We start from the raw sequence: 72089 nt of genomic DNA, 5'->3' as shown, positions 1-72089 counted from the left end.
TATTTGTATATTATGGAAAGGGGAAATTAAAACTATTGGCAAAGCATTAGGTGAAAAAAAAAAAAAAACCTTTGCCCTATAATTAAATTTGTTTTTAAGTTCAAAGAATATTTTAACTGGACCAGAACAGTCAGCAGTGGCTCATTTAGCAGTTGCCAAATGTCTCCAGCATGACCTACTTTACATTACAGTGACGGTAGAAGTTAGAGATGTAATTTGCTTTGCAGTGCCTTCTGACTAAAAAATGAAAAGAGAAACAACACTGCACAACTCAAATGTAGGAAGTTTAGCTTAGAAATTCACATGAAGGCCTTCTGTTATGTGCATTGTCCGAGCTTTGTTAAAGGTGAAGTATGAAAGTTTTATGATTTTTTTTTTATGTTAAAATACATTCTCTTACATTCTCCAGTTTGTTCATTGACTACTATTATTATGCCATTCATGGGTTTATCTCCCCTAAAAGTGTAAAAATTGAGCCTCCCATGCGCCATTAAATCATTGGCAGTGGTCCACTCAAATCTACCAATCTGTTTCCAGCTCAACCCTATAGCAAGAGTTTGATGCGTGGCAACTTTAACAGGCGGACATTACTATCTTGAGGCCACGAGATAGTATCTTGAGGCCACGAGTTACTATCTTGAGGCCACGAGATAGTATCTTGAGGCCACAAGTTACTATCTTGAGGCCACGAGATAGTATCTTGAGGCCACGAGTTACTATCTTGAGGCCACGAGTTACTATCTTGAGGCCACGAGTTACTATCTTGAGGCCACGAGTTACTATCTTGAGGCCACTAGATACTATCTTGAGGCCACGAGTTACTATCTTGAGGCCACGAGATAGTATCTTGAGGCCACGAGTTACTATCTTGAGGCCACGAGTTACTATCTTGAGGCCACGAGATAGTATCTTGAGGCCACGAGTTACTATCTTGAGGCCACGAGTTACTATCTTGAGGCCACGAGTTACTATCTTGAGGCCACGAGTTACTATCTTGAGGCCACGAGTTACTATCTTGAGGCCACGAGTTACTATCTTGAGGCCACGAGATAGTATCTTGAGGCCACGAGTTACTATCTTGAGGCCACGAGTTACTATCTTGAGGCCACGAGTTACTATCTTGAGGCCACGAGATAGTATCTTGAGGCCACGAGTTACTATCTTGAGGCCACGAGTTACTATCTTGAGGCCACGAGTTACTATCTTGAGGCCACGAGATAGTATCTTGAGGCCACGAGTTAGTATCTTGAGGCCACTAGTTACTATCTTGAGGCCACGTGTTACTATCTTAAGGCCACGAGTTCTCACAGAATCACAATTGAATTCACAATTGAATTCTTGCTACTCAGTAAGAATCTCATTAACCTGGAGTCCCAGTCTCTGTCACAATAATCATATAGGCTCTGTGATGTTTTAGGCCTATTGGCAGACATCCATTTAAAATGTAGGCAATGGGATATAAAGAACCTTTTTTCCAAATCCACTTAAGTTTCTCTGCTTGCACTCTAGTAACATTTGTGTGGTCCAGGTAGCTTTGCATAAAAAAAAAAGAAAGAAAAAAAAGGTTATCATTCGCAAGGCTACTTTTACTTTTATACTTTAAGTAAATTTCCAAGCCTGTACTTTGTTACTTTTACTTGAGTAAAGAAGTTAAATCAGTACTTCTACTTTTACCAGAGTATTTTTTAACACAAGTATCTGTACTTCTACTTGAGTATGAGAAGTGAGTACTTTTGCCATCTCTGGTTATCTGTCATTATTTCATCTGGTCGACCAAATAAAGTTTTTTTTTTGTGCAACTGAATGGCCGCTTACTGGAATGGGCATTTTATCAACCAATGGGTACTTAGAATACCTGTCCACTGTAAGTAGGTTCTGATGTCCATGAAACTCAAATAGATCAGAAGCTAGGAACTGCCATGGTTTTGTGGGTGTTTTGTGTGGAATGAAAGGTTATTTTTGGTTGTGCATCTTGATGTTCTACAGGTACTGCAAGATCTGCAAATTTTTTCAATGTCTGTCAAGTCAAGTCAAGTCACCTTTATTTATACAGCGCTTTTTACAATACAGATTGTTTCAAAGCAGCTTTACAGTAATAACAGGTAAGTAATGCAACAGAGTTTGTTTCTGCTGTACAGCAGATCTACTGTAGAAGAAAATAGCGTCATAGTCCAGCTTAAGTGAGTTCAGTGATGGTTCATTTTGTTGTAAAAAGTTATTAATTTAGTTCATTTATATATATATATATATATATATATATAGACAGTGGCAAGGAATCAAACTCCATCAGGTGACAGAATGGAGGGGAAAAAAACCTTGGGAGAAACCATGCTCAGTCGCTCAGTTCTCCTCTAGCCAACGAACAAACAGTGTACGATTATGATTCAGGCAGCATTACAGGTCAATGTCTGTGTTTATCTTTGTCCAATTTATATTTTCTCAAGCCAACCTGCATGTTTTTTTGATACCTTGGTTGGCTGCGTGGACTTGAGTCAGAATGTCATTGCGTTGGTCATGGATAAGCACTTGTCTGCCTTTAAATACAACTCCTGCTTCTATGGTAAGTTCATCTCGGAAAGGCCATTAGCTGCGTAGGTCTTTTGGCAGGTCTTGAATTCTGCCTGGCCATCTCTGATGGATAATTTCTATTAGTGCACCGAGCTTGGGTTCTTTTGCAGTCTCAGTTCTGAGAATCTACCTCCACTGTGGGGGTGGTCGCTGGATTGTATTATGTTAAGCGTTAAGCAAGCATCATCTGACACTGTTGTCTTTAGGTCATCGAAGCATTTCTAATAATCAGTGTCCCATATCCATTGTGAGTCACTTTTCAGTAATCCTCTCAGATTGTGGGCTTTATCCGCAAACTTTGGTATGTAGGGTTACCAGTAGTTTAGCATGCCCATGAATCAATGAAGGTCATTTTTGCTTTGTGGTGTTAGCATTTTTTGCATATCGTGGACTTTAGCTGGATCTGGCCTAATGCCTTTGAACAGGTTGCCAAAGAAGGATATGCTCAGCTGCTTGATGATACGCTTGTCACTGTTAAACACCGGACCTGTTTCCACAGCTCTTTCCATTAGGCTTATCAGATTCCTGTCGTGATCCCTTGTCAGCTCCACACAAATGGTCTTGGGCCAAACTGAAAAAAATGTAAAGCGTCTCTAGCAGTATCTGTCAAAAGAAGTACGGAACGTAGTTAGAATTTGTGACTCCCTGTCAAGATTTATCAACAAGGTTCCGGCTTTTGTGTCTAGCTTACTGAACACTTTTGCATTTGCAAATTTTGGGTTAAGTTGCATTTAGGATGTGGGTCTAGGCAGATTCGAAGTGATCCTTCTTTCTTTGTGCTGAAGGCAAGACAAAACCACCAATCTGTGTGCTCCTCCGCTTTTCGCAGGACTCCGATCGATGAGTTTGTACTCATTTTGAAGTTTGTTCTTGATGTGATACTGCATTTCATGGTGGGTCGACGAATAGATTGGCACCCTCCTTTAGGATGAGCTTTACTGTGCCATTGAAACTGCCAATTTTATTTTAAAAAAATGGTGTTGTCGGATACTCTTTTGTTTGTTTTCCCTCATGTCCATTGTTTTCTCTTTCAGCCATCGAATCAACATTTACTGTCTCAAGGCTGAGGAGCTCACTTGGGTAGGCCAACCACAGCTGGTCTAGATACACCAACGACATGACGAACTTTGCATTTTTCCATCTGCACTTTTTGTAATGGCATGGCATGTTGATGGTTCCAAAGCAGGGGATTTTGCATTAGATACTGGTTTTAGATGCTTTGTGGTAATGCACCATTCATCTGTTTGAATGTAGGCAGTGGATGTGTGTTTCCAGATGTCCCCTTATCTATTTTCAGGTGAAGCGTGTATTCATGTCCTTGCAAGAGAGGCGGTTTAATATTCAGAGTTGTATATGCCTCATCTCTGGGTGGTTTCACATGGATGCTATGCATGCATTTTGCAGTGATGTTGATGGAGTGAAATTGTATTTGGCATGTATAAATTGTCTTTAGTGCTGTCTAGAATGTTAATGCTGAGCTCATCTTTGTGTTTGTGGTCTTTCCACGGGTTAGTGTGGTTTTGGCATCTGTTGCATGTTCATGACTTCCTTCTTCTGCACTGGCTGGATAGCTGTCTCTGTTGTCTGCTCGTTTTAGAGCATATATCATTGTATGCAGGGCACTGCCTTGTGGTTTGTGGTTTGTGTCACAGTTTTGACATGTTGTCCTTTTGTTACAGCGTGGACATTTCAGTGTGTGACATACCAAGCTGTTGTATCTGTTCATTACCAGCTGTGAAGGCTGCGTATTTTTGCCCCTCTTCTTATATCGGCAATGGGGTGACCTTTAGGCTTGCTGTATAAGTTGATTCTTAAAGCATGGAAAGGAGTACTGGCAATGATAAGTTTGACTAAACGGTCATTGAGCTTATCGTCAGTGAATTGGATTTCAGTGCTAAAGTTCTGGCTCTAGTCATGAAGTCGTCGATGATCTCTTTTGGTTTTTGTCTATATTGCATGAGATGGAGCCTGTGGATTCTTAAAGGTACAATATGCAATAATTTTGCATTAAAATATCCCATAATCTCAAGGCCAGTGTTATATATTTTGTTAAGTTGATTACTTACAATATCCCAAATGTTTCCAACTATTTTTAAATCGTGAGAAAATTGCGATTCTAACCAAGGAAACGGGGCGTTAGAGCAGGGGGGAGCTGGGAGTCGCCAGTCAATGGCGTCATATCCGCGTTACCCTCGGTTTCCGCTCGTACTGCGTGGAGTCCTGGACGAATGCGGAAGTTGTAGTTGTAGCGTCTATCAAGCAACAGACGTTAGCTTGCTTCTTGCAGTCGTTATGGAACACAATTATTCTTTACCGATTGCAGCTGGTTCTGTCGAAAAAGCATGCTTAATTTTATATTTTCCAAATGTAGCATTCGGTAATAGTTATGTTTATGTAAGGGAAGTATATATTGCTTTATATTTGTGTTTAGTTTATTGACATTGTTTATCACGTCTGGTGTTTATGGCCATGTAAATAAATATAGCATGTGTTATACATAAAGATTAATCAGTATTTTGGCAAATGATGTGGGTATGTTCGAATGTACTTTTACAACAATTGTTCAGAACACGTAAAACTGCGCCGCGTTATCACAACAATGAATTCGACATACAGTAACATCTATGATAACCAATTTAGTATTAAACCTTACTTTTCTTGCGGTTAATTCATTTTAATGAAATAAAAGTGTGATGAGGTTTAAGAGTCAGGAAGGAAGAAGACAGGGGTCGGCGTGACTGGGACTCGTACTTTATTAAAATAAAGCAAAACAAACAAAAGTCGCACACAACGCGCATTCACCGTGGCAACCGCGACGGCTCAAAACAGTTCAAAAATGAGAGCTCGGATCCACCGGTTTTCTTTCTCTGCGTCCAATTTTCTCTTCAGTCTCTCTCTCGTTCCAGCGCGCAAAAAGCATGTCATTATAAAAAAAGAACTTAGCCTCATCCATGAACATGATTTTTCGATTCCCGTTTGACTGATTTACATCCACGGTGGAGTTTAAAACGACAGTTCCCATCATTCCACGCTCCTTCACATCGTCATCAAGGTACGCCGTTGTTATTGTTTGGAATGTAGCGCCCTCTAGAGGCCAAAAATTCTTGCATATTGTAGCTTTAAGTTCACATTTAACTTTAGTTGTCCTTCAAAGAAAGGACACACTTTCTCTTATCTGCATCCCTGACCCCACTTGCATTGAGTCATTGAATCTCCAGTTCCTATTTTCCTAGCTTGTTTTTCTGCATTTGTTATTTCTTCATCCTCCAGGTAAATATTTTTTGTTGTTGTTTAAATAAACATTGCCTCACTCAGATTGGGGTCAGACCAGATCATTATTGGTAGAAAGTGTTGGGAAGGCTTCTTTGGAAATATAATAGGTTACAGATTACCCTATTTAAAGGGGTGGTTGATTATGATTTCACATATCTAACTTTAGATACAGCGCTCAAAGTTCAAAGCAAATGAAGATATTTGCTTTTAAAGAAATCGTTTTTTAAGGACTACAACAAACGGCTGGTTGGGACTACACAACATTCCTCCTGGGTTAGTGACATCACTAACCCTAAAATTTACATAAACCCGCCCCCGCAGTCCTTGTTGAGAAGAGGAAGAGTTGTAGTAGAGCACATTTGGGAGTCTGCTCAAGCTGTCGCATCCATCTTTCACATGCAATACAGTACGTACACACACACACACACACACGATCTGAAACGCTAACATGGCCTAATGCATTAGACTGATATTAAAAGAAATAAATGATATTATCAAACTCAGTAAACACCATACTAATAATGCATACTACAGAAAAGCAGATGAACACATAAAGTAAAGCCACCATAAAAGCACACTTTAGCACCTCTTTTTACTTTGAGATTGGTCTGAGCTTAAATACAGATTTCACTGGAACACATTATTATCACTCTCAGTGATAGAGTGGCAACTCTCAGACAGGTTGGAGCCTAGATTTTTACAGAAAATATGCAAGATGTAACCCCCTTTGAAATCATTAAGATTTTCATAAGTAACTAATTTAATTAGGCCTACACATTTTTTTTTTCAGTAACTGTAACTGATTACATTTATTTTTATTTTGTAATTAAAGTACATAACATGTAACTAGTTACTCCCCAACACTGTTGGTTGATGTGCTGCCATTCTAGCGCATTTATCTTATACTCAAGTGAAAAGTAGTCGTTCTTTTCCGTGTTTTGTTGTCTCCTCTGGACCGATTAGTAATTCTAACAGACATCATCGACGCATCGTCTCGTTCCCTACTCAGGGAACTAGGGTTACAGTCGTAACCGGAGACGTTTTCTCTACATACTTCACACACATGTGCAGAAAAGCATGTTGCCACTCCAGGCCAGCACAAAGCATAAATACAGCAGAAAAAGTGCGAGTAATATGGTTTCTTGCTATTTCGGACATAGACCGTGTCTATAATTTGTCAGTGTGACGCTTTATTTCTTTGTTCTTTTTCTGTCTACAGCCTATCAAAACATGGTCTCTCTCTCTCTTATAATCTGTAATAATGTAAGTTCAAATAAATAATTCAACAATGAAGATTCAGAAGACACACACAAACTTTCAATAAATATTTTGATAACCAGTATAATTGTTCGCTATGTGCAATAGAGCACAAAAGCTATGATCTGGGTTTTTCCATATCAGTGTAGTAGAATCTAATTCATATTGACCCCGTCTAAAGGCAGGGTTGCCAACTCTCACGCATCTGGCGTGACACTCACGCTTTCAGCATCAATCTCACGCTCTCACGCACACGCAAGAAATGTCACGCCAAAATCCATTTTTCTCCCCTTAGTGACAGGAGAGGAGTTTAAGGCCCACAGCTGTAACATCTGCCTACAACGTTCTCACTGCAGTATTCTCTGATCGTTGATTCACTGAAAACCTTGCACCTGATACGCCAGTTGCGTGTGAAAAGTTCAGAGAGAGTTCAGAGCATAGGTTCGGAGTCTGAGTCGGAGCCACTGATGCGCGTTTGAAAGTTTGGATGACAATCAAGGTAAGCAGATAATAAAATGGTGTGCCTTTCACTACAGACGTAGCCTTGCCTAATCAGTCTGTGTGCCGAGAGTACAGACATCAACTATAGTTGCAAACGTTGTCTGACGTGCGTTATGTGAGCTAGCTAAATTGCTCAATAAAAATAGGCTCATGGTACAAATTACGTTTTGGCAAATCGGGCAAGTGGCATTTTAAAATTCCCCAAATGATCAAAGGTTGCCCAGATTGTGTTGAGCCTGCCACAGTCAAATGCGGATGCTGAGAGAACCTTTTCAGTTATTGGCCTAAACAAGACTGACACCAGGAACAGAATGTCACTTGATGGCACCCTGTGAGTGATGGGAAGTTCGGATCATTTTACTGACTCGCTTCTTCGAGTCATTTCGTTCATTTAAGGGGCTTTAAATGTTATACTTTTAACAGCCAAATTCCCCGAACACATCCACCTACGCAGTCTTTATCATATTCTGAATTAAGAAATCATTATAATGCAGTCAAAAATGATTTACTGGGAACATAAATAATTACTTTACCTTTCCGAGTCTTTCGTTCATTTGTCACGTGATAGACGCAATGAACGTTCATGAACGGATTGAACCCTGCTTCAGATACGAGCCTCCTGCAGAGGTGGTGAAGCAGGCCAACACTGCCACTGGGGCATAGGCTACAACAGGCCTAATGTGTGAAACTTGTGTTGTGGTTTTCTGGGGAGGTGGAGTAACTATTATGTGTCCCTTTTGTTTTGAGATTTTTTATTGTTTTGATGTTGTTATTTAATCACCAATTTTTATATAGTGCAATCAATAAATGAATTGTACATTTAAAAAAAAAAAAAAAAAAAAATCATAAATCAGGGTTTATACTAAGTAAACAAGGAAAGACATTTTTAAAATTAGGGTTGGGTTATGCGCGCGCACTGATGTTTTACAGAGTCTCACTCCAGCCAAAGTCCCAAAGTTGGCAACCCTGTAAAGGCTACAAAACTCTGGTTGACTGGTGTTTGTAAGACAGCTTCTTTCTTCCTGTTTTAGCAGTGCGGTTTTGTTTTTTCATTATCAGTGGTTATGATGCTCTCACCTTGATGCTTTCTGTATCATCTTATAGCCAAAGGCAACATTTTGGCTCTGTGAAGGTGAAGGTGCAGTAAAGGTTTTCCAGGAAACAGGGTCAATGTTAAAAGCCATCACCGACTGAGATGCTAAAGTGTTTAGAAGTGATAAAAAAAAAAAAAAAAAGACTGTCAAATTACAGTTTCTAGTTGCTAAATCAATTAAAATGTATAAAATAGAAATTTCCATTCCTGCTTGCTGATTGGCTGAAACAGCATTGCAGCCAGGCTAAAATACATAACAGATGCCAAACATCAGTTCAGCAGCTGCTGGTTATTTCACCGAGTAGCACCAATAGAGACAACTGACAACATTAACATAACAAATAACATAAAATGTCTTGTAACCATTAAAAAAAGAAAAGAAAAGGGAAAGAAAAAGAACTTGAGCTCATGCTACACTGTGAAAACCAGTTTGTTTGGTTTCCTCGTAAGTGTAATTTTCAATACGAATAGCTATCTGAAAATGTGTCGTAGCCTACATCTATAAGTTATTTATAGTGGTTTTCTCATAGATGCGTGTTTGGGTGTGACATGTGTGAAGGCAGAAAGCTAACATGGCGCAGAATTAGACTGAGAGGGGCTTTTAGAGAAGGAAGTGCATACTTGTTGCAATTTATTCTTGCATTAAAAGGACAGTTTTTCATCATCATCCATTTAATATCTGGTCATATGCTCCTACTTTAGAAAGAAGGTCATAGTTTTGAACTTATGAGGTCCAAAAATTAGATGTCTAGCCTATTTTTTTTATGATCAACAAGAATGTAAATCTACAGTAAACTTAAAACTGAAAGAGCTTTAAACCTAATTCCTACAATGATATATTGTGTTTTTTTAAATAACTCATTATCTATTCTTGTACAACATGATTATTTCAATTCATTTCACAGCTTTAAATTTGAACAAATTTAGATTATATAGAGAATGTAAAGGCAATTTTACATGGTGAGATGATGATAAAATCGTATTGCCATTCACTGCTTTCAAATCGTACAAAAGGGAGCAAAAAGATTTACAAAAGAGTGGAAATAGGCAGCTAGTGAGGTAACAATGGTGCGTACAAAATAACTAGGCTAATAAAAGAGAGAGAATAAAATAAATAAATATCTTACCACAAAAGATGCATAATCTGATACAGAAGTTCTGGTCCATAATATCATCTCAAGTGTATATAGAGGATGACTGAGGTGAGACAGTCAAGGAAATAAATGAAAGCGAAGATGTGTTTTAACTTGCCTGATGAAAGCTGACTCCCCATCGTGCATGTGACGTCACCACTTCACTTCACTGTTCATCAACTCGACGGTCGTTGCAATAAAAAAAAAAAAAAAAAAAAACCTCGACGGTCGTTTCTACACAACTGCCTTGTCCAAATACATACAACCGGCGTAGCGTCATAGAACGTCTCTGAAAAGGTTCACGCCCACTTTTAGGGGAAAACAAACCGGGCTTTTTCCTTACAACCGACGTGGTCATCAGCTATCCATTAACCGACATTATGTTTAATTAGAATTAAATTAAATTAGAATAGGTAAGTGTCTGTGACCCATACCAAAATTTGTATTCCATGTGTTTAGTTTTATCATGCACAAATAGGGTATGGGGTCAATATCCCATCTAAAGTATTGCGGTCACGGATCAAAAAATCGAAATAAATTTTTTTTAAACACATGTAAATATTTATTGCACAAACAAAAAAACACACAAAAAAAGCAAAATGATCAGAATAGCAAACAACGTGGTCACAGATCAAAATATAATACACGTGATCACGCTGCGTGAATAAAACAAAACAAAACAAGCATGAATAAAAACTTTAAACAAAATTATTTTGCACAAAACTTAAACTTATGTTCATGTTTTCTTTAAAATTATGTTTTCCTTGGTTTTATTACTCTGTACTTTGTGCTCTCTTGCATTTTCTGCTTATTTTACTCTTTTGTACGCTTGTGCTATTTTTCTCTTTGCTCTTCTTTCCATGTTCTTGCGCTTGCTTTCCCAAATGTTGCAGTTTGAGTTTCATGTAAATTAGGGCGTGGTTAAGCACCACCATTGGCCCACTAGTTCTAGATTGACAGCTCCTCCTCTAGCCAATCAGTCGAAGAGGGGAGGTGACGTCACACCATGACTCATGGCTACTGATGCTCACTCATACATTCACCATCACCATCAACTCAGCTGGCAAAAATCTTTGCGTGGCAGGACTCAAATTCTCAGATCTAACAATATATGTTAGTAGATCTCATTAAATGACCCAATGTAGCCTACTATTGAAATCGATTTCTGGGCATCGTAATGTTATTTTTCCCGAAAATTGTTACACATGTATTGTATCTGATTTAGCATTGTATAGCAACCTCCCCCCACCCATGTTGATGACATCAGCGCGGGCTAGCCGCCGGCACATCGCTGGGCCTCTGGGGCGTTCTGTCACTACGCATCAAAATTTGATTGGCAGATAACACACATCAGTCAAAGTTATGATCAAATGGAAGATGGCAGCTTCAACGGAAGGCTAGCTATAAAGCTGGTAAGTCCCGCCCATCCGTAAAACCCCAAGTGGACCTCTAGGTTGAAAAATCGTCAATGCAAGTGAATGGGAGAAAATAATTATTTTCTGGTCCCGTTTGAATTGTGCCATGAATGTGAACATATGTTGTCTGTGAATTTTTTATATAATTTTTCATGTTACGAGTTTGACAGTATAGTATGATTCTTCGGCTAGCAGTTGTGGAAAAGACATGACGAGAAAGACTACATGTCGCCTATGTGACGTCACTCCATAAAGTTGACTTACCCGTGGTTTTCGCCAACCTCAACGATTTTGTCCTCTCCCTGAAAGAAGGCAGTGAAGTGCACCAAAGACACAGTCATGTTTAGCGGGATCCGTGAGCTAGTGTCCGTGTGCGAATGGTGGTGACGAAGAGTTGTAGTCCACAAAGTGCTCTCACACAAAGTCTAATCGTATCAAACTTCTACCCGCTAAATTGTAGCATTCTTCACACGAAAAATTATATAAAAAATTCACAGACAACATATGTTCACATTCATGGCACAATTCAAACGGGACCATAAAATAATTATTTTCTCCCATTCACTTGCATTGACAATTTTTCAACCTAGAGGTCCAGTGGGGTTAGCGGAAGGGGCGGGACCGATTTTATCAGGCTCCAAAAATTCTTCAAAAAGAACGCAAAGAATGGCCTTCTCAGCTGCCATAGTTGCAACTCTTGCATCATCAGAACAGTGTGTTCAACGCACCACCGTTTCCGTTTAAAAACCGTTTTGCTACTTTTTGTCGGCCTGGTACATGGAGTTGCGTTAAGATGACATATGGAAAATCCAGCTCAGCCTCACAAAAAAATAACCATATTCTTTCTGGAAATATAATCGTAACGTACTGAAATAGACAGTAACTGAATTTAGACACATTAATTTATTGTCAAAAAAATATATATTTTTGATTTTGACAGGGCCAGCAGAAAAGGCCCTGACGACCCACCACTGAATCATCAAAGAATTCCCGATTTGAACGAGAAGTTTGAACGAATGACTCGCCTGTAAAGACAGTAACTTGCCACCACCATTTACTTTCATATTTAATCTATAACAATGTCACAGGTCGGGGTGGGCCAAGCCAGACTGCACCCACCCCTGGAGACCGGGTACCGCCTCGAGGAGCGTGTCAAGGAACCAAACAGCAGACAGAGGATAAAGGAATAACAATTTCTTTGAGTTAAAAGCAGATAATTTGAAAAGTCCTAATTAAAATCTTCCTTCTTGTCGCCAGAAGCAATTCGATGGGCCCCTGGACCGGAGCGAGATGGACGTTCGTGAACACCCTGCGGCTCGTCGGAGAGGAATCAAGGAGGACACACACCATCCAGGTAGGTCACTGGGTAGGTACTCTTTACCGGGCTCACAAGGACGTCTTGGCTACTCGGACCCCATTCGGACTGGAACCAGGTAAATACTCGTGGTGAGGATGGAACGAGTGCCGGAGGCCGCCCAGAGGCAAGTATCCAGAGGACGGGGATCCCCAATTCAGACGGGCCACAGGGGCGCAGGCGGCGAGCAGGCCGGGCCAGGAGGGGACCGCGGACAGCAAGACGACACTTTGATTGAGCCACGTGCCGCGGCTATTCTCCTTCCTTCCGAACAGCAGCAACAATTTGCAACACGGGCACGGAAGGCCACCCGGCAAGAGGACACTTCACTTTGACTGTGCCCTGCAACAATACAACAGGGTTCAATAGTTCAACAAGATGCGACGCTCAACAGTGATACCTTCTCTCCTTCTGAACAGGGCGGAGGCTTTCAGTGGGGACAGGTGGGGACCACCAGGCGGAGAAGACGCTTGAGGGAGACACTCCACTTGACTGTACACTGTAACCAGGTAACAGGATTTAACTTCCCAACAGCATATGGAACGCTCAATTGAAATACCTTCTCTCCCTCTGAGCAGGGCGGAGGCTTTCAGTGGGGACAGGCGGGGACCACCAGGCGGAGAAGACACTCTGAGGGAGACACTCCACCTGACTGTACACTGCAACCAGGTAACAGGATCCAACTTCCCAACAGCATATGGAACGTTCAATTGAAATACCTTCTCTCCTTCTGAACAGGGCGGAGGCTTTCAGTAGGGACAGGTGGGGACCACCAGGCGGAGAAGACGCTTTGAGGGAGACACTCCACCTGGCTGTACACCGCAACCAGGTAACAGGACTTAACTTCCCAACAGCATATGGAACGTTCAATTGAAATACCTCCTCTCGTACTGAACAGGACAAGCCTTCAATGGGACATTTGGAGACCACCAGACGGAGAGGACACCCGAGCGGGACACTCCACTTCGGCTGTGCACTGCAACCAGGTAGCAGGGTTTAACTATTCAACAGCATATCAAACGTTCATTTCAAATACCTTTTCTGAACCGGCAGAGACCACCAGACAGGAAGATTGCTTTAAGCAAGATGCTCCAGTTCAACTGTACGCTGCAACAATGTAACAGGAATTAATGGATCGGCAGCATTCACAGAGTGGGACTGTCTCAAATGGTAAGTTGGACGCTGGATGTAACGAACCCCGTTCAGAGACAGCGGGTGAAAGACTATAGAAGCGAGTGCACAGCAGACTATTAATACTTCTCCACACGATAAACTTCACTCCATAACACAAACCGTGTGAATCGTCACTTCAGGCACTGCATTCCACTCGCACACGTGCATTCGGGCCAGCACTCACCCACCGGTCTTTCTCCCACCAGATCGACTCTCGTCTCTACACGGGCTCCACTTCTCTCAGAGACAGTCAAACGGATGTAGTAATCGTCACATTCAGTGCAGGAAGAACAAAGGTTGGAGACAGATCATTAATTCACTCGGTGTAATACTTCACTCGTGCCACACGCTTTCCAGACTTTCCACACCACTTCAGTGTCAGTGCATATAAACAACGGATCAAATACTCATCACTTTGCGTCTTTCCCACTGTTGACGATATCCCCTAGATCTCATTGACAAAACTTCACTCTCTCATGTCCATTTCTCGGCTTCAATCTTCGCCCTGCTTCACAGTCCAGCTTCCAATATAAACAACTCGCCGACAGAACACAGTATCTCACGGGAGGAGAACCACCCTGACCGTCTGTTTCCTCTCTCTTTTTAAAGCCCCATCTTAATGCGCGTCCCTCTCACAACACTCTCTGTAATTCTCCTCACCTGCTGTCAATCAGGCAATTGGCCTCGCTGCCATGGCAACAGATTTCGCGGTGTGATGAGACGACCATCCACAAGAGGTCTCCAAATAATACTGCCTTCAAGAGGATTTTACTCTCTCTCCTTATCTGGCTTTTGTCACACCGTGACAACAAGGATGGGTAATGTCTGTCCTGGGTGCAGAGTTTAGCTCCTCCAACCCTAATCAAACACACCTGGGGCCTGTTTCAGAAAGGAGGTTAAGTGAAAACTCTTAGTATGTTAACCCTGAAATGAGGGAAACTCTGAATTTTCTGTTTCAGAATGGGAGGTATGTCAAACCTGAGAAAGCAGAGTAAGTCAAGCCCGTTTCTGAAAGAGAGGTAACTTATACTCAGAGTCAGTTACCATGGTAACTTACTCTGTGAACCTAACCTGGTCGGGAGCAGGTTTTCTTCGGTAAACTCAGAGTTTCTATCGGTCTCCTCCCCTTTTTTAAAGAGGAGGTGGTGTTTAAACACCTCACTCATTCTTTCAGTACATTTTTATTAATAAAATTAATCTTTTATTAATAAATAAAATATTGCTATTTTTACTGCAGTTTTTTTCTATTTTTTTAATAAGATGAAGTCTATATAACTCCTTAACTGGCAACTGAAAATACAGTAGATTAGAGTTACATAATGTAGTTCTAAACAAATTCTACAGAATTAAACTGTGGCATTTAGTGAGAATGACTGAACTGTGTTGATCTGAGCAGCAGAAGTTGATGGACCGTCCTCCTGCTGTTCTTCCACACTCTGGAGGCGCAGGGAGAGATAAGAATACACGTTTATACTTAGATTTAAACTTTGATTCTAGGCTACTCCACATAAAAATGTGACAAAATCTGAATGTGTAGATTGTTTGATGTGTAGACACATAATATTAACATTACCTCTGTAGAGGCCTACAGATAGGCCTCTCTGTGGCAGCAGAAACTCTTTATCCCCATCGTCCTGTGAAGATGAGCATTTGGTCGAGTACACTTTATAGCACTATTTGTCATAATTTCTGGTGTATTGATAGGGTACTTACAACTGCCTGGGGTTCTGTTGGGACAGGAGGCTCCAACAGACAGATATTACCATCAGAATCTGTTGGGACCAAAAAAACCCAAACCAAAGTAAAATAAATGGAAATATCAAAAATAGCCTATATAAAAAATAACACACCTCTTACATTTTATGAAGGCCCTTGGATCTTCGGGAGTGACTGGCTCCTCTGCACTGCTAGAAACTGAATGCTGTTTAGTTATTTAATATGTCAAATGTTTGTAAAGTCAGGTAGCCTACACCCATGATATGCTCAAGCCTTACTTGACTGAATTATGTTTTTATATTTCATTTTCAGCTGCTGCCATGTTCTTTTAATACCTGCAGGATTGCTCCTACATGAACATTAAAATTAGGTTGAATAACATACTGTTCTTCCAGTTTCACCTCAGATATTATAACAGTTGGGTAAGTTACTTGTATTACTAACTACAAATGACATCTTCAACAGTGTAATTAGATTAATGTAATAATGACTATCTTTAGAAAGCATTTGTCTACTTATTACTAATTACTAAATCCCATATGAACCTCAACCACTTGAACAATACAAGGAGAGACAAGAAACTGCTTTTTTAATGCTTTCAAATAAACAATATACAATTGCATGAATTATTCTTGAATTGACCAAAGTGTGTAGAGGGAGAAGGTTACATTAAAAATATACCTTTTAAAAATGTGTGTTAAATATACAGAATTGTTCTATAGTCTAATGCAATTACATCAGATTTTACTTTAAATTACAGAAGAATTAAGAGTAATCCCTTTAATTAAATTACAGTATTAATGTTCTAATACTGTAAAATTACAGTAATAATGTTCGTACTGGTGAGAAATATGAAGACCTCTTTTTGTCTGGCGCTGTTGCCATGGTGACTCATAATATCTGCGCTCCATTGATAATGGCTTTTTATAGTTGTGGTGCACGTGCTTAACTCAGAGTCAGTTAACTCAGAGTTGGCTGAACTAACTAATTTCAGCTGTTCTGTAACGCGAAAACTCAGAGTTTCCCATCTCAGGGTAAGTCAACTCAGAGTTCAAGTTTTAACTCAGAGTTGGTTGAACCTCCTTTCTGAAACAGGCCCCTGAACCAGCTAATCATCATCTTTAGGATTATTAATAGGCTACTACAGACAGGTGAGCTTTTTATTGGAGTTGATGCAAAACTCTGCAGGACAGCGGCACTCCAGAAACAACGTTACCTATCCCTGATTGAGATGTTGCTGACTTGCTGTATTAAAATTTGAAGATATATTTAAAACATTAACCCTAAAGTAATATGCAATTATGTAGCTATGTAAATAAACGCAATAAGCATGTAATAGCCTATCACTGCATATCAAATCCACCTGGTTTCTGTTTATCTCCCCTGTAACACTATCATTTTCATTAATCTTTTGTCAAATCTGGCAAGTTAATGCAGAAATGGTACATTTAGTCTTAGAATTAATTTACCAGGTTACCTATATAATTAACAACGACAATTAAGAAAATATTTGAGGATGACGCATGTAAAGGCAATTTTCAAAGGTTAATCAAACAGCATCAAAAGGCATAAGAAAACTTTCAGAGGCAAATTGTAATAAAGAGAAAAAGTTTATTCTCTGAGAGAATTCTGTTCACAGTTACCGCAGCTACCCGGTATCAGGAAGACAGAACCTAACAGACTCAACAAAAACAGACATTTTAGTGTCTTCTCTGACACTATACTCCTCCTCCCCAGTTTCTGTAACTTTCCTTACTGATATCCCCATATCTTAACCGGTTTGGATTGGCCTCTACCCCCCTGGGAAGGTCAAATTGTTCTTTGTCCCCGAGAAGCCAAAAGGCTTCCATTTATGACTTAAATAATCTTCTGTTCCCCTCCTGAGAGGGCATGGGGCTTCACTTTAATACTGAACGACCCCTGTATTCTCCTGACTGAACCATTTCTCGAGCCCAGGTCTTACAATCTACCTGGCCCATCCGTTTTATTGCGTCTGTTCCTTCCTGTCCTCCGTCAGCTGCTAAGATACTCACAGAAATACATGATTCAATGAGATTAACAACGCTTAAAACAAATGCATATAAGAAATACTGAATTTTTCCACAACACGCATTTAACGGTAACGGATCGCCAGGTAGTTTTTTTTTTTTAACACAGGTTATGTTCAATTTACATTTTAGATGTTGTTGTTATATACTGTACCACAAATGCCTTGTATTTGTCTTGTACTTTTTGCACTGTAGGCCTTGTAATGTAATGTAATGTCTGTAATGGAATATATGAATAATAATAATAATAATAAAGGTAGGCTGCGCGTTGCTGTGACAGGTCAAAATCCTAAAGTCTTCAGACGGTTACAATAGCCGTTTTTAACTTAATTTTTGCAAATAAAAGTAGCGTTTCAAAACTGCAGGTTGTTTCACTTACAGCAGCCTTAGATTAACATCATGAACCAAGTAATATTGTTTAAAACCAATTACCAGTATGCACATTAAAATTCTAATTTATCTCAAAAAAGAGGAATTTAATTATTTGTACATGTCCAGAGTTCAGATTTCTTTACTGCTTGAAAGTCCTTGTAAAGTTTAAATTAAACTCTTGTGTTCCCCTGTATGAGTGAGCATCAGTAACCATGAGTCGCATTGGTGTGACGTCACCTCCCCTCTTCGATTGATTGGCTAGAGGAGGAACTGTCAATCTAGAACTAGTGGACCAATGGTGATGCTTAAGCACGCCCTAATTTACATGAAACTCGAACTGCAACATTTGGGAAAGCAAGCAAAGAACATGGAAAGAAGAACAGAGAAAAACAGCACAAGAGAACAGAGTAAAATAAGCAGAAAATGCAAGAGAACACAAAGTACAGAGTAATAAAACTGAGGAAAACATAATTTTTAAGAAAGCATAAGTTTAAGTTTTGTGCAAAATAACTGCACAATAATTTTTAATGTGTTTAAAGTTTTTATTCATGCTTGTTATTTTTTTATTCACGCTTATTATATTTTGATCCATGACCACGTTGTTTGCTATTCTGATCATTTAGTAAAAAAAAAAAAATTACGTTTGTGCAGTATATTTTTACGTGTTTTAAATGTTTTGATTCACACATATTTTTTGTTTTATCCTTGGCCGCAATACTTTAGACGGGATATTGATCCCATAAAATAGCAGCATAAACAACAGAACAAGAGGATTCATCATCATCACGCACCAGCAGCACTTCTGTGAACGGAGAAAAAACAGATTAAACTATAAATAGCATAGGTCTATACGCAAAATATATTTCACATAGGTTTAAAAGGTTTAAAATCACTTAAGGCCTCATTATACTTCTGCGTCGGACATACGCCGGAGCCTATACGCCGTAGGCAACGTGTTGGTTTTAATTTATACTTCTGTGTCGTTGTCCGCGTTGACGCGCACCTGGGGAGCATGTTACCCCGAGGGAGGGGTTCTGGCAGACCAATCACAGCGCTTGTGTCCGCGTAGAATTGACGCGTTGTTACATTTTTGGAGAGGTGCACGTCAGGGTACGCCGAAGGGTACGCGCGCTACACACAGCCTACGACGTAGCTACGGCGGCAGTTCGACGCAGAAGTATAAAACAGGCTTAGGGTTAGTTAATTAGGGTTAGTTCTTCTACACACAGAAGAAAGCTCTGTCTAGGCCAGGGGTGGGCAACTTCGGTCCTGGAGGGCCACTGTCCTACAGAGTTTAGCTTCAACCCTAATCAAACACACCTGAACATGCTAATCAAGGTCCTCAGGATTACTAGAAAATTACAGGCAGGTGATTTTTTTCAGGGTTGGAGCTAAACTCTGTAGGACAGTGGCCCTCCAGGACCGAAGTTGCCCACCCCTGGTCTAGGCTCTGCCCCGGTACGGTTTGTGTCATGCTATTTATTAGTCTTGCTGTTTGATAAGAAAGAGATTAAATGTAGTTGCTGTAAACTCTGTAGTAATTCATTCAACTGTATCAAATGACTATTATTCTGATGCATGGAGCTGAGTAAGAACTGATGACAGCACGGCTTGATCTTTGGTTAGGGTTAGGGTTAGGTTGACCAATCAGCGGAAAGGGGCATTTTAATCCCGCCCATGTAGAGATCGAATATTCAAGCTGTTTATCCATTTTGGTTTTATTGTGTTTCCATTTGCCGGATTAGAACAAAGTGTGATGAAAACAAATAATCAAATATGAAAAAACGACACAAGATTTGTTTATGTTCATGAGAAGAGTCGAATATGTGATAAATGAACGGTTTCTTAGTTTTTCCGTTTAGAAGACGAAAACGAGAAAAACTATCCGAAGGTAAGCGGACTGACGTCATTTTGAACAAAATCAGGCCAAAAATGAAGGTAATTTTTATATTGGTTTGGGAGTTCGAAACAGCTTGCCAAAGCAAACTTTCTGGAAAAGTTCGCTATGACTGGTAAACACCTTTTTTACTACCATCTTTTCCGGTTCTCCTGTTGAGTCTGTCAAGGTCAGAAGTCACGTGTGAAAACACACTGGAGAGCTGATTTATAGTAGAAAATTAGTTGTAGTCTACTCCTGATGATGTGAGTCACTGACACTGTTTTTCATGTTTCAATGTTTAATTGTATATCAAACACAAATTGAGGTATGCATAAATAATGACACAAAAATAAGTGTAATGGATAATGGCAAAATTATTTAATTTTGGCTTTTGTTGGTTTCCTTACCAACACTAAGTGCCACTTTAAATATGCCAATATTGCAAAAAAAAAAAAGCTAAATAAACAATATATTATTATAAAGCAGAAAGAATTAAACATTTTCAAAATCTGTAGAAATGTGATAAGAAAACAGAATAAAAAGTAACAAAAGGCAATTGCGACTTTTTCTCTCACAATTCTGACTTTTTTCTTTGCAACTGCGAGTTTATATCTTTAAAATTGTGACATAAAAGCTCACAATTAAAGTTACAAAGTCTGAATAGCGATTCTGGGATATAAACTCGCAGTTGCAAACTTGTCTCAGAATTGTGAACTGACTTTTTTTTTCAGAACTGGACTTTATAACTCGCAATTTTGACTTTTTTCTCAGAATTGTAAGATAAACTCGCAATTGCAAGAAAATCTCCAAATTATGAGCTGACAATTTTTTCTCAGAACTGGACTTAATTCTCAATTCAGACTTTTTTCATAGCAAAGAAGAAAGTTAAATATTTGAGATGCTATAAATACTTTCATTGTGGTAACTCGTTGCACTCACTGATAAGATAATGAGTAGTGATATGAAATAAGTAAAAAATTGTCCACTTTTTATTCTAATTAAGTTGTCTGAATAAGGCTGGAATATTTTGCTACACTGAGGTGTTAAATTCATGTTTCATTCTCAAGCCCACAAAACACATCAGTACTTGTATCTTCTAACTGTTTGAGTGTACATTATTGTGTCATGTTTGGCTCTCCTCCAGCATCGCCCTGTGCCTCCTGCAGCATCTGCTTGTACTGGCTTTTGAAGAACCCAGCCTTGTAAAGGGAGAAAATATGCTGTAATAAACTGTACATGCTGTAAGCATTTAAACATATAGATTGTGTAGACAGGTGAAAGTGCCAGCGATTGAAACTGATGTTATGATGGTGATATACTTTATAGAGTGCCGCTGTGATGAGAGCCAGTAGCAGCAGTCCTCCTATTACTCCTCCAATGATCTCTTTGGTCAGGTTCACCTCCTCATACACCTCCACTTGAGTGTTAATCTACAAAGTGGAAAAATGTGAACAAGTGAATTTTAAAATGCAGTCAGAAGTGATCTCAGTGTAACAGGAAGTCCCCCTCCTTCCTCCTACACAGATGTTCCATGTCCAACAATAGAGACATTATAATTTGACGACATGATTGTTTACTATGTACATTCTTTTGTTATAATGCATCGGTTCTAGTGTTTATGATCCACATCCCTGTCTCTTGTGCTGTTGTTGTAATTCGTTTTATAATGCTATGTACTACCATTAAAAAGTTTGGGGTCAGTAAGATGTTTTTTTTAAGTAATTTTTACTTTTATTCAGCAAGGATGCATTAAATTGATCAAAACTGACAGAAAATAGAATATTTTATTCTATAAAATTCTATTTTATTTTTATTCTATAAAGATTTCTATTTCAAATAAATTCTGTTCTTTTGAACTTTCTATTCGTCAAAGATTTCTGAAAAACATGCAGTGGCACAAATGTTTTCAACTGATAATAATAAGAAATCTTAAGCAGAAAATCAGCAAATTAAAATGATTTGCCTCTGAAGACTGGAGTAATGATGCTGAAAATTCAGCTTTGACGTCACAGCAAGGTTATTTTCGTAAACGAAAACTGAAACTAAGACTAAAACTATTTGTCAAAAAACATTTTCGTAAACTGATATAAAATTAAAAATTCATTATAAATGAAAAACTAAACGAAACTAACAGCAGTTACTGAAAACTAACTGAAATAAAATAATAATTAGCAAAAATAAATAATCGTTTTCGTAATTAATAAGCTCTTTACTTTGGTGGAAAATATGACCTGTGGCTGTCTAAGGAAATGCCTGATTTGGCACTTCACGCACGTGAAGTTGCTGAGGCGATTAACCGCTGTCCTGTAACGCGCTCAATGAAAGACCATGGCCCGGTTCCCCGATAACGCTCACTCTTAGCGCGCTAAGAAGACTCGAAAGATATATCTCACCAAAGTTGTTTATGTTCCTAAGTGTGTTCCCCGAACCATACCTTAGGAAGCTGCTTAAGATATACCTTCTTACGTGCGACGTTACCCGGTGCTGTCCGTGGCGATGCTGCTGAATTGGCTGATATCGATGGCTCGAGAATCAATTATTCTCTCGTGCAGGGGCTGTTTATGTGAGAAAGCGGTGTTCTTTATAAAAGAAGCACTTCAGAAATAGTTGAAATTGCATTTATTAGGACTCATGGATATTATAAAAAATAATCCAAACTATAATAGCCTATAATAGCCTAGCCTACATATTTTTAAATTGTATCATATATTGCTGCCATAATGACCATTTCTAATTTGTACGTGCTTTCTTCTCTTTCCCATTTTTGTTCGCTGAGGTGGAGCTGCGATGAAATATTGTTCTTGGAAATACTTTCCAGCATTTCAGTAATAAAAGTGTAGGCCTACATCTCGGTGCTCGGCAGTGATCAAAAAGGGTTTAAACAGTGGATTTTGAATCTCTTCTTGTAAACTCAGAGATATGGATTCAGACGGCAATTAAATTACCACACGACCTGTTTGTCAAAAAACAGTAGGTACTAATTTGGGTAAATTTTACGCGGGTTGGGTGAGAAAAAACACTGATATTATGGATTCGGACGGCACTAAAATCACCGACTCACTCCTGTAAATGTTTAAAATACCATACAAGCCCATGAGAAACAATATTAGCGTCCGAATAGGACTTAACTGACAGTAGCCTATGCTTTCACTGGCCTTTAAAAGCGCTTTTTAATTAAATTAACAATATTGTATAATAATATAATTAAAAATCTAACAACAATCAGTGTAATGACAATTTGATTCTTTGCATGAAAACACTTGAATTAGCTTAACTGAATACTGTCTGGGTGTATTAAAACTTCAGAATTATATTCGTATAGACCTGCAACAGTGATAAGGTAAAGCTAAGAGTGGTCCAGACCAACCTTACGAAAGTGTGACTTACAGAAGATATACTTAGCGTACGAACGTGTCGGGAATTATGCCATAACGTTAAGAGAGAGGTTAAGGAATAGGTTAAGAACTACTTAGCGATAAGAACGTTTTGGGGAACCGGGCCCATATCGCTAGTGCTAAGCGGCTGTTCATAAAGGATGCGTCTGTTGCAGTGGAATGGGAAATAACAAAGGTAATGAGACGCAATTTGGACTTCTTTTAACTTGAGCGCAGCATTTTTAGAATGCCGTTTCATGTGCGAGACGCGGGTGCAACAGCAAAACAAGTTCGTCAAGCACAAAAAAAACTTTAATGTACTACTACTGTATGGTTGAGATGTCATGTTTTCATGAAGGCTAATAATACTATTATCCACGTGGAGACATTTCCCCGCAATGTATGGAATATCAGGACACGACACACACACACACACACACACACAAGCGCGCGCATACAAAAACAGACACACTCTTCTGCCCATCAGTCAGCGGCTTCGCAGAGCGCTTCACTGAAGCTCAGAAGGCTTCCAGTGCTATGAAGCACTTCCTCCCGAAACGCTCCAGTTCGGCTTCACGGCGCCCCAAGAGCACGCCGCAGCCAGATAAGACGGCACCGCAGGTTCATCGGCCCGGCCCAGCGGCTGAGACCAGCCAGCGTCTGAAGCCAGCGAAACAGTACCCATTCCCTAAACGCCAGGGCCCCCGGCTGAAGCTCACGCTCGACCACGAGCCCAAAAAGAGGGGTCTATGTCCCGCCACGGCCCGACCAGCCCCGAAGACCGCTCAAGTGCTTCTCACAGCCCCCTCTTCAGCTCAGGTGGCTGGAGCAGTATTAAATGCAGAACATGGGCCCGTCATCTGTCACGCACCCCTGCACCCAAACGCTGTTTTAACAGCGACCCACAAAAAGCACAAATCGAGCAAAATTTCTCACATAAACCCATGTCGGTTCGGGCCCCCGAGTCTGGGCGTTCCACCGTCAGATATGATCTTACCTCTGGCTCATCGGGCTCTGGCTTGGCAGGCCATCCCCGGAGTTTCAGAATGGATAATGAACATTACAAAGTGCGGCTACTCGCTATAGTTTGCCCACAGACCACCGTGCTTTCGCGCTGTTATCCAAACCTCGGTAAGGAGCGCCATAGCTCATGTCCTCCGCACCGAAGTATCATGTCTGCTGGCGAAAGGGGCTATCGATATAGTCCCCGCGTCACAAAGCGAGTCGGGGTTTTACAGCCGTTATTTTCTCGTTCCGAAGAAAGACGGCGGCTTGAGACCCATTTTAGATCTCAGACATCTGAGGCCCACATGACACGGCCATTCAGAATGCTTACAACCAGACACATCCTAGCGCAAATTCGCCCAGGAGACTGGTTCTTTTCAGTGGATCTTACTTTCACATCCAAGTGAACCCCCACCACAGGCCATTCTTGAGATTCGCCTTCGAGGGGCAGACATATCAATACACAGTCCTACCATTTGGACTGGCGCTAGCGCCTCGTACATTCACAAAGTGCATGGTTGCAGCTCTCTCCCCCCTGAGACAGCGGGGAATGCGCATTCTGAACTACCTCGACGACTGGCTCATACTGACTCAGTCAGAGGCGGAGTCCCATACTCACAAAACCTTGCTCCTCAGCCATCTAGAATGTCTCAGGCTCAGGGTAAACTTTTCCAAGTGTATACTGTCCCCCAGCCAACGTATCACGTTCCTGGGAACAGTTCTCGACTCCGTACTTATGTGAGCATGGCCCACCATGGACTGGGCTCTATCAATTCAGCGGCTCGCCGCGTCGTTCAAAGAGGGCTCCTATGTACCCCTCCGAACGTTTCAGAGGATCTTGGGCCTTATGGCTTCAGCATCATCAGTACTCCAACTAGGCCTACTGCGTATGCGTCCTCTTCAGCTGTGGCTAGCACCTCAAGTACCACCCCATGCATGGCGCTCAGGCTTCGTGAATATCAGGGTGGACCAGCACTGTATCAAAGCTCTGGACCCCTGGAAAAACACCAGCTGGTACCAGCAGGGTGTGAGCATGGGTTTGGTCTCAGAGAGGAGGGTCATTTCAACAGATGCTTCCAACTCCAGTTGGGGAGCCCTGTACGAGGGCAGGCCTGCTTCCGGCCTCTGGGCGAGCTCGGAGAAACGCCTACACATCAACTGCCTCGAGATGAGAGCGGTTTTTCTAGCCCTAAAAAAACTTCCTCCCATATCTGGCGGGACACCACATCTTGGTCCGCATGGACAACATGTCAGTGGTCTCCTACATAAATCGCCAGGGCAGCCTCAGGTCCCGCAACCTGTTCGCCATAGCCACACAGCTACTGCTATGGGCTCAAACCAACCTGCGCTCACTCAGGGCAGCTCACGTGCCGGGCACGATGAACATAGGAGCAGACATGCTTTCTCGGGGCAATGTTCCCCCAGAAGAATGGTCACTCCACCCCCAGACGGTTCTCCTGTTATGGGAGGTCTTCGGGAAGGCACAAGTAGACCTCTTCGCCTCAGAAGACAACTGTCACTGCCCAATCTTCTTTTCAAAGAGCAGGGATGCGCTGGCCCACTAGTGGCCCAGCCTCCCCCTTTATGCGTTTCCCCCGGTCTCTATGCTCCCCCAGGTCATCGAACGGATCAGGAACACGGATTGCGCAGTCCTCCTTGTAGCCCCCCCTCTGGCGAACCCAGATTTGGTTCCCAGAGCTAATGCAGCTGTCTGTGATAGCTCCGTGGCCAATCCCGCTGAGGAGCGACTTCCTTGCGCAGGCAAACAGGACTATCTGGCACCCCCGTCTCAACTTGTGGGCCCTCCATGCATGGCCACTCAACGGGTACCCCAGGACCTCCCAGAAGGTGTCCTGAATACCATCATGGAGGCTAGAGCTCCGTCTACTAGGCGCCTCTACCACCTTAAATGGTCAGTGTTCTCCAGCTGATGTTTAGCTTGGAACCTCGACCCACACACTTGCGAAGTACCAACGGTACTTTACTTTCTCCAAGAGCTGCTGGACGCGTATGTGATGCGTATATGCTGAAGTGTATGTGGCAGCTATCGCAGCCTTCCACGTGCAGGTGGCCGGCTCTTCTTTAGGTAAAAGCGACCTCATAGTTCGCTTCCTTAAAGGAGCCAGAAGGCTTAACCCGCCTCGGACACCTTCAGTGCCGGCTTGGGACCTTTCTCTGGTTCTACGGGCTCTTAAGGGACCCCCCTTTGAGCCACTTCAGTCGGCTGATCTAAGACCCCTCTCTCTTAAAACCGCTCTGCTGTTGGCACTGGCGTCAGTAAAAAGAGTGGGGGACTTACAAGCGCTCTCCACGAGCGCTTCCTGTCTTGAGTTTGGACCTAATGACTCAAAAGTCTTCCTTAAGCCAAGACACGGATATGTACCAAAGGTGCTCTCAACACCGTTCAGAGCCCAGGTTATCTCTCTATCAGCTCTCCCAGTTTCGGGAAAAGATAGTGATGCTCACACGCTCTGCCCCGTCAGAGCTCTGAGAATATTTTTGGAGCGTTCGGCCTCTTTCAGACAGTCTGAACAGCTCTTTGTCTGTTTTGGGGGCCGCACCAAAGGGCTGCCGGTCTCGAAACTCACGCTATCCAGATGGATAGTGGATGCTATTGCTCTGGCATACACCTCACTGGGCCTCCTGTGTCCCATAGGTGTAAGAGCTCACTCCACAAGAGGCATGGCTTCCTCTTGGGCATGGTCCAGTGGAGTCCCTATCGAAGACATTTGTGCGGCGGCCGGCTGGTCCGCTCTGTTCACATTTGCAAGGTTTTATAACCTAGAGGTCCCTGCTCTGCAGGCACGAGTTCTCTCCATCTAGGCCCTGGCTCTATGGACCCAGGCCAGTGTATAACTCAGACACACTGTTGTGACTTCACAATTCTATGTGGGAATAATATACTAGGTCCCTGGCTCTTTCGACCCAGCCCTATACATATTTCTGAGTGGCCTTTGTGCTTCACTTTATACTTGCATATCATTTTAGACCCGACGTTCTGGTCTGTGATATTCAGACTACTCTGTTATAGTCCCGGGGCTCCCCGGATTCTCAGAGTAGTCATAGGCGAATAGCACGGCGTTTTAAATTGGGTTCCCACAGCGTTTGCAACGCAGTACGAGAGAACGTTCTCGTAAGGGAACGTACTTGGTTACTTACGTAACCTCGGTTCCCTTAGAGATAAGGGAACGAGTACTGCGTTGCCTTGCCGTGCTATTTCGCTCATATCAGGTGTTTCGCTTCAGTCGATATAGACCTGTCATATGGCGAGTTTTCTCTGAATTTATACTCTCCTGCCGCGTCCATTTTGGCGCGCTCGAGTCTGGCAGGGCGCCAAGCGCTCCCATTGGATCGCGCACTCCTGCTCACTTGCCATAGGTTCGTGCAGTTGCCGCAGCACAGCCAATCAGCTCGCTCGAGCTATGATGCTTTTTAAAATAAAGGCTTCAATATTCTCGAGAAAAGGAGTTTTCCCACAGCGTTTGCAACGCAGTACTCGTTCCCTTACCTCTAAGGGAACCGAGGTTACGTAAGTAACCAAGTACGTTCTGTTAGCTCTGCTAAACTATAATTACAAAAACTAAAACTGAAACTAAATAAAATAAAAACTAAATGGAAATGTGTTTGCAAAATAAAAACTAAACTAAAACTAACAATACAATTAATGAAACTAACTAAAACTAAACTGAAATTTAAAGCAAAATTGAAAAGATATTAAAGGGGTCATATAATGGTACATGCACTTTTACAAGTTGATTGTACTGAAATGTGTGTTGGCAGTGCCTGTACACAACCATCATAAAATGATAAAAATCCATCCAGTATTTTTTTTTTTTTTATCTCCTTATATGTTTTCCAATCTCTCAAATCAAGCCGTTCGACCTAGTGACGTCACACGGTCGGACGCCCCTCCCACGATTGTTGATTGACAGCAGCGTTTCAACACAGACCCGCCCTCGCTCGTGAGCGAGCTGTCTGTCATCATAGTCCGCGCGTCATTGTTGATACGCTGGAGCACTGTCTATGAGCAGAATGGCGTCTAAGAGATTGTGGTGTTCTCTTGTTGGGTGTAATAAGGAACACAGCAGTCATTTTGATGTTCCTAAATCCGAACCGCTGAAGCTGCAGTGGCTGTGTTTTGTTTTCGAAGGGAATATTCCCCACGATCAACGTCACTGCTTTCATGTTTGCGCGAATCATTTCACACACCAGACTGCTTTACATACGAGGGTCAGTATAAAGCTTGTTTTGCTAAGAAGCTGCTCCTGAAAAAAGGATCGGTACCAACTATTCGTGTTCCTGCTGCACCTCCAGAAGAAGAAGTGAGTGTAACGTTTTATTAACCTTTATATTAATATTTATATTAATCTTTGCAAATCGCTAGCACGCTTCACGATGAATGCGGCTATTTTTACACTCAGGTACATTACGGCATGTTTTCTATGTACGACGTTCTCAATATAATTCATAATCCCACGTTTATAACGAACAACGCGTTATGGTTATTGTGTTATTATTTCAAACGGTGTACGCACAGAACAGAGGGGCGGGGTGAGCAAAGCTCATTATCATTTAAAGACGCATGCACTTAAACGGCGTCCTGAAAACAGAGCTATTTTTGACCAGGTAAAATGAGTGTTTTCTTACAATACTAATGAGAATTTTTAATTAAAGTATATTACAAACTTTTAATTTAGACCCTAAAGAATCATATTAGCTTGTACAAAAATTATATAAATTATTATGCATTATATGACCCCTTTAAAATAAACACTAATTTAAAAAAGCAAAACTATAATAACCTTGCGTCACAGGAATTAATTTTATTTTAAAATATAATAAAATATAAAATTGGAAAAGATCCAAGATGGCGGCGCGAGTACATCGCGAGGCTCGCGGTCTCTCCAGATTCTGTAATTTAGCAGTATTTTTCTTGCTCATTTCGGGTCTGTTCGTCCAGAACAGTTGTGCCTTAACATCGTACACCCAAGGTGAGCTTTTGGATATTGGTTTGCGAATTTCCGACAGTTTTATGGACAACCTTCGACTCCTTCCTGAGATCGCCAGATCACCCGAGGCTATGCACTCTGCCCGGCCGGGCGGAAGTGCTCGCAGGCGCCGGCGAGATCGTAAACAAAGGCGGGGGAAGCGCGGAGGACTAAGAGCTAAGCTAAAGCTAACACCACACCGGCTCTCTTTACCCAGCATTTTCCTTGCCAATGTACGGTCGCTGTTGAACAAAATGGAGGAGATTCGACTCAACATCACATACAGCAAGAGACTTTTGAACTGTAATGTTCTAATTTTCACGGAAACATGGTTAAACAGCGGAATACCGGACAACGCTATTGAGCTAGCGGGACGCCATACATTCCGGGCGGATAGAACATTAGATGGCTCCGGTAAGACCAGAGGTGGTGGATTGTGCATTTACATTAACAAAGCTTGGTGCACAAACTCTGCTATTGTTGGGAGACATTGTTCAGCTAACCTTGAGTTTCTCATGGTTAAATGTAGACCGTTTTATCTACCGCGGGAGTTCACTTCCACTATTATAACTGCAGCCTATATTCCCCCGGATGCTGATGCCAAGTTTGCTATGAAAGAACTTCACGCAGCCATCAGTAAACAACAGACCGCTCACCCGGAAGCTGCGTTTATTGTTGCGGGTGATTTTAATCATTCAAACTTAAAGTCAGTGCTACCGAAATTTCACCAGCATGTTTCCTGTCACACCAGAGGAAACAAAACCTTAGACCATGTTTACACAAACATGGCTGAAGCTTACGTCGCGACACCCCTCCCCCACTTGGGACAGTCAGATCACCTTTCTTTGTTCCTCACCCCCAAATATGCACCTCTGATCAATCGCGTGAAGCCATCAGTGAAGACCATCAAGGTGTGGCCTGCGGGGGCAGATTTCTCACTCCAGGAAAGGTTTCTACACACAGACTGGAGTATGTTTGCTTCTCAAGCCACCAGTGGCTCTCACACGGACATTGACTGCTACACCTCCTCTGTACTGGATTATATTAATACCACCATTGACAGTGTTACAACCCAGAAGCAGATCACCACATACCCAAATCAGAAGCCATGGATGAACAGGGAAGTGCGACTCCTATTGAAGACACGCAATACTGCCTTCAGATCAGGAGATGCACAAGCCTATAGCACATCCAGAGCAAATCTGAAAAGGGGCATCAAAGAGGCCAAGCACTGCTACAAGCTTAAGATAGAGGGACACTTTTCCAACGCTGACCCTCGACGCATGTGGCAGGGCATTCAGGCCATCAGTGACTACAAACCCTCTCACTCCACCCCCGCAGCCACTGATGTCAACTTCCTGAACGAGCTAAATGACTTCTATGCTCGCTTTGAAAGAGACAACAGAGAAACTGCCACCAAGCTCAAATCCTCAGCTGACCACCCACCGATCACACTCTCCTCCACAGATGTCTGCAATGCACTGAGCAGGATCAGCGCGCACAAGGCTGCTGGACCAGACAACATCCCTGGACGCGTACTCAGGGCATGTGCGGAGCAGCTCGCTGGGGTTTTTACAGACATTTTCAACCTGTCTCTTGCCCAAGCAGCTGTACCAACATGCTTTAAATGCACTTCCATTGTGCCAGTGCCAAAACACTCCAGCCCGAAGTGCCTTAATGACTACCGCCCTGTAGCACTCACACCCATCGTAATGAAGTGCTTTGAGCGGCTGGTCCTGGCACACCTAAAAGACTCTCTACCATCCACATTGGACTCACACCAGTTTGCCTACCGTAGCAATAGGAGCACAGAGGATGCAGTCTCCATGGCACTGCACTCTGTGCTCACACATCTGGACAATAAGAACACTTATGCACGCATGCTGTTTGTTGACTTCAGCTCAGCATTCAACACTGTCATCCCAACTAAGTTAATAGCCAAACTTGGAGACCTGGGCTTCAACACCTCCATGTGCAACTGGATTTTGGACTTCTTGACCAACAGACCCCAGAATGTTCGATCAGGCTCCAACTGCTCCACATCCATCACACTCAACACTGGTGTACCACAGGGCTGTGTGCTAAGCCCGTTCCTCTACTCCCTCTTCACCTCCGACTGCAAGCCTGTGTACGGATCTAATTCCATCGTCAAGTTTGCGGACGACACTACGGTGATTGGTCTCATCAGCAACAACGATGAGACTGCCTATAGGGAGGAGATCAAGCACCTGGCCACATGGTGCACCGAAAATAACCAGCTCCTCAACACCACCAAAACGAAGGAGCTCATCGTGGACTTCAGGAAAGTGTCAAGAGGCACACACGACACCATCCACATCAATGGAATGGCTGTTGAGCGTGTCTCCAGTTTCAAGTTCCTGGGGACCCACATCTCGGCGGACATGACCTGGACAACCAACACCTCCAGCCTGGTCAAGAAGGCTCACCAGCGCCTTTTCTTCCTGAGGACACTGAGGAAGAATCAGCTTTCCTCCACTATCCTGGTGAACTTCTATCGCTGTGCAATAGAAAGCATCCTGACCAACTGTGCTACAGTGTGGTATGGGAGCTGTTCTGTTGCAGAGCGCAAGGCACTGCAGCGGGTGGTGAAAACCGCCCAGCGCATCACTGGGACTCCACTACCTGCCATCGAGCACATCCAGAGGAAACGCTGTCTGCATCGAGCTCGCAGCATCCTTAAGGACTCCTCTCACCCAGCCCACAGACTGTTTTCTCTCCTGCCCTCCGGCAGGCGTTTCAGGTGCCTCCGGACCAGGACCAGCAGACTAAAGAACAGTTTTTTCCCCAGAGCTGTCTCTTTATTAAACTCTAACCCTCATTGATCCCACTCCCCTCATATACTGATTGACTCTCCTCTCCCTCCTCACACCTGCCTCCATTTTGTTATTTGCAATACTATAATGTTCATTTGCACTGCTGACTGTTATTACAGTAACAACTGTTTACATATGCATCTTGCACTACTACCTTGACTGGAATATGCTCAATTTGCACTGCCGACTGTTTATTTACAGTACCGACTGTTTATATATACATTGCAATATCGTACCTTAACTGTAATATGCAATTACTTTCCACTGCACTTTCACTCGGATAGCTTCTGTCCAAACTTTATTTGCACTACTTTAAATCCATTGTTATACTGCTCATTAGCCTAACTTATACATATATCTATTTGTTAAATTCTGTTTATAGTAATAGCCATCTGTATATTATGCTCACATTCTGTTTATAGTAACAGCCATCTGTATATATATTCATAGTACATATCTATCTGTAAAATTCTGTTTATAGTAACAGCCATCTGTATATTATATTCAGTACATATCTATCTGTAAACATTCTGTTTATAGTAATAGCCATCTGTATATTATTATATTCAGTACATATCTAGCTGTAAACTCTGTTCACAGTAATAGTTATCTGTATATTATATTCATAGGACAATCTATCTGTAAATTTTTGTTTATAATAGTATTCAACTCTATATTTATTCAGTACATATCCATGTTCTGCACTTATGGAACCACTGTATATCCTGCACTTGCTGCTATTGCACTTCTGGTTAGACCTAAACTGCATTTCGTTGCCTTGTACCTGTACTTGTGTAATGACAATAAAGTTGAATCTAATCTAATCTAATCTAATCTAATCTAATCTAATCTAATCTAATCTAATAAAATAGAAAACTGTTATTTAAAATTGTAATAATATTTCACAAAATTACTCTGTTTACTGTATATTTGGTCAAATAAATGAAGTCTTGGTGAGCAGAAGAGACTTTCAAAAACATATTCTTTCAGACCCCAGACTCTTGAACAGTGGTGTTAGCACTTTTGACTCTGTGGTATTTGCACAGGAAGTAGATCTGTGTGAAAGAATGTTGTTAGTGCAATTGTCAATATATTTGCAAGAAGCAAAAAGAGAAAAGTATGTTGTCTGAAAAAAAGAAAGAATAAATCATAAATCAACAAATCATAAACTATAAACAGTAGACTGCCGTTATAGATTCCCTCAAACTAGAGCACTGTTTTGAGAGCTCTTTTTACAGTCATTAGACTTGACATGAACGATCACTGAATCACCTGGACAGACGGTGCAGTGTGTAGAGAATCAGAGGAAAAGAAAACGTATTTGCTCTTGTCATAATCCAGAGACGCTGAACTGACCAACTCAAAAACTGCAGCCTTGAGTCCAGTCTAAGAGAGACAAAGATCATGACAATAAGACATGATCAAAAAGTTATGACTATATATGGTCTGTTCTGTGATATGAATTTGCTTTAAAAGTCAGATACCTGCTCAATCCATCCAGAGCTCACATTGCCAAATATATTATAGAGTTTCCTTTCATTCTTTGTGAGAGTGACATCACAGCTGAACAAGGCACACACCGCCACAGAGCAGTTCTAACACACACACACACAGAGAGAGAGAGAGAGAGATTAATTAATGTATGTTTAACATATACAACAGATAAATCAAATAAATTGTGGAAAACAAATGAGGTAAAACAAAACTAAATTTAAAAAGTGTCCTCACCACCAAACGATGATTTTTAATAATGTCCAACAACGCAAAATTGGTGAAAACAGGCTTCGTCATGTTCACGCTGTCACAGCCAGGTATCTTTAAAAAGAAAGTGACATTTCTTGGTGACATTTTAAAACAACTTTCTAAAAAATTATGGGTGAAGGATGGGATGCCGTTTTTCTTCCCTACATCATACAGAAATTATTTAATTAAATTAATCAGTATACCTGTATGACTTGTGAGGTAAGAAATAAATTCACACACTTGCAAATTTGAATTAGTCCAGATGTCAGTATCACCAAGTTTCACTGGTACTCTGATGAAAACTCTTAAAGTTAATTCTCTGAATTCATTTTGAACCTGAAAGAGAGAAAAAAAATTAAGGAAGAGTCATGGTCAGGGTGGGCATTTTAACATTTTCTTCTGTTGATAAAATAAATACTGTTAAAATCTGTCATTCAGCCTTTTTGAAACATTAGATTTTAGTGTACTACAAAACCTTTTTATTATCTACTTTAAGATAGAGAATTTGAACTGAAACCTTTATTATCTGCTGGACCGGTTTCATAAGATTCCTTTTCCCTGATGTAAAATTAATGTGGATGGTGGAATTTTCATGCCTTTTATTTAAAATGAAGAAAGAAAATGACAATATTACAGTATAGCATTTTTTTTTATTATTATTATTTCTATACAGAAACGTGGAGCAGAGCACTAACCTTATCAAGGCAATATAGATGGCATATTTGACATCAATGGTTTTCTGTTTGTTAAACTCACTGTCGATTGAGTGTTTGTCATTCCCACTGTGAGAGATGGAGGTTTTATTTATTAGTAGCATTTATCTGTTCCTGATGAAATGATCATATGAGAATCCTCCTATAGAGCTCATAGTAAAAGTGTTTTACGCTTTGAGTTCAACAACTTCTAGCACACAAAGATCATGTCATACCTCGTGACCGCAGCAGTAAACGTCACATTTTGGCCCAGTGAACTTTCTTTATTAATACTGTATGTAATCTCAAACACAACCTAGAATTTGAATGAAAAAGCCAGAATAAGAAAACATTTTGGACTAATTAAAGTTGTTGTAATTCATATGTCACCGTAACATAACGTAACCCATGAAAGTCGCTCTGGAAAATAGTGTTTAACTACTTGGAGTTTAGTCAAGTCAGTAAATGAATGTATATATAAATACGAGTAGAGCTGGACAAATAATAGTATTTTAATCGTGATCATGATTTCTGCTTCTCTTGATAAAGTAAGTATAATTGTTGTGATATTGGCCCATTGGTTTTTTTCCAGATTTTTTGGGGGGACATTTCCATTATCTTGTATCAGTAAAAAGCCTCCAAGAACTTTCATACTTGGGGTTGCCAGATGTCAAGAGTTTAAATCCCTCAATCAGAGCTTTCCTCTTAAATCTATAAATTATCCAGCATGTGTTTTACTTAATCTTCCCAACTTGAAATCCATGCGCTGATGATCTGAAAATACAGGCAAACATGTTTGTTGGAGTTCAGCGATCTCCATTGTGATATTCTGCTGGAATTAATGAATGAAGTATCATACTGCCCATCTGTGACTAAATCTGTGAGAAAAACTTCTCAGAGACTAATTATAATAAATCCAAGCATGACTATAAAATAAACCCCGTCAATGACTCGAGGTTCTCTTGATTTGTGCTTACATGAAAGTGCAATAATTCTCATGAAATGTAAACAGAAATTTCTCAAATGAGAACAATGGTGATTAATATTTTTTTAGCAAAATAATGATTATCAGTTTAAAGCTACACTGTGTAGGATTTACTCCCATCTAGCGGTGAAATTGTATATGACTACCAACTGAATATTACTTTCTAGCCCCTCCCATTCCGAGGGCGTTTTAACTCCTACGGTGGCCGTATAATTTCAAATATGCCGGCAGTCGCGAGTAATCTCCCTCTCGCATTCGTCACGGTGCCACTGAGTGTAAAAATGCGAAAGGCGAAGCTTGCATTTCCAGGTATGTCCCTCTTTGTCTAATGTATTTTCAAGATGGATGCACAACATGGCTTCTGCCATTCGAGCGACTCGCTCGTATGTATTCTAAATGGCAGATTATACACTTACGAGAATACTTAATTAGTTGTTTGAAATGATTACTCATTAATGAGAATGTATAATTTTGAAAGAACAAAGTGTTTTTTGCTAAAAATCAACTTAAAATATTACAGTGTAGCTTTAACCATTAACATGCATTCCTCCACATGAGCAAACATCCGTGTCAGGGGTGTGATTATTGACCTGAGTGTTTCCCTTGAGGATGGGTTTACTGATCTGGCAGGAGGTTTCTCCCAGTGTAACTCCTCGCTCAGCATCCAGAGACACACACTCCACTCTGCCCTGCTCATACAGAACATTTATCATACATATATTATATATATATTATCATCTCAACATACATACATATAAAAAACATGCATCTTTCTAACATTACATTCGTTACATGGTTTGAAAATATTTGTTAAATAAACGTTAACACTCCATATTTTTAATGTGGCTTTGTAATTTTAAGTTTTATTTAAAAATGTATTGCATCTTCAGTGTTTTATAGCTATTTTGCTTTAGAAATAGCATTTTTATCATTATTACCTATTATCAGTTTCAGCATATGTGTTTACCTGTTTAGACGTGAATCTCCTGTAGGAAAGTCCAAAGGGGTATTTGAGGGTGAAGAGAGTGTTGTATGAGTTTTCTCCTCTGTTCTCTGCAAACACTGTCACATTGAGCTCCTGCATTATCCCAACCTCTATGTTTGTAGATCTGGATCAAAGAGATAAATGTAAATACTTTCATAAGCATCAAGATGGTGCAGAATTATTAATTATTAACTTCACTTCAGAAACAGAGCAAATGGTTTGCTCACCCAGAGAAATTGAAATCCATTCGGAGGTCATCAACACATACATTATCAGTTCCACAGTTTATCTCAAAATCCAGCTGTAAAACAAAGTGAATGCACAGAAAAATTCATGAATTGTACATGTGATAAAGTTCAGGTAATTTCTGCTCTTAACACAGATGAACTCTTACATTGTGGTCTGTGGTGGTCTTTATCGTTGGCAGCAGTACTGGTCTCAAATTGTCCATACTTTTTAATGCAAGACCCTCAAATGTGAATGTTATCTGATTGGCCAATGGATTAAGAGCATCTTCTGAACAAGCCTTATGGAAACAAGAATCAACAAGTGATGTTAATAACAAAACACTTTACGATTAAACTTGGGTCACTCTTGTTATGCATTTGATTCTTGTAATGTCCCCATCATATTTCTTGAAATGTTGAATGTAAAATTCAACTCAACATTTGTAGTTTTTATCAGTTAAGTAGACAATATATAGATTAATGGTTCTTTATTTCCATCATAAATTGGATCGGTTAATAAATGGATAAATTCCATCTTTATTTCGTTACATACTGTTTAACATTCTGTTATTTGTCTTGCTGCTGTGTAAATAATCAAGTTATAATTTATAGTTTGTGGTGTTTAAATGTTTTTATTCGGAATTCCAGCAGAAGAAATTTTTTTTAATGCAAACACATAATAGTTACATTATAACATTATACATTAAATATACATTAATCAGATTCACTGAAAATCTACTCATAAATGCGAAACAAAAATGACATTTGATGCTTACTTCTATAACAAAAGGATGACTTTTGCATGCTTCCTGCAACCCAACCTCCATCACATCACCGAGGAGACGTTTTTTTCCAGAGAAGTACGCACGATATTTCTGTCGCTTGGAATCCAGCATTATGGTGTAATTAATATTTGCAGTCAAACCTAGAAAACATGTTTGATCATAAAAGCCCAAAAATATGTGTACTTGTGATGTAAGAACACAAAAATTATGTAATTATATTATGAATAAACCTGGTATGCGATGTTTGTATTTTCTCATGGTGAAGCACACAGTCAGGTCGTTTTTCAGTGGATTTGAACAGTCTGATTGGTCACCGGTTGGTATTTTGGTTGGGCTGTAAGTTACTTTGGTTTCCAATCGCATGATGGGTCTGGACCTGAAACAGCCAAATATAACACATATGAATGATTATGGCTGAAACACTGTATTTGTATATATTTTAGTTCTTTATAAAAGACCTGAGAAGCAGAACTGCTCCCTTGGACCCAACAGCAATGTCAGGAAGGTTGTCTCGAGTCTGGTCTAGAGAAGACTGACTCAATGAAATCCCAAAGAACCGCAAACCTGGTCGCACAGATGATCCAGCAATCCTCTGTTTCATTCAAGAAGGAATTAAACATCTAACAAAAATATTGAGAGTCTATGAAGTGAGTCAAAGAAAACTAATGCAAGAAAGGTGAACCACGAGGCTGAATAAATGATGACAAGAGTTCATTTTTATGTGAACTATCACTTTAAGCTGCCACCAACCCTCATCTTTTTCACCTGTGAGTATTTTGAAATGATCCCTCCATCTCTCCCATTAAAGATGTAGATGCTGCCCTGTCCATCCTCCTCTAAAGGAGCTCCAACCAGCACATCCATGAAACCATCACCATTCAGATCTGCTGGACTGGCCAGAGAAGAGCCAAACCGACCCCTCTGACCTGCCATGCCCACCAGTGTATCCGAAAAAATTAAGTTTGCCTATGGAGATATAACAGAGAGAGGAGAAACAGGGTTCAACACATACAAATGTACATTTGCTCAATCTTACTTGATGAACTCTTAAAAAAAAAAAAAAAAATCATCTCCAAAAAAACACTGACCTGACGCGTGAAGATGTAAACAAACACTAAGCCCTCCCGGTCAGACTCTATGTACGTTGGTGCCGATACCAAAAGTAGGTCTGTAATGGAGTCACTGTTCAAATCCACCACACACACCTCAGCTCCAAAATATGAGCCAATCTGAGGCTGAAAAAAGAGAAGTTTGAACTTTAAAATGATCTGTACTCCCTGCTGATTGTATGTTTCGAGCCTTCTTGTTGTAACTTCATTACATCAACAATTGGTTCTATATGTATATGTATAGGGGCTTTCGCACCGGATAGTTCTAGGTACCAGCCACCAGGGTGATTCCCCGAGAACGAATGGCTCCCCTAGGAACATTTTCCTGGTTACATTCTCACCGCCAGTAGGAACTCTAAAGTGACGTAAGCCGTGCTTGTTGTTGTGACTTTTATTCTGATGGCGCTGAGAACGCCAGAGCCTTAGCAAACAAACAAACAGTGCTCGCATTCTCCATGTTCATTAGTTTACGATCTGTCTAACAGTCTTGTCTAATACGATATTAGATAGAACTGTTATGCATTAAAAGTAGAGTGTAATGAAAAGTTATTAGCCTATGCTGTGCGGTTGATGTCCAGTGATGCTAGCTGAGCAGAAATACATAATCATGCTTCGCTTGGTCCCCTCAAAGTTGTGTTGGATTTTCTCCTCAGCGTAAAGGTTAAGAGGTCCATCTATCACTGGTTTCTATGTTCGTAGAGTTAGTTTGTAAAGTAGATATATAATCTGTGTGTTTACACAGGCTTTTTTTTATTATTATTATAGCGGGTGCCGGTGTTTCACGTGCTTCCAGCCAATCAGCGTACACTAACGTCATGGATAGTTCCTATAGTGCTGGTTTGCTATGAAAAGGTTCCTCCGGTGCGAAAGCCCCTTATATGTAATGCTGAGACATCAGGCTACAACGCTCACTGCTACCACTACCAAATGTACTATCCCTAAAGATCCTGGAAGTTGTAGCAAAATATTTGCATATTAAAGGTGCAGTCTGTAAGAATGACAGCTAGTGATTGCAATGGGTACTGCAGTCCAAATTCATAATATCGGAGATCGTTGTTTCCCCCGTCCCCTCCTCCTAAGACTCACGCAGATTGCCAGTTTGAGGATACACAACAGGAACAAGCGCAAATGACAGATTTACAGACACTGTAAGTTGATTAGTTGATTTATCCACGTTTTAATATGCTCTCGTTCATAGAAATTTTTAGATGCATACCGAGGCTTTTTAGGTTGGATAGAATCTGCAATCTCTGACCCAGTTTGTTTGTTGGCTTCCAAGGCTGCAATACGCTGTGTTTCCTGCCAACTGGCATCCTGGGGTGTCGAAATACTATTGGGTGAACTGGCAGTGGGCGGGATCACACAGACCAAAACAAAAACAGACATTCCAACACGGAACGCACATTTCAAAGTAAAATGACTCGCTGTAGAAGTGTTTTTCAAATAAACGAGTATGTGAAGTCAGCATGTTTCCTAAATATCTGCAAATTATTGTATTTGTATGCTTTGTTTGTAAAATTACATACAGCACCTTTAAATATTAGTTTTGATTCTTCAAAAAAATTAAAAAGGCTACAACAAAAGTTTAATTAAGTTGTGCCAGTCACTTTTCAATTAACGAGTTTGCTTTTGCTCTAGCAGTGAACTGGTTGGTGTAGTCCTCCAGCTAATATGGTGTTAATTTGGCTTTTACTGTAAATTGACAAAATGCATTTTCCAGTAATTATACTGGATCTGTTGTTTTATCTTTTTACCATTAAGATACAATTTATTCTGTTGCAGGAACACAGCTTTCACATTATATGTATATATGGAAATGTACCAAATCCTTTACATTAAACTCTTAAGACCAAGTGAATGGTCATGGTCAAGGTCAAGCTTTATTAAGATCCCCTTTGGGCAATTTGGTTGCAGCACAGGCAAACAGACAACAAACTGACACATACAGTACATCATGGTAATAAATAGCAACACATATTACAAATTACAAAAAATACAAAGAGTACCTAAAATATAAAAAATATAAAAGACCTTAATAAATACCTTTAAGACTTATTTAATAGTCTGATTGCACTAATCTTTGGTATAGTCTGTAGCGACGGCCTGAGGGCAACATAGAGAACTCTGGGAATAAGAAGTGTTCACTGTCTAAAAGCACAGAATGGGCTCGACTCAAGACATTTCTGTTAAACAGAGCTGTCAAACTTCTTTGCTCTTTACCTATAATCTTCCCACTGTTATTGACTAATTTATTTAGTGCATTTTTGTATTTCACACTAAGATTTCCAAACCAGCAGCTAATGGAAAAGGACAACACTGGCTCTATATAAGACTTGTAAAACAATTCCATCAGTGTTTTGTCTATATTAAATTATCTTAATTTTCTAAGACAGAAAAGACACTGCTGTCCCTTTTTACACAGGGCCTCTGTGTTCAAATCAAACTGCAATCTTTTATCAATAATTGTCCCTAGATATTTATAACTGTCCACACATTCCACCTTATTGTACTTAACAAATGTGTCTTGGGAAGGATGTGTTTGTATTTTGAAGTCAATACTCATGTCTTTTGTCTTGGATACATTAATCTGCAAACAGGCATCATCACACCACTTCACGAAATCATCAACCACTGGACCATGGCACGTTTCATCTTCTTCGTCCTGGCCACATTCCACCCATTGGCCCTTACCAATCATGGCCTCCTAATAATCCCCTTCCATTGAATTGGCTCTATCACTCTCTCTCCTCTCCACCTATATCCGGTGTGTGGTGAGCGCACTGGCGCCGTTGTACTGTGGCTGCCGTCGCATCATCCAAGTGGATGCTACACACTGGTGGTGGTTGAGGAGAGATCCCCTGACATGATTGTAAAGCGCTTTGGGTGTACAGTAGTACATATGAAAGCGCTATATAAATGCCTCAATCTATTCATTCTATTCTAAAAGACTCACAATAACTGTGTCGTCTGCAAATTTTAAGAAGTACCTATTTTTATGTTTGCTTAGACAATCATTTGTATATAAGATATACAATACAGGATACAAAACACATCCCTGAGGAGAACCTGTGGATGTTGTCAAGGGGGCTCAAAGACTACCGTTTACTCTCACTCTCTGAGTTCGTTCAGTTAAAAAATCTAAGACCCAACCTACCAAGTTAAGATCCAGACTAAAATTAGTAATTAATTTATCTGCTAAAATATGGGGATGTAGAGAATTAAAAGCAGATGAGAAGTCAATAAATAGGAGCTTAGCATGAGTTTTACTACCCTCCAGGTGCTGTAATACCATGTTTAGTAGAGTTGCTGTTGCATCTTCAACACCTCGCTTTGTTCTATATGCAAACTGAAGAGGGTCTAACAAATCCTTTGTTTTGTCTAATAATTCATCTTTTACAAATTTCTCAAAACATTTCATTATAAGGGATGTTAATGCTATTGCCCTAAGGTCATTAAATGTTACAGCATGTGTGGTTTTCGGCACTGGCACTATAGTAGCTTCCTTCCAAAGTTTTGGAACTCTCTGGAGGGCAATTGATCTTTGAAAGATGTTACAAAACACTGGCGCCAATTGTTCTGCACAGACCTTAATTAAACGCCCTCCGATTTTATCAGGACCAGGGCTTTTTCTCACATTACAACCCTTGAAGACTTTCATTACAGACAATTCATCAAAAAAGTTATAAGCACAACCATAACTCATTTTAGATTTCATAGACTCTGTCGCTGGACCAAAATCAGGCACATCAAATCGTAAATAAAACTTAAGTCCTCTGCCAGCTGACTACTAGAGTCATACTCAGGTAATTGAGTTTTCTTGATCTCATACCCTTTAGTTCCAGTTATAAGCGTCATCCCCTTCCAAAGAGACCCCAAGTTGTTCATACTCAACTCTTTCTCAAGCTTTATTTTATAATTTTACTTTGCTTTCCTCACTTCTCCTTTTGCAGTTCAACTTTTTTTTACCAGATTACCCTCATGAAATGCTCTACATCTCTCGTTCATGAGTGCTTTGAGGGAATTTGTAAACCATGGCTTATTGTTTGGGAATATTTTAACAGTCTTGCGGGGGATAAGCATCTCTTCACAAAAGGAGATATAGTTACTAGTGACATCTGTAAGTTCATCTATACTTGAGCAAGAGTCATAAAAAACATCCCAGTCCGTACACTCCAGACATCCCTGCAAAGATACAGTAGACTCCTCAGACCACAGGCTGATGTTCTTAAAGGTGAACTAAGTAACTTTTTTACCTTAACTGAACAGCTTCGGAGTCATTGGAATGGTTATATTACTTATTTCGGGTTGAATGGTGGTTGTTTCGCACCCCCCTGGTGCCCGTGAGCGGAAAATTCGCACTTGCAACTTTGAGACGGCGGGCCGCCGGCCGCCGGCCGCCGCGGCAGGAAGTCTCGTGTGATATCAGGTCTCGCGATGTAAACAACTGCTTTACGGCCAAAAGAAATCTGCTCAAATACTGTCATTATTGCGCTCCCTCACGCTGTCCGAACCCGAAGGAAGAAGACGTTTTAAAGAATATCCCATCTGCTTTGATGTTGTTGATCTACTAGCTTCTGGTGTCTGAGAATCACCAAAGAGTTTTTACAACAGTGTTGTCAAATATCTATTCCGAAGCTGTGGGGGGAGCTCTAGAGAGAAACCTGCGAGCAAAAAGCGAGAATACAGCGAAGAAATCCCGAAGCTACTGAGTGCTGCTTTAATCTGTGGCCGTACTCGTCTTAAAACAGTTTTATAAACAGGGACAAGTAAGACAGTATTATGATCCGCCGACCCCACTGGAGGCTGAACAACAGACTTATATGCATCCTTAATTGATCCGTAACAGAGGTCAAGAGTTGTATTATGACGTGTGGGGCAAGACACATATTGATAAAAATTCCGCAAACACTGCTTCATGGAACACTTATTAAAATCGCCCAGAATCAGGTTTGGAGCATCTAGAGTAATAGCTTGCAGTCTATGCACAACACTCCCAAGGGTCTCTACTACATTTGCTTCATTTGCTCTCGGATGTATGTAGGGGCATGTATTGTGGTCTGAGTGATACAGAGAGCAGTTCGAGGTCTTTAGTGCACACGCTCTCTCTCACAGTAACAGATCTGCACCATTCTTGGTTTATATACAGACAAACGCCTCCTTGTTTTTTACCCGTAACTAAAGGACAACGATCCGTACGAAAAGGAGTGCCAAAACCGTCGATAATTATCCGTAAAGAGTTATCAGGGTCGCTACTTTTTAGCCACGATTCAGTAAAAGCCATAATACAAGCATCTTTATAAGCATGTTGGAAACGTACCGTTGCTTGCAGTTCATCCGTTGCTTGGTATACCATTATTTGAACAATGGTTGAAAAAATATGCAATTATTTCTTTAGTTTCACTATTTGTCCAATTTGATAACATTTTTTGTTTTAGTTTTAGTAGGCATAATGGTAAACTGCAATTTCATCATCTTTGTTTCAACTTTACAAATGGTCCAAAGCACTATTACAGTGTGCTTTTGCGCCAAGTATATTTTGCGCAAATTTCCCAGGAAGTGACAATTTTGTTCTCTTGAACATATGGGATGGAAACGCAGTTTTATTTGAAAATGTTTTAAGTGACATTCCAATGTTGTGCATAAGTTAATTTAGCAATTTTAGCAAATGATATTGGTTTTATGTATGGTTTTGACACAAAAAAAATTAAGTTAACAACCTTGGGAGAGTCCAGTAGCAGTTTATATTGATTGGATCTGAGTTGTGATACAAAGACTTGTCCTTTATGCTTGTATCTCGGAGCTCCTAGAATAGCAAAGCTGGTGCTTGACGTTGCAATAGCCATCGAATAACCTTCAGACAAAATGCAATAGTTCAATAATATGTATTTGCTGAATAGAATAAAATGTCTGTAAATTCACATATCTATCTGTTTGAGTGTTTTAAAAAAAAGCCTCACCTAGATAGCTTTCATGCTCACTGCCTGTTAGAAAGGAGTAGTCTGGCGAATATTCCTGATATCCACCTTTCCACTGGAAAGCTCCCACGGCACTCAGTAACACACTACCCTAAACAAAGCAAAGCAAAGCAAAACTGTCCTGGATTTGGATACACAGAGAACATCTCAAGAAACCCCATACCCCTCTCTTTATTTAATGATGAACAATTTGTGAGCATAAGAAAAAAAAAAGGGTTACAATGTTGACTTTGGGGTCATATATATAATCATCCTATGATCATTCACATGGTCTGTAGAGGTTAATGTTAAAGAGCAATTTTGCATATTTATTTACGGATGGTGTGAAAGCTGAGCTGAATCCATCCTGTGCAAACTCCATTCTGGAGGAATCACCTGAAGTCTGGGTTCCTGCGACAAATCAACAGAAGTTACTAAAATTTATCATATGATTCAAAGTCATTTAAAGCTTTTAGGAAATATCTACTCAGTTATTACACAAAAAAAATAAAAATAAAAATAATAATAATAATAATAATAATTATATATATATATATATATATATATGTAGCAGAAATACAAATTCATTCTTAATTTTCTACCTTCAATGGCAATAATGTTTTCTTCCAGCTTTTGAAGAATATTATTCAGTGCATTAAAGTCTGTCACTTTGAACACATGATTAACATCTGGATCAGAAGCAACTGTATTCAACTCATTTCTTGCACTGTAATCATCAAAAGCCCCGCCAACCTAGGGACAAAAATATTGTTTCCTTTAAAAAGAAATTATGCAACAAAGCATATTTAGAGTAATAATACAGACATGGATACAGACACACACACACAGACACACACACACACACACACACATCCCAAAGCATTTATTAGTTCTAAGCTATAAGTAAATTAATGCAGCACAGAAATGGCCACATAAAATTCGCAACAACTTTCAGGTTTAAACCTATAACCTTTTGCAACATTTAAGAATTTGACTAGACAAAATGAAACATTTGAGGATCCATAAAAACATTTGAGGATGTAAGAGATTTAAACGACACAATATGCAAAGAAAAAGCATACCCCGATCGCGTATCGTATTATTTTCTTTGCCTCTGCCTGTGATGCTGCATCGTTCAATGAGTCCCTGTCATGTGACACTCCATCAGTAATAACAAGCAAGATTTTATTTGCTGATGGCCTTGACCCTCCACTTGGAGTAAATAGCTCATTCCTGGTATTTGAACAGAAATTTAGAAGAGATCAAGTAACCCACATAAATACCCTAAAGCGGTATCGCAATACATTAATAACTACTCATAACTTCAACTAACAACATCATAGCAACACAGCATAGTATTGTGGTTTACTTTTTTCTTTTTGTTTCCCCAGAAAATGTAAAAGATAATAAAAAATAAAATAAAAAAAACACATCTCCTGATGTGTTACATTTTAACTTCTAAACTGCACATATAAGCATTGTCAGTTTTATGAAATGGGCCACCCTAAATACAATGATTCAGATTTATATAGTAACAAACAAGTCTTACACAAGTTTTTTGATGGCTGCTGCAGTGTAAGTGGCACCTCCAGATTGTGGTATATTTTCCACCTTAGATTCCCATGCGCTGTCTTTGAGTCCGTTGAAATTGTAGTGAATAGTACAACTGCTGGAGTACTGTGCTAAGGCAAACTGTAAACCAACAAGTCTTATTATTGTATTACTTGTTGTATTATTTTAATTTAATACTGTGAAGCTGCGTTGATACAATCTGTATTGTGAAAAGCGCTATACAAAAATACTTGACTATTATGTGCTCTATAACGGCATTCAGCTATATATATATATATATATATATATATATATATATATATATAACACACACATATATATAATTTATTTATTTATTTATTTGGAAAAAGATAATTACACATGAAAAGACAAATGCAGGTCTTTCCCTTTTTTAAAAACACTGGCTGCAGTTAGTATCAAAAATCCCTCAAGTGATATGTAAGGCTATTCCTACCTGTCCATCCTGATTAGTAAAACGCTTAATCATGTTTATCACAAAATTCTTCATCGTTTTAAAATCAGAAGTCCCCACACTCCCAGATCCATCTAACAGAAATGCAATGTCAAACTGACCAGGACAATCTGTAAATGAAGAAAAGCGTGAATATATAGGCCAGTTAAAACTGCAGTTACATCAAAAGAGAAGAGACCTCTTTGACTGGGGGGAAAAAAAACTTTCGGTGATAATCATATTTACCTCTCAGAGAGCTCGGTATTGGTGGTTTAAACGCACTGTTTTCACTGATGAAGCACATGCCATTGAAGGTGGTAACTGATACACATTTCTTTGGAATGGTTGGGCCACAAATCTGAATGAGAAGGAATTTAAACATGGATTTTTACCTTATTTTAAAGGAATACCAAATCAAAATTTAATTATAGACCACAATACCAATCACTTTTAATTGCTCTTGTCAAAATCTGTTTAGTTGTTGAGACAGGATAATAAATAAAACATACATGCCTCAAAAAATAAATCAAATAAATTAAATCAAACAAAATTCACTAATTATATATATATATATATATATATATACACAGAAAACAATGTTGTTTTTCTTTAATATTGATCATTAAACAAGTCGTTATCTACTCACATTGGCCCTCATTTATCAAAAGTGCGTACACCAAATTTCCAGCGTACACCCAAAACCACGGTGACTTTGAGATTTATCAATATGGACGTTGGCGTACGGCACGCTCAAATCCTACGCCAGCTCAGGAGGTGGTGTACGCACGTTTCGAGTGCGGGAATGCGCAGAAAAACAATTTCTAAAACCACACAACGCACTGACAAACTAAAAGATATGATATATTATGACCCACTGTAAAAAAAAAAAACAACATAGTAATTATAAACTTCAGTGTTTATTTTTGTGCAACATGGACTTCAATGTTTAATTTGTGTGACTTTACCAAAGCATTTGAATTGTAGGCATATGTATTCCTTAAGTTGCAAGCCTGTGCGCTTTACCTGACGTTTCAAGCCTTGTTTATACTTTCGCCTGGCTCCACAGCGCTAGTCTCCGCAGACTGCGCGCGCACCTCCCCAAACGGACGAGGCGTTTACACTCGACGCGCTCGCCGTTGTACTATTCTTTGAAACGATGGTTAGGCCAGGGTTAGGCCCGGCAGGTGTGCACGGGGTTTAGTAATGAAAGGCTTTCAATGACCAAAAAAAAAAAAATTCAGACTGACAAAATAATAAAAATGACATTCTTCTTCTTTTAAATAATAATAATAATAATACAAATAATAATAACGACATTCTTCTTCTAAATAACAATAAACGTCATTAATAATAAAAATCTAGAAATCAATTTTGTTTCTTTCCACTTCCCTGGTTTCGCTTTCTCTTTCTCAAAGAACTTTCTCTTCTTTGCCGTCTTCCGTGTGTCCATGGCGTAAAATGAGGGCGTGGGGGGAGCGGAGACTTGAATATATAGGGGCGTGTTATTCTAATGACGCTCGTTTTCAGCCGCGGCATTTATCAAGGGCAGGTATTGCGTACACCTGGATTTCAAAGGTACGCACAGCTTCATAAATCAGGCGATGAGAGGAGTGTAAGCATAATCTTACGCCAATATATACGCCCGTTTCTACGCAAGAATGATAAATGAGGGCCAATGGTCCGCTTCCCCCACGCCCTCATTTTACGCCATGGACACACGGAAGACGGCAAAGAAGAGAAAGTTCTTTGAGAAAGAAAGCGAAACCAGGGAAGTTCAAAGAAACAAAATTGATTTCTAGATTTTTATTATTAATGACGCTTATTGTTATTTAGAAGAAGAATGTCGTTATTATTATTATTTGTATTATTATTATTATTATTATTATTATTTAAAAGAAGAAGAATGTCATTTTTATTATTTTGCCATCTGAATTATTTTTTTGGTCATTGAAAGCCTTTCATTACTAAACCCAGTCCGTGCACACCTGCCGGGCCTAACCCTGGCCTAACCATCGTTTCAAAGAATAGTACGACGGCGAGCGCGTCGAGTATAAACGCCTCGTCCGTTTGGGGAGGTGCGCGCGCAGTCTGCGGAGACTAGCGCTGCGGAGCCAGGCGAAAGTATAAACAAGGCTTGAAACGTCAGGTAAAGCGCACAGGCTTGCAACTTAAGGAATACATATGCCTACAATTCAAATGCTTTGGTAAAGTCACACAAATTAAACATTGAAGTCCATGTTGCACAAAAATAAACACTGAAGTTTATAATTACTATGTTGTTGTTTTTTTACAGTGGGTCATAATATATCATATCTTTTAGTTTGTCAGTGCGTTTTGTGGTGTTAGGAATTGTTTTTCTGCGCATTCCCGCACTCGAAACGTGCGTACACCACCTCCTGAGCTGGCGTAGGATTTGAGCGTTCCGTACGCCAACGTCCATATTGATAAATCTCAAAGTCACCGTGGTTTTGGGTGTACGCCAGGTGTACGCTGGAAATTTGGTGTACGCACTTTTGATAAATGAGGGCCAATGTGTCTTTTAACATTTATAATCCCTTTTATTAATTCAGAGTAGTTTTACAGAGCATTTCTCTTGGCTTTTTATGTTCTTTAGGCATTTGCATGTGTGGAATAGTTACAATATGTACTTTATCTGTAACTGATCTCATCAGTGTTCTGAACTACTTACTGCCAGCTTTGAAGACCGTGGATCTTGAACCATGTGAAGTCCGAGAGACATGTTGACAGCTTCCGAGGGCACTTGATTAACATACAGACAGTTTGTTAATTTTCATTAAAGAACCTTTAAATGGAATATGTTACACTTTGGTGTCCCCAAAAAAAAAACATTTGAAATGCATGCATTGAAGTTCAAATCTTGTTTTTTGTTTTGTTTTTTTAACACTTTACGATTAGGTTTTGTTTGTTAACATTAGTTAACTACATTAGGTAACATGAACTAACAATGAACAATACCTCTACAGCATTTATTAATCTTAGTTAATGTTAATTTCAAAATTTCAAAACTATACTATACTATACTATAATGTATTTACTAATAAATAATTACAATTTAGTTTTCTTTAATGTATAGTAAACCTCTAATTTATCAATATCTACAATCACATCTAGCCCCATACTGGTTAGCAGAAGCGCAATTTAATCGCTTTGAATTTAGAATGTTTATTTAATGATAATCGCTAGAAAATACAAATCTGAGTTTTAAATTGCATGTCCTAAATTTTGGTTACAATGTAATAGGAAATAAAACAGCTGATATAATATTTACTATAACCTTCTAAGGTTGATAATTTTCTGAAAGTAAAGCACCAATGTTTATTTGTTGAAAAAGAGAACAACGCTCATAATACAGTATTACCCTAGACCCTGCTGTAGTATATACCCTACTGGAAAGTAGCAAATTATATTTCAATTAGTACTGTAGAACAAAACCCCAAATACCATCAATCATCAATGATGAGCAGGTTCCTTGTGTGACAGCACAGTTGTAAATCAATCCTCTTCGATCTCGATTGATTTGAATTAAAGGGTCACTCACGATCAGACTATAAGAAAACAAAAGGTAAGAATGTGTTATAATCAACGTTCGGTCATCAGCGTACACTAACGTGACGTAGTTCCTATACATGGATTTCTCGGCGACGTCATCACTGCTTGCGCACGCAACCAGGAGGCAGAAAGACCTGCGGTCTTCGTACCGGAGTAAAGGGTTTAGGCTAGTAGTATAGTGGTGGTGTTGTCGCTAAGTCAAAATGCCAAGGAGTTGTTGCGTAATTTATTTACATGCAGGCCTATCTGTTGTGTTTTATCTGCTCATTTAAATTATACATGTTGCAAGTAATTCCAAATCTAGGCGAATGGAAGAGTGGGACAGAAGGAGGAAGTTGTATGTTATATTCTTTCTATTCATAATTTGACGAGCTGCACATGACCACATAGCACGTAGTTGTATGCATCAAGGGATTTGTACGCTCTAATCATTTCTCTTGTATACACACTTGGTGTCTGAATAAGATAATTATATATATCAGGCCATACAATTTCTGGCCAGTTCTTGTCATCCACAATCCAAAGATCGTCATGTATTGCGTAGGGATCCGGCAAGATCTCACCATTGCTGAGAGTAAGTTTTTTAATATAATCGCCACGGTCGGAGGTACTAAGGCTTCCCACATAATCCATCGTCAAATCTTTGATTTACAGTAAAGTAACGTTATATGTGTGCAGTCATGAAATGTTGCAGGTCGTAAAGTAACGTAAACAAGGTTAACTTATATAAAAGCAAATTCGGGCTCTATAGATGCTGCACTGCTAACATTGGCTATTACATTACTAACTTAGTCTAACACGATAATTCATACATGCATCACAGTATGTCCGGATTTTGATTCGTAAACAGTTAGACGTTTTACATAATGTTATATTAATATGAAACACAAACAAACAGATCCAACTCTGAAATTGCCGTTTATTATTGAGTCAACAAGAAATTACAAACAATGCGAAATCTACGTTAATTACAAAGTTCTTTTACAGAACTCGGCATAACAGATAGCGGTTTTCTGCCTCCTGGATTTTGTATACAAGAAACCCGTGTATAGTGCTGGCCTGGTTTAGACCCTACTCTGAAGTAGGAGCTAAATTAGTTCCTCCAAATGGAGTTCCTAGAACTAAAGTCGTTCCTAGTCGGCGTGTTCGCACCGCAGGAACATACGGGTACTTTAGGTTTAGTCAATAGTTCTAGGAACTGTGAAAAGGTTCCTCCGGTCGGAAAGCGGCTAATTTTGTAAAGAACTAAGTTCCCATAAAGGGAATGTACATGTATAGGCCTACTAAAGTCAACCTCGAATTTAGGTTAGATTGGCAATTAGTTATAGGTCAATTATATAATAGTTTAGCAATACATTTGATTGTTCTATTTAACTCTACTTATATTTTTTTACCCGTTCATATTAGGAAGCTATGTTGCTCAGAGGTCCTCACACCTTGTTTAACGTGGATCTCACGATCACAAACTCGCCAGCTTCGGTCACCAAACAGAGGTAATTGCTTTATGCCTGAGATCGGTCACATTCACGCTTACACAATCAAAGATACTTTGGTATAGCATACACTTGAATTTAACGTAACGTTTACTACAGTAGAGGGATGGCCACTACTACAGATATAAGTCGACCAACATTACTTCTCTCATAATAGCTTTGGATTGGCCATGCCGTGGTTTCCCACGTACACTTATCTAAAGTAACATTAAATTAAAACAGAGATAAGACAAACCCAGATTTAGGTTGGTCAAGCAGCACTTTTGCTGCCCTAAATGGAAATTCACTTTTTGTCTTTGCAAAACATGTACACTTGAATTAGTGCCAAATATTAGTCGTCACTAATCTGACACAAAACTTAATCTAATTGGCAAAACTATTTCAGAGTCAGTCGGAATAAAATATAAAGATAATAAATACGAAACATCAAATGCTCTGGAATAAAGAGAGAAGATGCGAACCTGACATTATAAAATACATGATGGAGTCAGGGCTGTAGATGGAGGATTCGGGGCCCCCTGAAAAAAATATTAATGTGGGCCCCCACCACCCTCCACCAATATCAGATACTGTACAATAGATGAGCATGGAGGCCCACATATAACAGAAGAAGGTGATGTTGTTGTAACCTTTATTTTAAAAGTTAAATGTATATAAAAATTACAACTAATAAAAAGAAATTGTTAAATAATAAAAAAACCAATTTTTAAAAAGTAACAGCAAAATAATGTTTTTTTCCCCCCGATAAAAATTCATAAATCAAAAAGTAAACATTTATAAATTGACAAGAATGCAGTCAAATTGTTAAAATAAAGTAATTTATTGTCTTATTTTTTAATAAAGATAATATTATTATAGCGGCTACTCAATAAAATAATCAAACCGCTGAGAGACTAAAACAGGGACTTTATGCACTTGTGACGCATAAAACATTGTTGAAGAATAAACTTTTACTAGCTTTTCTTTATTGCACAGATCGATGTTTCTTGATGGTACAAAGTTTTTAGTGGTCAACAAAGAATACATCGTCCCTGCTCACCCCCTCCTCCTATCTCAATCAGTGAACAGGTGACTCATATTCACATTCCTACGAAATCCCGTTAAATTATTAAATATTAAATAAAGCTAAAATGTATTCATTCAAGTGCAGTGTGTATTCGTGTTTTATTGATGTAATACATCATCAGCCGGCAGGTCAGGTGCATAATGCAATGCGTCGTGACTCGTGTCAATTTTTTAACTCTATTTACAATAGTGTAAAAAGACAGGAATTTTGACCACGTAATCATTCGGTGGATTGTGGAGCGCACCGATAATGAAGAGTGACGGGACCCGGCAGGCTAAAGACGGTAGTTTTCTTATTCCCAGCGAAATAACAATACAACCTGTCTTTAAGAACGTCTTGATCGACTGGGATACAACAACTCTCCTGGCCTCCCTCTCCTTCTTTTCATGGCGTTTCTGGTACCCTGATTTATGTTTTCTTTTCCCCGACATGTTTCAGTCAGTCTCCTGCTCTTCCACCAAGTTCGTCGTTAACTTCAGGCACTGCTGCCTCAACTCTGATTGGTTCTGTTCACGAGCTGGGGTGGGACTTACAATTTTATTGGGTCCTTCTGATGTTTGTCACTGACTGAATAATTAATAAATACTTTAGATCGGACTAAACCATTTTTAGGGAGGTAAGAGAAGCAGATATTTGGAAAAAATATTTAACCCAATTGCATGTTTTTGTGGTTTTCATTTAAATCTTAGGCATACAACTAATATAAATATCTGGGCAGCGAGGGCACCTATAATTGTCACCACCTTTCACCCCACTAGCGACGGCCCTGTGCGGAGTGCCTGCATACACACCGCATCACGGGCTAATTTGAGCTACAAATCGCGCCACAAGCCTTCTTCAGCATCTCCCTAAATACTCAGACCAAGGCAGAAACCTCTTTTCAAATATAAACGAGTTCACAGTGGGAATTTGCATTAATCACTGTCCCAGACTTTCTGGGGACAGGGATTGATTTACATGGGGCACACCCACAGCAGTTAACAAGATATCTCTAAACTATCCACACCTTATTACCTTTTTGGTTTACTTCTGTGTGAATAAGACCTTTTGTACCAGTCGCACTGAGACATTTCAAATGATACCAAACAAGTATAATTGTAACGATAACCAGCTGGAGTGCCCTCAAGAGCCACCAGAGGGCGCTCCACAATAGACTAGGATCACTTCCTCACAGACTACATTTCCCATCCTGCATCTACCTGGACTGATTACGTCATACACCTGCACCGCATTATTCACCTGCACTGTTCCTGATTACAGTCACACCTGATCCTCATTCTATGGTCTATTTATGTCTCACACATTCTCACCCTCACTGCGAAGTCTTGTTTTACTGTTGTGAACTTTACTGAGCATTTATTCCCGTGGACTGTCTGTGTGTTTTTGACCTTGCCTGTTTCTGGATTTCTCCCTGTCTGCTGCCTGCCTGCGTTACCACTGCCTTGATCTCTGTCTCTGATTGTTTGCTGCCTGCCTTGACCTTTTGCCTGGTATTACTACGATTTAGCCCTGTCTTCACTGCTGTATCTGCTGGTAGTGGTGGCAAAATGAGGCTTCCTGAACCACTGAGACCTCGCAGTCCATTGCTTCAGCCAAAGGTTCATTACTCGAAGCTTCATTCAGCATTGCTCACTAGTGACACCTAGCTACTGTGCAAAGAAATAGCAGACACATTCATTCATTCTGAACCAGTGTTCAGAGCCACGCCCCCCCTCCCTCCCTCCCTCCCCAATTTTATTAATTAATTTTTTTTTAATAAAAAAATGTATATTTTATAAAATACTTTTAGAAATAAAAATATTTATTTATTTATTTTGTAGGCTACTCACTGTTGATGTTTGTAACCTTTCATTTGCAATAATAAAAAGACATGATCAGACATTTGTCCATTACTGTGTATAATATAAAATATGTATCTTTCTCTGTCTGAATTTACTTGTGCAGAGTCACACACACAGTTCATTAATTATTCATACATTTTTTGGACAGTATGAACAACAACAGTGACACTGTGTTGAGTGCAGTGCTTATGTTAGAGGGAGTGTAATAAAGTAAATTTATTCATTTAGCAGATTATAGATAACAGATTAAAGTAAACTGCAACAGAATAGTCCGGAAGGAAGGATTACAATAGATTGTTTTATTGAGAAACAGAATTATTTCAAGTGTGTTGGGGTTTAGACGATTCCTCTTCTTGGACAAAATCTCTCTAGCCTTGGAAAATATCCTTTCACAAGGAACAGGGGATGCAGGGGAACGTAAAAATGGCAGTGGTACAAATGAGGACACTGATGCTTCTGTTGAGCCCAGACAGGGGAGGATTCCCTCTTTCTTACTGGCTCCATTACCAGGAAAAAGAAGAGTCACAAAAAGCAAACACATCCAAAAAGGCAATCCAAATCAAAAAGCAGTCCAGTCCAGATCCAAAAATCCAGAGCAATCCAAATAATCTTATCTAATTAATATAACAAGACTATAATATAGCTAGGCCTACTATAATAATAATATACTATAACTATTCTAACCTGATAATGTAATAATATACAGCCCTCACATATGACACAACAGTTATCATCTAACTCTCTGACTCTCTGACACTACTACAACTTCTTCTACTACTCCTGACAACACCCACAAGGTGGCGTGAGTTTCGAACCGCCTTTTATCCGGAAGCGACACTCAGACCGAACCGATGACGTATCCACACAAACCGAGGCCTCGTTTGTCATTAGTCACGTGATTTTCACGTTAACAACACAAGCCTCGAATCGCGGCTTCATCTGGCACGCCCACTTTTTCTCGACACACGCTCCGACGCCTCGGTTCAAATGTCCCATCACTATCTGCTGGTTCTGACCATTGCCTGTTTGATTACTCTTATTAATAAATCACGCTGCGAATGGATCCCCCAGACTCTGATGCTTCATAACAGAAGACTTCGCCATACCAAGATCCAGCAGCGATGACCACCATGAATCCAGCAGCAAAGATTATGTGTCTCCGTCAGGGAGACCGGCCCATAGAGGAGTACGTGAGAGACTTTATTGAGCTGGCACCTTTGGCATTATTTGATGAAGTATGCCTAATGATATTTTTCCGTGGAGGACTATCCGAGCTGATCAGCTCCCTTATGCCACTTCATCACCCTGGCTGGAATCTTCAAAAGTATATCATCCAGGCTCTTTTGCTGGCTGAGTCACTTCACGCCAGTCCAGCCAAGCCCGCACTTCACGCCAAATCTGCCGAAGCCAAGGCAGTATGCGTCATGCCCGCCGCCCCTGAGACTGAGAGCGTCATGCCCGCCGCGCCTGAGACAGCAAGCGACATGCCCGCCAAGCTAGAGCCTTCACCGCTGGTCTCGTCCAGCCCAGAGCCCTCTTCACCGCTGGTCCTGCCCAGTCCAGAGCCCTCTTCATCGCTGGTCCTGCCCAGCTCAGAGCCCTCTTCATCGCTGGTCCTGCCCAGCTCAGAGCCCTCTTCACCGCTGGTCCTACCCAGCTCAAAGCCCTCGCTGCTGCTGGTCCCGTCAAGCTCAGAGCGCGCTGATCCTGATCCAGAGACTGAGCTTCACGTCACTTCTGCCGATCCAGAGACTGAGCTTCACGTCACTTCTGCCGATCCAGAGACTGAGCTTCACGTCACTTCTGCCGATCCAGAGTCTGAGCTTCACGTCACTTCTGCCGATCCAGAGACTGAGCTTCACGTCACTTCTGCCGATCCAGAGACTGAGTTTCACGTCACGTCCGCCCGTCAAGAGTCTCGTCCCGCCGAGACTGAATCTGTTCCTGAGCCTGGATCTGATCCTGATACTGTGCCTGAATCTGTTCCTCTTCCTCTTTCTGCGCCTGTGTCTTCGGACAAGATGGCCGACTCCACACCTGTGTCTTCGGACAAGATGGCCGACTCCACGCCTGGGTCTCAGGACAAGATGGCCACCACCGAGCCAGCGTCTCAGGACAAGATGGTCGCCGCTGAGCCGGTGTCTGTTCCTGAACCGGTGTCTGTTCCTGAACCGGTGTCTGTTCCTGAACCGGTGTCTGTTCCTGTGCCATGGCCGCCTGAAGGGTCGTCTCCTCCCTGGCCGCCTGAAGGGTCGTCTCCTCCCTGGTCGCCTGAAGGGTCGTCTCCTCCCTGGTCGTCTCCTCCCTGGCCGCCTGAAGGGTCGTCTCCTCCCTGGCCGCCTGAAGGGTCGTCTCCTCCCTGGCCGCCTGAAGGGTCGTCTCCTCCCTGGCCGCCTGAAGGGTCGTCTCCTCCCTGGCCTCCTGAACCGTCTGCTCCTCCCTGGCCCCCTGAAGGGTCGTCTCCTCCCTGGCCCCCTGAAGGGTCGTCTCCTCCCTGGCCCCCTGAAGGGTCGTCTCCTCCCTGGCCCCCTGAAGGGTCGTCTCCTCCCTGGCCCCCTGAAGGGTCGTCTCCGCCCTGGCCGCCTGCACTGCCTGATCCGCCCTGGTCGCCTGCACAGCCTGATCCGCCCTGGTTGCCTCCCGTCTTTCCGCAGTCTCCAGGTCCTCTTCCACTTCATGGGCCTGGCCCTCCATCCCGCCCCCGGATCCGCCTCCGGGCCACCTCCCACCTGGACAGTTTTGGAGCGTCTGGAAGCCGCTCTTTGGGGAGGGGCTATGTAACGATAACCAGCTGGAGTGCCCTCAAGAGCCACCAGAGGGCGCTCCACAATAGACTAGGATCACTTCCTCACAGACTACATTTCCCATCCTGCATCTACCTGGACTGATTACGTCATACACCTGCACCGCATTATTCACCTGCACTGTTCCTGATTACAGTCACACCTGATCCTCATTCTATGGTCTATTTATGTCTCACACATTCTCACCCTCACTGCAAAGTCTTGTTTTACTGTTGTGAACTTTACTGAGCATTTATTCCCGTGGACTGTCTGTGTGTTTTTGACCTTGCCTGTTTCTGGATTTCTCCCTGTCTGCTGCCTGCCTGCGTTACCACTGCCTTGATCTCTGTCTCTGATTGTTTGCTGCCTGCCTTGACCTTTTGCCTGGTATTACTACGATTTAGCCCTGTCTTCACTGCTGTATCTGCTGGTTCTGACCATTGCCTGTTTGATTACTCTTATTAATAAATCACGCTGCGAATGGATCCCCCAGACTCTGATGCTTCATAACAATAATGCTGTAGATAATTGTTTATATTAAACCATATAGATTTTTGGGTGAATTCAGGAAGGGATGGGTGAAGGGAATGATGTGTAAATTGGGAGGTGATCAACTGAAGTGTGATCGTGTCTCGAATGGGGATGGTAATATAGCAAGAGAGTTCAAATGTTAATTTCCTTTGTTTTCCCTTCCTACGTCAGAAGGGGAGCGGAATTTGATCGGCTTATTTTGACATGATTATGACATGCTTACAGAGAAAGGCTTACCAAAACAATGTTACTGGGTTGTCACTTTTCACGTTTTTTGGGTTGGTAGATGCACCGGGACCCGATTATAGCACTTAAATATTGAAAAAGTCAGATTTTCATGATATGTCCCCTTTAATATACAAAAATAGTACAATTAAGGTTTGATAGCCAGATACAGCTATTCAAAAAATGCCAGGAAGGACAAAGAAACAGCTACAAGTGAATGTTTTTGAATACTGAACAGACTTAGGCTCCAAAGTACCGAAGGGGTGATTCTGGAATCCAATTCATATCAATGAATTCAATGTATATCTAATGAGTTAGATCGTATTTCTAATGATTATAATCAAGGTATTAATCAATATTTTTCCTTCTAAATATCACATGAGTTGAATGACTTCTCTAGGCTTATGAGATTTTACTTTGTTATAGAAGTTACCAGTGTGAGTACTGAAATGTTCTTTTCATGTATTCTCTAATGTCTGTATTAAATATCTGAGAGGTGACTGAGGGTCTGTCCCATGCTAGGAATACAGTAACAGTGCTTGCTCATTTACCCTCGTTTTGTTTAAGAAAGGTCTTCAACATGCTAAAATATATATCTGTTCTTCTAACTCACCATGATGACTATAGGTCACAAGGGTCATAGGAACCAATAGTTTAAGTGACCATTTCTAAGTTAAAGCATTTACTTTACTGTACAGTGTTCTCTGACTAAGAGAAAGAATATGTTATCTGGATGTTTTGGAAAGAGTCGCCTGTTTACTCACAATAAAAACAAAGTGTTGTGCTTTTTGCCAAATAAAGAAAAAAAAACATGATGCGAGTTCTGCCTTCTCTCTGTCAGTGAAGTCCATTCTGAAACACGTCCGAAAATGAACTGTAACTCAGCGAATACTCAGTCACACAGGCATACAGGCACACAGGCATAAAGCTTGAATTATCTTCTTTTAAATGAAGTAATTTATATAAAAAACAAATATTCTCAGTTTATGTAATCTGTATGAAAAGAGAGAGATGTTCAGCTCATTATCGCTAATTAAGTGCTAACGTGAACATGCTATTCAAACGCAAATGATCTGAGGCATTCCATGTGTAACAGGTACAGAAAGTGTACTGTTAAATGTATGTATAGTTTATTAGAATTCTCACAAAATTGTTCGTTTACATGTACCTGATATGTCTGCCTAAGTGAAATGAGTCCCTTTCCCTTTAATTAATTGTGATGACGTCATGAGTCAGTATATCTTCCTGTTCTGTCCCCTCCTCTTCCTCTTTGCATTGGTGACGCACTGAAGAGGTGAGGTTATTTTGGGCTCCTGTTAATCTAAATTAATCTTTATTTTAATCATTGCTTTTATGTCTATATTTTCACTCTAATTTATGTATATAATATTATTTTACCTATCTGAGTGGTTATTTTTGTCATTTCACCCTCGATTGAGATATATTTTTTGCATCTGAGCCTAAGTGTGAAACGAGAGCACATGTGACAAGTGTACATCACATTTGTTTTATAGAGTTAACGAGGGCGACATTCACTAAGAGGCTGATTACATTTGTTTGTATATCAGGTATGTTTATTGTTATGTGATTTATCTCTCTTTGCATTGGTGACGCACTGAAGAGAGTTAACGAGGGCGACATTCACTAAGAGGCTGATTACATTTGTTTGTATATCAGGAATAAAAGATCGGTGAAACTGCGAATGGTGTCTTGTCCTTCTCATATCAACCAAAACACAACGCAGACAACAGACCAGTTACACATGCAAACGTGTCAACGCCCACATCAGCTCGATAAAACACATCAAGTTTAATCAGACTCGTTTACTACAGGTCGTCTTGCGACACTGAGGAATAATACTATCGTAATAATAATCCTGGAAAATTTACCTCAGAAGTGCTGGTTTAGTTTCACTTTGAGGAGCAACGGATCCATCTGAGGATTGTGAATAGTAAGTTCTTTATTCTTAAAGTGCTTTTTTTCTAATCACGATATGCAATAGTGTCTGTAAACCGCAAAAAGACTGTTCAAATATGAATCGCGTGTCAGTGTGTGAATGAATGAACTACACAGATGGCGCTGTTGTTTACTACAGAACAGCTTGCATCTGTGCTGTTTAGCTTTTACCAAACTATATTGCTATAGGTGTCACGGGTGAACTCAGGTTGACAAGAATATCTGTCACGGGTGAACTCAGGTTGACACCCTTCAGGCGGCCAGGGAGAAGACGACCCTTCAGGCAGCCAGGGAGGAGACGACCCTTCAGGCGGCCATGGCACAGGAACAGACACAGGCTCAGAAACAGGAACAGACGCCGGCTCAGGAACAGGACCAGACGCCGGCTCAGGAAAAGGATCGGACACCGGCTCAGGAACAGGACCGGACGCTGGCTCAGGCACAGGAACGGACGCCGGCTCAGGCACAGGAACGGACGCCGGCTCAGGCACAGGAACGGACACCGGCTCAGGAACAGGAACAGGAACAGACACCATGGCAACGGCCATCTCTGCTGAGGGCTAAGGTTCAGGCGTGTCGGCGGCCATCTCTGCTGAGGGCTCAGGTTCAGGTGTGTCGGCGGCCATCTCTGCTGAGGGCTCAGGTTCAGGCGTGTCGGCGGCCATCTCTGCTGAGGGCTCAGGTTCAGGTGTGTCGGCGGCCAGCTCTGCTGAGGGCTCAGGTTCAGGCGTGTCGGCGGCCATCTCTGCTGAGGGCTCAGGTTCAGTCGTGTCGGCGGCCATCTCTGCTGAGGGCTCAGGTTCAGGTGTGTCGGCGGCCATCTCTGCTGAGGGCTCAAGTTCAGGCGTGGCGACGGCCATCTCTGCTGAGGGCTCAGGTTCAGGCGTGGCGACGGCCATCTCTGCTGAGGGCTCAGGTTCAGGCGTGTCGGCGGCCATCTCTGCTGAGGGCTCAGGTTCAGGCGTGGCGGCGGCAATCTTGTCCGAAGACACTGGCTCGGCGACGGCCATCTTGTCCGGAGACACTGGCTCGGCGGCGGCCATCTTGTCCGGAGACACTGGCTCGGCGGCGGCCATCTTGTCCGGAAACACTGGCTTGGCGGCAGACGTGGCATGAAGAGACTCAGACTTGGCAGGCATGACGTGAAGAGACTCAGACTTGGCAGGCATGACGTGAACAGACTGAGACTTGGCAGGCATGACGTGAACAGACTCAGACTTGGTAGGCATGACGTGAAGAGACTCAGACTTGGCAGGCATGACGTGAAGAGACTCAGACATGGCAGACGTGACGTGAACAGTCTCTGGATCGGCAGGCGTGACGTGAACAGTCTCTGGATCGGCAGGCGTGATGTGAAGAGACTCAGACTTGGCAGGCGTGACGTGAAGAGACTCTGGATCGGCAGACGTGACATGAAGAGTCTCTGGATCGGCAGATATGACCAGTCTCTGGATCGGCAGACGTGACGTGAACAGTCTCTGGATCGGCAGACGTGACGTGAACAGGCTCTGGATCGGCAGACGTGACGTGAACAGGCTCTGGATCGGCAGACGTGACGTGAAGCGGCTCTGGCTCGACAGGCATGACGTGAAGAGACTCAGACATGGCAGACGTGACGTGAAGCGGCTCTGGCTCGGCAGACGTGACGTGAAGAGACTCAGACTTGGCAGGCGTGACGTGAAGAGACTCTGGATCGGCAGACGTGACGTGAAGCTCTGGCTCGGCAGGACTGACGTGAAGCTCTGGCTCAGAAACTGCAGCCGACACCGGCTCTGGGACAGGAACAGACATAAAAACTGACACCGGTTCAGGGACAAAGACAGAAACAGTAACAGAAACTGACACCGGCTCAGGGAATGACACTGGCTCTGGAACAGGAACTGACATCGGCTCAGCGACAGGAACAGACTTCGATTCAGCGACTAGAACAGGGACTGACAGCGACTAGATTCAGCGACTAGAACAGGCTCAGCGACAGGGACTTGGACTGACACCGGCTCAGCGACGGGAACTTGGACTGACACCGGCTCAGCGACAGGACCAGGGCTGGAGAGACCTACGGCCAAGGCGATACGGGACTGGTGGGTCCAGTGGTGAGGGCGGTTCGGAATTGGTGATAACCAGCGGCGAGGGCGGCGAGGGACTGGCTGGAACCAAAGGCGAAGGCGTCTCGGGACTGGAGGATCTTTCGGCGAAGACGGCTCTGTGAATATGCAATTAACAGTCTCTGGCTCTGAGGGCCTAACGTTCACAGTCTCTGATTCTAAGGGCACCACGTGAAGTGCGGGCTCGGTTGGCTTGGCATGAAGCATAGGCTCGGCTGGACTGATGTGAAGTGCAGGTGCGGCTGAGCTGACGCCAAGTCAAGTCAAGTCAAGTATATTTGTATAGCGCTTTTCACAATACAGATTGTATCAAAGCAGCTTCACAGTATTAAATTAAAATAATACAACAAGGTTTGTTTCTAGTGGAATTTATTGATTGATAAAATCAAATTAAATATCCCCAGAATATCCCCAACTGAGCAAGCCAAAGGCAACAGTGGCAAGGAACCGAAAAACTCCATCAAGTGACCTAATGGTGTCCTAAAACTCCATCAGGTGACCCAATGGAGAAAAAAAAAGATTAAAAATATTATATGAATGCCTGGCTGAAGAGATGCGACTTTAATCTAGTTTTAAACTGGGAGAGGAAGGCTATTCCACTATCAGGAAGGCTATTCCAGAGTTTTGGAGCTAAATGTGAAAATGCTCTCCCCTAAATGTGAAAATGCTCTCCCAAGTGTAGGTTTCACAGAAACGGATTTGTTGAGTGGAGTTCGGCAAGGGAAGGAATTCTTCAAGGCTCTTCTGCAGGACATGATAGGTGGATCTACTAATTTGGAAACCAGGTCAGTACTGTTAGAAATCATCTTACGTGCTTTGGGTATTGCAGGCATTTAGAACTGTCAAGAGGTTCAGGCTCGGGTGAACTGAAGTGAAACTCAGGGTCGGAGGAAACCGCTTAGTGTGGAATGAAACTATCCAGATCGCTTCTCTCCAGTCCAGACCTGAGAGATCGGGGAGCGGTCGTGGGTCGACATGTTTAGCCCCAATCATATAGCAAGCCTTTATGATTTCATCACCTAGGTTGCAGTTCACGGCAAGGTGACTAAACTTGAAGCTATAATCAAATAGATCGTGGCTATCCTGAGCCACCGCCGCGATCCTACCAGCGAGCTCCCAACTCATTTTTATGTGGTCGGTCGTTCTGTCACGGGTGAACTCAGGTTGACAAGAATATCTGTCACGGGTGAACTCAGGTTGACAAGGATACAGTAGGCAGAAGACTCCGTTGTGTGAGTTTATTAACCAATATAACTCAGACAGATACAAGAAGACTAGGAACACGCTCAAAAACAGACTAGATATAAACAACGACCGACAAGGACAGGTAAAACAGAAGGAGACTAAATACAAACGCTAATGGACAGAACCAGGTGACACAGATGAACTAATAAACAGGACACAGGTGATTAAACTGAACTGATGACGGTTGACATGGTAACAGGTGATTAAACTGAACTGATGATGGTTGACATGGTAACAGGTGATTAAACTGAACTGATGACGGTTGACATGGTAACAAATGAATGACACAGGTGATTAAACTGAACTGATTACGGTTGACATGGTGACAAATAAAAACAAGACAATGAACAAGACAGATGAACATAACGTGACAATAGGCTACTGAGATGAGTAAAAATCGACTGAAATACGCTGAAATAAAATGTCTTAGTATAAGCAACGTATTAAACTGCAAATTAACATTTATATGCTAATATATCATAAAAATTATATGTTACAGACGAAATATGAATGTTTAGACAAGATTTCGTTGATTAGTTCTGGATAGATTATAAAGTTTTACTGTAAAAAAGACTACTGTCTCATCAAATAAGCTTTTGCTCGACAATTTCTGCTCATATGTTAAATATATAGTAGGTGATGTTTTGTCAAAAATAAAGTAGGTATATTGAATTATCTAATAAGATGTTGTTATAGTGTCTGTTCCAATATTCAAACTACTGAATCCTTAACTTTTAAATACGTATGATAAAATGTATACTTTTTACAAAGAAAGATTACACTTGAAATATTGTTAAAATTGATATTGTTGTTGATTTACATGTGAAAACTTTTTAATAAAATAGCAAAAAATATATTTACAAGGTAGATGTAAGCAACATCTTAAAGGGATAGTTCGCCCAAAAATGAAAATTCTGTCATCATTTACTCACCCTGAAGTTGTTTCGAACCTGTATGAATTTCTTTTTTCTGCTGAACACAAAAGAAGTTATTTTGAAAAATGTCGGTAACCAAACAGTTGATGGACCCCAATGACTTCCATTGTAGGAAAAAAAAAAAAACTATGGAAGTCAATGGGGTCCATCAACTGTTTGGTTTTTCAAAATAACTTATTTTCGTGCCTCAGTCTACACGTCGCCAAGGGTGTCATCCCCTGAAAAAAAATAAAAATGAAAAAACAACTCCGGCAGGATGACACCGCCCGTTTAAGCTGCTGTTTAAGTGGTCGGTGAAACAATCACCCCTGAGATGGGTGACCCAGAGATGGGTGGAGCTGCTCTCTCCCGGTGGAGGGCCAGGAAACAAATCTTTGAGTTTAAATTCTGTTCCACCACTTGTAGGTTACAGTTTGACAAAAGTACAATGTTGTGTTTTACACAAATATACTGTAAGTAGGCTAAACACTTTTTGCAGTTTTAATGATGTCCTGTAAAATGCCGTATGAGTATGTTTTTATGTTTCCACCTATTTTTTACAGTCTATGGTTTCCACTGTTCGATCGCGCCAGTGCCTCTCTCTCTCTGACACACACACACACACACACACACACACACACACACACACACACACATTTCAGCATTGCAATCTTGACATCGCAGCCTGTTCATCTTGCTGCTTTCACACCAAACGCGAATAGAGCGTCAAATTCGCGTCTAGTTCGATGCTTGAACAGTTTGAATCCATTCGCGCGTATAATGATAAAGCGAGCGTTTGAAGCGAAATAGACGCGCGTTCAGAGCTAAGGCGGGGCTACAGATTAGGTGTCCCTAAAGTACCCGCATATGTCTATGCGCGTATCTAACAGTAGTTCCGCATTACATTAATTAATGTGCACGCGAGTTTTATTTATTTTTATACTGTGTATTCTCTGTGTAAATCCATGCACCGAACCGTGACGCACGTACCGAACGCACGTTCAATACGAATACACGTACCGTTCCACCCCTAATAGGTATCGGACCATAGGTATCGGATATTTTTTTTTTCTCTCCTCCGATATCCGATCTAGCGTTCTGGGCCAGTATCGGCATGATACAGATGCCGTGGATCGGATCGGGACATCCCTAGTTCCTTAGGGGGGATGTGTTGTCCCTGTGGACAAGCAGATCATGGTCCCTTAGGTCTGGGAGGAAGTGTTTGAGAGGCTGAAACACCACCATCATTTCTAGCCAATTTATGTGCCCAGAAAGTAGATGGTCCTCCCACAGACCATTCGCCGAGCGACCACTCATGATCGCTCCCCAACCTGTGAGGGAAGCATCCGTCGTTAGTGTAACTCGACAACAAGGAGCCCCCAGCACTGGGCCTTGAGTGGAACCAAAGCTTCTTCCACATGAGTAAGGCACGTAGGCGTGACCTTGATCATGCGAAACGGATTTCCCCTCAGAGAAAACCCCTTTGTTCTGAGCCACCACAGCAGGGGTCTCATGTACTGAAGGCCAAAAATAATTACGTTGGACACAGCTGCCATAAGACCCAACTGTCTCTGAAACTGTTTTACAGTGAGTGACTGACCTAGTTTTAAGCTATTCAAGGCTGAGAGGATTGATACTATACTTGCAGGGGACAGTTGTTCCTGCATCGTTGTCGAATCCCAAACTACACCAAGATAAGTGGTCCTCTGAGATGGAAGGAGCACACTCTTTTTGGCGTTCAACTCTCTTGTGTGGGACAGAAAGACATCTCAATGCCGAACTGCCATTTGCTCGGATTGAGCTAGCCATTAATCAACAAATCGTCAATGTAATTCAACACGCGGATGCCCTGGAGTCTCAGTGTAGCCAGAGCTGCATTTCGTGAAAGTGCGGGGTGATAAACCTAGGTCGAAAGGAAGAACCCAATATTGGTACGCTTCGCCCCCGAAACTGAACCTCAGGAACTTCCTGTGATGAGGATGGATGGCTACATGGAAGTACGCGTCCTTCAAGTCTATCGTGACAAACCAGTCATCGGACTGAATTTGTGACATGATTTGTTTGAGTGTAAGCATCTTGAACTTGAGTTTCTGAACCCTGCGGTTTAGTTGGCGCAGGTCTAGAATAGGACACAACCCTCCATCCTTCTTTGGAACAATGAAGTAACGGCTGTAAAACCCTGACTCCCTGCTGGGAGGAGGAACCCTTTCTACGGCCTCCTTTCGTCGAAGAGTCTAGACTTCTTGCTCCATAACTAGAGCCTGCCCAGGGTCCACCACCGTAGGGAGGACCCCTAGAAGCACGAGTCACAACCTCCATCAGCTCCTCATAAGCAGGGGTATGAGGTGGCGAATCCTCAAAATCCTGAAGCTGACTTCTGCGGATGAAACTGCAAACTATTTTCAGTAAAAATGTTCTTCAATTAATTATAATTCTGACTCTTGTCTTAAATATACTGCAGTTCTAACTACTGGTCTTAATCATATCTGGTCCTTGGGTCTTTAACTGTAAATTCAATTACAGTACCGTGTTATTATAAAGGTTTGATTTTTTGATTTTCACAAGTGTTTTACTCATAATTTGAATTACGAATTGCACTGCATTGTGTTGTTTTATGGGTTCAAGGAAATGTCTGTAAACTTACTGGTAATTTTACTTTGGCATATTTTGGCAAATATAGTAGGTCATCTGAATATTCCATGCTTACAGAAAATGTATATACTTCACAAATAATACTGCAGAAATAGTCGGAATAATGTTATATGATTGTCATTTTTAACACAGTCCACGTATGACTATGTGTGCAGGTTTTATAGATATATTTACAGAACTGTATGCTTCTGGTTCTTTCTCTGTCTACAACCCATTAAAGCATGGCATATCTCAATCTATAATGCCCTAAATACAGTGATTGCCAACAGGGGGTGCTGCATTCAAAGAGACACCATGTGGGACTTTTGGACTGGCCCACTGTTTAGAAGTCACACAAATTGTAAATAAACATTTCAATAACCAGTAAAATTATTCACTATGTGCAATGAAGCACAAAAGCTATAATCTGATTTTTCCATGTAGCATCTATTTCATAATTACCCTGTAAGAGCCACATAGGGACTAGTTCATCTGAAATAATAATTTATTTTAAAAACAGTAGTTTTACTACAAAACTGTAAAAAAACAAAACAAAAAAAAAAACATGCAAATTCATAAGAAATGTATTGGTTTAAAATGCATGATTTAGTAATGTTTAGATCAAGCGGCAACCTCTCCGTCTCTCTCTTGAAACCAACACGGAAGTGAGTTAAACCGCAATTCGTTGACTGGCCGCTTGAGGCTGGTGTCAAAAGTGAGTCAAATCTGTATCTCCCCCATGTTAAAATGGCAAATTTTACAGCAGAAAAAAACGTGTTTACAGCCTGGTGTCTGTATGTGGCTTTGGTCGATACAGCTAATTGTGCCCTTCATGACAACTGTGAGGGGGGTGAATTTTTTTATAACTCATCCGTTTAAATTATATTAAGCCTTAAAATGTCTGCATAATTAAGGGTGTCCACTTTTGAGTGACAGGTGGATTCCCGCTGCTGTGGTCATTAGTCATCATTAGCCGTTTGTCTGCTGTCTGTTAGCCGTCACGTTACCTCAGCTCATTGCCTGACTGTAAAAATAAATCAATCCGGGAGTGACGCGCTGCCAAGATGGCGACGGTCGGCCACGCCCACTTTAGGCTTCAAAAACGGTCTTCAGAAACCTACGGGTGACGTCACGGACACTACGTCCATATTTTTTTACAGTCTATGGTTTAGATATGATAACATTTCAGTATTTTGAGCTTCCAATACGATAACACTACGTCATACCGTAAGCGATTGGATGTAGTTAGTTTGGTTGTGAAGTTAGAGACGTTGTAAGCAACACAGTTTTTTGACCGTGCAAATGTCTATGTATGATTTAGTGTTTCGGAAGTAAACATTTAAAAAGAAGACCATTTGGTTTGCTCGTGTTTCAAATACTGGTTGTAGTTACACTGAAGAATTAGAAGCAACTAGGTGCACAACATACCCCTAAAGGCAAAGTAAAAGCAAAAGCAACTGTGGTTGTTAACAAATGTTGGTAAGCCAGTCTCTTCCTGTCCCAGTGTTCTGCTTGTGGCCATAATAAGCTAATGAACAGAGAGAAGGAGTCTTTATGCTTATAAAAATGTTCTCCATAGTCTTCTCATCATCACAAGTAAGTGCTGATCAACAATGGAGGAGAAACCTATGCAATGTGATGAGTACTGGCTTTCCAAACTATACAGGTTTTTTTGGTTTCATTATCAGTGGTTATGTTGCTCTCACCTTGATGCTTTCTGTATCACCTTATAGCCAAAGGCAACATTTTGGCTCTGTGAAGGTGAAGGTGCAGTAAAGGTTTTCCAGGTAACGGGGTCAATGTTAAAAGCCATCACCGACTGAGATGCTAAAGTGTTCAGAAGTGATAAAAAAGACTGAATTAGTAACTAAAAACTGTAATTTGATATAATTAAAATGTATAAAATTTATATTTTTATTCCTGTTTACTGATTGGTAAATATGCCGTTGCAGCCATGCTAAAATACAATAATGCTATAGTAACAATTTCAGCAGCTGATGGTGATTTCACTGTGTTGTACCAATAGAGGCAATTATGTAATAAGATAACATGTACAAAATATTTTGTAAACGGAAAGAAAAAAGAAAAAAACAGAAAAGAGGAAAGACCTCAACGCTACGTTGTGACTATAGTCACTGTGCCTAACAAAAGCTTAGCTTGTTCGGTTTAATTTGTTTTTTCATACAAATATATAAATATGTGAAAAGCTTGTCATGTGTATTTATTACTTGGTTTTTGCAGTGCTTTTTCTCATAGATGTTTTTTTTTTATCTGTGTGATGTGTGAAAGCAGAAAGCTCATACAAGACAGAATTAGAGGGGCATGAAAAGAAGGAAGTTCACACTTATTGCAAATTATTCTTTCCTTAAAAGGACATTTTACATCTTCATCCATATCATGTCTGGTCATGATATATATTTTCTTTTTAAATCACTTATTCATCTATTATCATTAGTGTGCAACATGATTATTGCAATGCATTTGACAGCTTTAAATATAAAAAAAATTGACTATAAAGAGAATGTAAAGCCAATTTTACCTGGTGAGATCAGGTAACTAGTTAAAATCTTATTGTCACTCACTGCTTTCAGTCGCACAAAAGGGAACAAAAAGGTTTAAGACTTGCAACACAAGAAGGCTTAGGCTACAGAGAGTGGAATTTGGCAGCTATTGAGGTAGCAATGGGGTTTACAAAATAACAAATAAGTAATAAAAGATATAGAAGAAGTAAATATCTTACCACAAAAGATGCATAATCTGATACAGAAGTTCTGATCCATTATAACCTGTCAAGTGTATATGGAGGATGCATGAGGTGGGACAGTCAAGGCAATAAATGAAAGTGAAGATGAGTTATAGATGTAGTTTATAGATATAAAAAGGGGTGGAAGCACGTAACTAAAGAGGAACAACAATGTCATAAAAAGGAAATGAGCACATATTCAAGAAAGATGAAGCTTATGAGAATACATGGTCAGAATACAATTATTAAAAAACTATTAAATGCACAGAATGAGTAATAATAATTTACCTATATTGCAGATTACAGACTCTTTGAATAGTCATTAAAAAGACAATGAAGTATTTGAGAAGAGATGTGGGCTATGTGGTGTAGCCTGGTTGTGGATTTTAAAATAAAATGCTATTAGCTAAAAAATGGCAGTCATGAGTATAATGTACAAATAAATAATTAGACTATTTACATTTACATTTATTCATTTAGCTGACGCTTTTATCCAAAGCGACTTACAATTGCTATATATGTCAGAGGTCGCACACCTCTGGAACAACTAGGGGTTAAGTGTCTTGCTCAGGGACACATTGGTGTCTCATAGTGGATTCGAACCCGGGTCTCTCACACCAAAGGCATGTGTCTTATCCATTGCGCCACCACCACCCCCATTTAAAAATGAAGCGTCCAAACTGCAATATTTAACATATGCTACATAAAAACTGCAATGTGTAAACAATACGATTTTTCCAAAACAAAATTTCAGCACAATCTAAACGCATGCCAGACGTCATTAACCGAACCTCACTGCTATATACTGCGTTTTCCACTCCTTATTTTATATTAAGTGGAGAATTTAACTTACCTCAGTCTTGTGGACTTAAGGCAGTATTAACAAGTGACATGCGAATACGCATTGGCTTCTGTGCGTCAGATGTCATGTCACTTAATGTTAATACTGCTACTGGTTCATTATGTTGGATGAGTACGCTTTACTGGCGAAATCCGTAGGCGGGCCATTCCACCGAATGGGTGACATTTGCTTGTTGTAACTTCAAAATTAAACTTAATTTTTTGAAAAATTTTCAACACTGAATCTAATGCTCAAATATTTATCTATTCAAAATGTGTATTGGTCAATCTCAGGCAACTTTATTTAATTTTTTACAAGGTTTCTAAGCAGAAGATGGACGCATGTTTTCTCAGTCCTGTTAACGAAACTCATGTGCCATTTAAAAAGCATGTTTAAAAGCATGTCAATTAATTCCTTTGTTTTCCCCACAAGAAAGTGTTTATTTTAAAGAAATTGTTGGTTATATGTTCAAATAACAATAAAAAAAAAAATCAATATATATGTATTTTAGTAAACAAGGTGTATTTTAGTAAAAAACACAAAGCCATTTTTCATTTTAATGAAGACCGAAGCCTCAAGTTTATATATTTTTTTATAATTTAATTTATTAAACAATTGTATAAATGATGGACCAAACAAAACTGATAAAAACAGTGGTTTAACTTTATTTTTTTAGAAAATTAATTAATTAATGTAACAGGAATGAACACTTGGTAACAGGAATGAACTAATTCATAACAGGAATGAGGAACAGGAAACAGGAATGAGTGTCCATATGTGTGTGCATTAGAGAGAGTGTACATGACTGTGTGAATAAGATTTCTATGTTGAAGTGATGTACTACATGTTAGTAGTACTTCACAGCAAAGGAGGTGGAAAGAGAAATAAGGAGAGAGAGAAGAAGAGAGAGGGAGGGAGAAAGAGGGAAGGTAAGACAAAAAAGGGAGAAAAAAGGGTTGCGGGTGTGTTTTGCTCCTTCCATTGCAATATGCCATAGGTGAGTGTTTCTGGTACCTGCATAGTATGGGTTTTCTTCGTCTTCTACAAAATATAAGGAAGACAAAGACAAAACGTTCGAGTCACTTTGTGGTGGACTGGGTTCCTGGAAATACGGTGTTCACATCGTAAAACTAATGCTAATGTCTACAATACAAGTAATTGCAACCTTAAAACTCATAATTCAGGTGAATAGTATTATATCAACTAATATTTACAGTATTAAATCAACAAAACAGAGGACTCTACTCACTCCTGTTACTTTAACTCACTCCTGTTATTTTTCATATAAGTAACAGGACTAAATGTAACAGGATTGAGTTTTTAAGCAAAAAGTTATCAAATACATGACATATGGCCACATAGCATACATGCTAATAGCATGAGGACACTGAGCAAATTGTAGTAACTTAACAAAAGTTAATATTTTTAAAATAAACACATAAATTCTAAGAAATAATTTAGCTAACAGGACGGTATGTTGAGATTGACCTTCTCATTCATAGTTACAATTTCATAAAATATACAGAAATTCAAATGAGAGGACTTAGTTATGGCAGAGCCCGTCTACGGAGAGCCTGTCCACTCCCTATTAAGCCCTATTGTACCGAATTTTTGTTGTAGTTCCACCAGAGTTCCACTGGGGGCGCTCGCCATGAGTGC

General features: G+C 40.6%; 2 protein-coding genes across 2 annotated transcripts in view; both read right to left on the bottom strand.

The window, feature by feature from the left end:
* Positions 1–9972, bottom strand: part of LOC311306187 (integrin alpha-X-like) — a 22644-nt gene extending 12672 nt beyond the window's left edge. Inside the window, exons 1-2 of the mRNA XM_084434451.1 lie at positions 9820–9972; positions 8677–8797 (exon numbers count right to left, since the gene is read on the bottom strand). Coding sequence (XP_084290577.1) covers positions 8677–8797; positions 9820–9859 — 161 coding nt within the window. The 5' untranslated portion in view covers positions 9860–9972. The remainder of the gene's footprint in view (positions 1–8676; positions 8798–9819) is intronic.
* Positions 9973–20138: 10166 nt separating this feature from the next.
* On the bottom strand, positions 20139–69731 carry LOC311306186 (integrin alpha-X-like). The gene is made up of 30 exons (XM_084434450.1): positions 69587–69731; positions 68553–68673; positions 49949–50052; positions 49176–49246; positions 46733–46844; positions 46490–46617; positions 46013–46155; positions 45546–45696; positions 45066–45216; positions 44801–44874; positions 44467–44575; positions 44227–44360; positions 38489–38635; positions 38166–38366; positions 37859–37992; positions 37631–37776; positions 37392–37540; positions 36783–36914; positions 36616–36689; positions 36371–36512; positions 35994–36092; positions 34655–34734; positions 34422–34508; positions 34244–34322; positions 33967–34062; positions 33712–33798; positions 33468–33578; positions 33256–33369; positions 21102–21212; positions 20139–20981 (listed from the first exon to the last, which is right to left on the bottom strand). Exons 1-30 carry the CDS (start codon positions 69624–69626, stop codon positions 20898–20900), a joined length of 3411 nt encoding a protein of 1136 aa, XP_084290576.1. The 5' UTR covers positions 69627–69731; the 3' UTR covers positions 20139–20897.
* Between the last annotated feature and the right edge of the window lie 2358 nt (positions 69732–72089).

The sequence above is a fragment of the Rutilus rutilus genome, assembly GCF_951802725.1.
Source record: "Rutilus rutilus genome assembly, chromosome: 16".
NCBI classification, from domain to species: Eukaryota; Metazoa; Chordata; class Actinopteri; order Cypriniformes; family Leuciscidae; genus Rutilus; species Rutilus rutilus.
The sequence above is the reverse complement of the archived record's forward strand: the minus strand, read 5'-3'. Positions and strand labels throughout refer to the sequence as shown.

Coding starts and splice junctions, on each gene's coding strand:
- LOC311306186 (XM_084434450.1), bottom strand. CDS start 69,626: ATGGATCAGAACTTCTGTATCAGATTATGCATCTTTTGTG. Junction 50,053..68,552: donor GTGATACAGAAAGCATCAAG/GTGAGAGCAACA, acceptor GTTTTCTTATAG/TCTGATCGTGAGTGACCCTT. Junction 37,777..37,858: donor GGAGCAGTTCTGCTTCTCAG/GTCTTTTATAAA, acceptor TGGCTGTTTCAG/GTCCAGACCCATCATGCGAT.